The following is a 72089-nucleotide window of genomic DNA, read 5'->3' as shown; positions in this document are numbered from 1 at the left end:
TTTTTAATTTGTAAACCATTGAGTGAAAATTTTATTGCATCTCTGGATAATTTGAATGAAAAATTAATCTTGAATTTGATTCATAAACTGAAATTTGCCCCTTGTTACTGAGTTCACAACTACATAACCAACCCCTAGCTCAAACTAGTGTCAGCACACCCAAACCCTAGGAATAACATTTTAGAGACAATACCAAACCTCAAATTACAGATTACACCATACATCCCTGTCTCTTTGGGGCTATAAGTCATGGAATTGAGGCAGTCTGGGGCTCTGACCATCCCTGTTGACCAACCACTGGGAGTGAATGGCAGACTGGCCTTGCAGATAAGAGCAGCCAAACAGCGCACAGCAGCATCAACTGTTTTTGTAGTCAAGCACTTTGTGGGTCAGAAAAAGGGCCACCTGTCAGCCTCAGAAAAGGACAGAGCACATATTAAGGTCATCACGGCTGAGCAGGGAGCGTGGGCTTCCTCAATACCCATGTACCTTATCCACTTTGTCTCGATTGTCTGGTCTCTGTGACCATCAGAAGAACTCTGGCTTCCCTGCCCCTACATCTCAAGGGTAAAAGCAAACAAAGAAGTGAAAGAACCAATGCTATTGGGCAGAGGTAAGGAAGGAAGAACAGTTGAATAATTTGCACAAATAATACCTCAAAAATTGGTCCTTGTCCCCTAGACAAGGAAACCAGATTATATTGTTCTATTGTGTACATATACAAAAATGTAACAACAAATCCCATCATTATGTACAACTATAATGCACCAATAAAAAAATAGGGAAAAAAAGATTATGAGAGCAGGAGAATATGTTCAAAATCATTTCAGTACACCATCATGCCCAGTAATCTGCACTTTTAGTTTAATATTTAACATGTGAAGTGATCCTTGAATGTCCTCCCAAAGGCCAAGTTACTATAGCAACTACAGGGCCTGACTAGGCGGGTTCTGACCACCCAGAGCATCAGGATGGTGGGTGGCAAAGTGCCCACAGGACTGCTCAGGCAGCAGCTAGCAGTGGGCTGCCAGGGCCAAGACTGGGAGCCCTCAGTCCTCACCTGGGCATCTTGGCTTCAGCCATCCAAAGAAGATCCATGTTGCTGGCCAAGACAGGGAGATGGGGATAGGGGGCTGTTGCCAGTCCAGTCCCAGGGTTCCCATTGCTGAGGAGGACATCCATGATCAGCTGCAGGCTTGTCTCCCAGCGGATTGGCTCTCCGAGAAGGAGCACCCCTTAAAGAGCAAAAGCACAGGGGTGAGGAGAGTAGGGTACTCAATCTGCCCTTTGTGGTGGGCAGGTAGGCAGGCAGCCTTCAGGAGGCAACAGAGGCCAGCTGGTGCCACCCACTCAAAGCTCTTCACCTCAGTGCACAGACATGGGCAAGGGCAGAGTTCTCTGAACCAGACCTGACCAAGCCACTTACCCATTCACCCTTGGTGAACAAAGCCCAGGACCCAGAAAGGAGCCTCTGCACTCTAACATTCTCTAACTGGTGTCCACTGGTACTTTACAGAAGAGGTTTTTATAAAAGCAATAAGTCTCAAGTACATCGTACCCCAAGTGCACTCTGCAGGGAGCTTTCCCTCCCTCAGCTTTCCCTTCTATCTGACACCCAGCAGGCAAAACAACCTAATGGCCAAGAGCAGGGGACTGGACTAACAGAGCCCTGAACTCGAACCTGACTCTGCAAATTTGCCCATAGGACTATGGCAGTTACTTACTTTCTCTAAGCCTTAGTTTCCTCAGTTACAGAATAGCAACACCTACCTTTAGTGCTGTTATTAGGATAAAAATGAAATATAGTCAACACCTAACCCAGCACAGGCCAAAACAAGCACTTTGTAAATGTGCTGCTAGGAGCTTCAAGACCAGTGATTCTCAAAGGGGCAGTACCTTCCCGAGGGAGGTGTTTTAGACATTGAAGGATATGGGTGCTAGGGATGTGGCTCAGTGGTAGAGTGCTTGCCTAGCATATGTGAAGCCCTGGGTTCAGGAAAATAAAATTGGGGCATATATTTTGTCACAATGACATACTTAGCAGATGAGGATAGTCCTACACAATTAAATTGTTCCATGTCCTAATAAATCATGGGCTCAGGAGTAGAGTCCTAATAGCATCCAAATGTCCCACCTGATATTCATGGAAGTGAACAACTTGTTCACAGGTAAAAGAGCCAATTCCATTTTACAAATAATCATAAAGTATTTTCGTACTGTTTTAATAAATACTGCTATTTCCAAAAATATAATTATCGTGTAAAAATACAACTTTATCAAGAGCTATTCTCTACTTTGGAAAATCACCAATGTCAATGCTGCCCCAATGACACACACCTATATATTTCACACCTATCAATACTCTTACATCAGTCTGCATCTGTAGCTAGAACACTCACGTGACTCTATGTTTAGTGCAAGCATTTTACTTCTTGGATAATAATATTAATATTGAAATGCATTACAATCTTGTTACTAAAATGTTTTCCTTTTATTTTCCCCTATTACATTTAGGGCTTTATAATAAACTTAACTAATATTTAATATATGTATATGACAGTTAAGTTATCTGTGATTTCTATTTCAGGATTCCAAAGGGAATGTTCCAATATTTTTCCCATACAATGGAAGAACTGAGAAACAGCAGACCAGATTGCCTCTGGGTGCCTTTGCACTCTAACACTCTCTAAGCATACAATTTTTCAGCATAAAGTGAGTGGCATGAGGAAGGAAAAATTAACAGAAGTCTCAGAGGTACAGAATGGCAGATCCAGGACCAGAACCCGGGTGCCCTGTTGCCCAATGCCTTCCTGTCTACAGCAGGCTGAAAGTAAACAGTCACAGTAAAATAGCCTGAGGTCCTGACAGGAGAAAGAAAAAGACCCCACACCCACTTGGGAGGAGGACCTCTTTTACCTTCAATGGCCGGGAAGTCATTCCTCAGAAGGGGCTGTCAAGAGACAAAGAGGCCCATCAACCAACAGTCACTTGCCACTCCTGGAGAATCACACACCAGTCTTCAGGGGTGGGTGAGAGGAATGACACATTGCACACAGATCAGAGGCCTTCCCACAGTACAGCCCAAGCCAAGGAAAAGCGGCACAGGACTGAGGAAGAAGATTCGCAGAAAAAGGAGAAAAGATGACGACCAGGTTGGTCCCAGCACAGGCTGAAGAATACCACAAATGAAGTCGGTGAGGAGGAGGGGTGGTCAGCCATCTTTCCCCAGCTAGGATAGGAAGCAAGACAGGGGCCAGGCAAGACACTCTGGAACCAGGTAGCTAAAGACAAAGGCAGCCCATGGAGAAAAAGGAGCCTTCAGGTCATGGCAGACCACTGTCTTGATGTCAGTTTGGGAGGCAGGATCTTTCACTTTACCAAGCTCTTGGAGTCCATTCCTTCCAGAGACCATTGCTCTGCCACCAAAGAGCTATGTGACCAGGAGTGAGTGACTTCCCTTCTGTGGGACTCAGGCTCTAAGCTACTCTGAGATCAGTCCTCACTCTACATTCTGGTTCTCCACAGAATTTGCTTGGTTCAAGGAGAAAACTCTCCAAGGGGAGGAAGTGTCTACAGTTAGAAAACTCTGGAAGAAAGACTTAAAAATAAATAAATATAAATAAATAAAACTGCTTTTAAATGAATTTCATCTAATTTTGAGAATGGTGTGACTTCAGACATAAATTATATGATATATATATAAAGTTCACATGAGAAAGTGGGTCAAGGGGCACCTCAAGAGACAGGCAGCCATATTGGAGAGGATCAGTGAGAAGCCTGGATCATAAGAGACAGGAAATTATGGGCTCAGGAGTAAAGTACTTGCCTAGCATGCACATGGCCCTGGGTTCAATCCCCAGCACTGCAGGAGTGGAGAGTGAAAAGAAGAAAGAAAGAAATCAAGCCAGTGTTTGAATATGAGACAAACCCAAAGGCACATGGCTGGATAAGCAGGATTGCCAGTGTTTCTTTCATGAGCAATCTGCTCCTCACAAAGGCAACTCTGTACCATGTTTCAGGATAACGGAATAGCAGTTGAGTGATTTAACAGAGGTTAATGATTCTCCCAAGCAACACTGGGAAAGCCTGCTAGTAAATACGAAACTATTGGCGGAGGAGATGCTAAGGCTAGGAATGGGGATCCCAGGTAATTACAAACAATGCAGAAAGATCAGAGCTTGGCTCCTTCTGCTTCCCTGGGCCACTCTCATCTCTCCAGGGAACTTTAAGGAAGCCAGATGCTACCTCCAAGGAGGCCATAGTGCAGAAGCAGGAACAAACTGCAGTTCTCAGCAGGAAGGCAGTGAGGTCAGTGAGAGGAGCCAACACAGGGAACAGGATGGAACTGAACATTGAGACTCTAGGAGTGTTACAGAGGGTGAAATGACCCAACCTGTATTCCTTATTACCGTGGTCTTCGGCCGCCGCTCAAGATCCACCATGTCCAGAACTGGGAAGGCCATCCGCAGCTCATCCACAGTAACAACATTCTGGAAGCCCAGTCTGGAGCAAGATCAGGAAAGCAAAGCTGGACAGTTCTAGGGAAGATGCCTTTCAGAATGCATCAGATCACAAGTGAGCAGAACCCAGATCCAGTCTTGATCACACCACACAGGGATTCTTGTCATAAATGCTGCAGGTGCCAGCTGGCAGGCTTTGAGGATACTGGCAAAGTGGTTGGAGGTGAGCAATACCAGGGCAATTGCTCAACAGCCACTGGCACATTCCAGGTGCCAGGTCACACCGCAGGTGAAAGGCATATAAATCTTTGTCCTCAAGGAGCTTACACATACTCAGAGCCCACACAAACAGCGCTGCAGGAACAGTGCTGCCAGAAATGCTACATTCAGAGGAGATACAGAGGTCTAGGGAGCCAGACATAGTCTTAGATAAGCTAAGTCAGCTCCAGCATTATCTACTTCAAGACCTGCCTCCATCTTCCCATTCTTAGTTCCAACTTAGTCTTAACTAGACATGGTTTCAAGTGACTCTTGAAATCAATTTCCCCCAAATGACAACTTCATCAGGTTATCCCATCAGCAATACTGCCCTCACTAACTCCCCCTCCACCCTGAGTTTGCTCCCAAGGTTTCCTACCCCAGGTCCCCTCTTCCTGTTCCCTCTTCTTCCTCACCCCATTCCATTGTAACCTCTTACCTATCATAGCTGGGAAACCCTAACTACCTCCTGGGCAAAACCCTAATGCTCCATGAAGCCATGGTCATTGTCATTCCAGCTGCAGGGACAGTCCCTTCCCTTTGATGCCTGGGACACCTAAAAACCCAAACCACTCTTTGCAGCCTTCAATCATATGCCAACTTGTGTGTGTGTGTGTGTGTGTGTGTGTGTGTGTGTGTGTGTCATGCTGGAATTCAAAGGTAAGGCCTTACACAAGCTAGGCAAGTGCTCCACCACTGAGCTACACTTCCAACACATCATATGCCATCTAAATTATTCCTTTGCTGTTCATGGGTGTGTTATTCTTGCCTCAAGTACAAACCCTTTGATTAAGTCACAATCCCACTTTCTTTGCCTTGGTCCCCTTTTCCCTCTAGAGCACATAGCGCAGCGTGATACCCAGAAGACCCAGAATAAATGAAGCAGCTGCTTGAGAACAGTAACCACATCCTCTTCTGGCTGAGTACCCAAGGAAGAGAGCCAGGCCATGCTTCCCAACCTAGTTATAGAATAACCCAGAGAGCTATTTGGTTTTTTAAAGTACCTATTCCTGGGCTAGGGATGTAACTCAGTGGTATAGCATTTACCGAACATACTCAAGGCCCAGGACTATGTAGTTTGAACTTTGCAGAAGATTCTGATTATGTAGACTGCCTTTCAAGAACTGCCAGTCATGAAGACTGACCATACATAGAACTTGTTCTCACTCCCTGAGAGGCTACCATACTGCCTATGTACCCTGGCATCCTGAACCCAGCACTCCTCACTATCGTTCCCACTTGGCTGAAGGAGGCATACCCCTCTCCAATTAGAGCAAAAGGATACGCTTGGGCATTCTCCATCACAGGTCCCTGCCCAGACACTAGCATCCGCTTGTCATGGTACTGGGAGAAGAGCTTCATGGGGCTGTGAGAAAGAATAACTTGGTCTGGATCCACCTGTAGGGACAGGAAAGGAGAGCAGAGGAAGACATATAGTTGAGGGAAAATAATGGAGACATAGGTAGCAGATTCTTTTACCTGGGAAGGAAAAAATTGTACAGGAAATGAAAGGTGGAAAAGCCCTGTTTGGCACCTGATACTTCTAACACTTACCCAAACAGCCTAATTTGGCTTCTGATACACCAGATACAACAAAAAAGTCATCAAATGTGAGGTCTGACTACTCACCAATTCTGTTGGGCTCTACTCCCTATCAACCCTTTAGATTTCACAATCCCACTCTAGGAAACCACAGGTTTGCTCAGATGCTCTTTGTTACTATCACAGAAATCTACCCTAGACTTTGACTTTTTGTTTTTGGTTCTACTAAAAGACTTTGTGTGGAGGATTGAACCCAGGGTCCTGTACATGCTAGGCAAGCATTCTACCACTGAGTCATGCCCCCATCCCAAGACTTGGCTTTTTAATATTTAAACTCTAACCTTTACTGCAGCCTTTATTAAGAACACTTTTGAAACCCTCTCTGAAAACCACAATAGGGAACCAGTTTTATTCCTTTACCTCTGTGTTCAATTTCAAGTTGTATCACCCAACCAATCAGCCACTTTTGTTAGTGCCTTGATTCCAAAGGATGCCTTCCAAAAACTAAATTCACCATCACCACCACCACCGCCACCATATTTTATTCAATGCTGGGTCTTGAACCCAGGGCCTCACACTTGCTAGGCAAGTAGCTATCACTAAGCGACACCCCAGCCCCTAAATTCATCCTCAACACACAAGATTGTGTCCATGACAGGATGGAGCATGGAATCACTAGTGAGTAAAGACAGACTACTTTTGGAGGCAAGTGCTCATGCAGTCCACCTCTTATTTCTGAAAAACAAGGGCTGTTACTACGCACTCCCTCCTGGCATGTAGACTTTTAGACAAATGTGATCCTTGCCTTCTAGCAGCTAAAACTGTAAGAGAACTCTGATGCACCAAAGAGGGGAAAGTTGGATACAAAGAGGATAAACTAAAACTGCCAACTACAAAGGTAAGATTTTGGTGCTCATTCACCATATATGTGGTGTGTATGTATGTAAAGGAGCTAATGAGTCTTTACTCATGAGGCAAGGCATAAACGTCAAGTTATTTTCCCATAGGATTGAAAGATTTCCACTGACCCAAATGACCATAAACTAGGTTTATTGACACTGTACCCCAACCCAGGGAAAGGGAGATAGTGCCAGAGTGGGGTTCCATTAGGAACCCATCAGGACCATTAGGAACACGGTCCTTGGCTTCCACGCCTTGGCTGCTGCTGCTTTACCTTGCACCCCAGCAGGGCAGACAGCTCCTGGGCTTTGCTATGTTGTAAGATGTTCCCAGCATTCGTGACAAAAACCACAGGCACCCGCAGCTGCCCCTGGGAGTTCACCAGCCTGCGGAACGCTTCTAGAGCAGCAGGGATCACTCTATGACCCCGCACCAGCACTCCATCGATGTCCAACAGGAACCCAAAAGTGGGTGGGCTCTGCAGAGAAAAGAAAGGAGAATTACCACCACAGGAGTCAAGAAGCAGAAGGGGAGGAAGGAAAAAGAAACAACCCTTACAGAGAGGCTCAATGTCATCCCAGGTCAGTCAGAGCCTTTGAACAACTACATCGCAAAGAAAAGAAAAAAAAAAGGATTTTTTTTCTCCTAGCACTATATTTCAAACCCAGAGCCTTGGGCATGTTAAACAAGCACTCTACAACTGACCTATGCCAGGCATGGGATTTCTGATTAGCTAAAATCAATTATAACAAACACTTATTCCTTTTTGTGTGTGTGTAGCTTTTTTTAAGTACATAAATATTTAATTAAAATTACTTTTTTGCAGCAAAAATTACTTTTTTTGCTGGGATTTTTGTAATCCCAGCAGCACTGGAGGTTGAAGCAGGAGGATCTCCGTTCAAGACTAGTTTGGATAACTTAGCAAGACTACTTTCAAAATAAAAAAATAAAAAGAGCCAGGTGCAGTAGTACATGCCTATAATTTCAGTGGCCCAGGAAGCTGAGACACAGGATCTCAAGCTCAAGGTCAACCTCAGCAATTTTGGGAGGCCCTAATCAACTCAAAATAAAATAAAAATAAATCATCTCAAAATAAAAAATTAAAAAAGGGCTGGAGGGGCTGGGTAGAGCAGTAGAGCGCTCGCTTAGTATGTGCAAGGCCCTGGGTTCCATCCTCAGTGCCACATGAAAATGGATAAATAAAATAAAGGTATTGTGCCCAACTACAACTAAAAAAATAAAACTTAAAAAAAAAAAAGGGAGGGGGCTGGAGATGCAGCTCAGTGGTAAATTGCCCCTGGGTTAAATCACCAAGATCTAATATATTTACCTACCTAAGTAAAACAAATAACAGAATACAATGGCTGGGAATGTAGCTCAGTGGAGTCTTCCTAGGTTCTATCTCCAATATTGAAAAAAAAAATTTCTGCATAATTAATATAAAACAACTTTTAAATTAGAAAATAGAGGAATTCAAAGCAAATATAATTCTAGCACTATAACGTAACCAATTCATACATTTCTGCAGGGAGCAGTGGCTGAGCAACTGAGGCAAGATTTCAAGTGCAGGGCCAGCCTTGGCAACTCAGCAAGACCCTGTGTCAAAATAAAATGAAAATTTTAAAAAAAAAAAATGTCTGGGGGGGCATAGGTCAGTGGTAAAGCAGCCCTTGGTTAAATCCCAGTATCACAAAAAATAAAACAAAACACCATATCCCTGTCTTTTTTCTTTTTTTTGTCTTTTTCTTTTTCTTTCTTTCTTTCCTTTTTTTTTTTTTTTTTTTTTTTTTTTGGTACTGGGGATTGACCTCAGGGGCACTCAACCACTAAGTCACATCCCCAGCCCTATTTTGTATTTTATTTAGAAACAGAGTCTCACTGAGTTGCTTAGCACCTCCTCATTGCTGAGAGTGGCTTTCAATTTGCTATCCTTCTGCCTCAACCTCGAGTCGCTGGGATTATAGGCATACATCACCATGCCCAGCTTGTCCCTTACTTATTGTTTGTCCTATAGCTAGAGACATAAATTGCAATTATATGCAATTATATGTGTAATTTTGCATTTTGTTCTTTTTTGCTTAATATATTATAAATATTTTTACTAGTTATAACAGCCTTCATAAGCATCATTTAAAATTTTATTTTATCAGAAATTTTTTATCACATACAAAGTTAAACAAATGAAACAACTCAATGGATACAGACAACCCAGAAATGCTGTAAAAGTTTCTTGTCTCCTTCTTCTATCTGGTTCTCTTCCCTCTCTTGTGTATCTTTCAGAGACCATCTATGGATACATAGCACATACATCTTTTATATGTTAGCTACATATACCCATGCATGCCTAGACACAAATGAAATCACACTGCACTTTGTTTTCCATCCTACTTTTCTTTCTTTTTTTCCTCTGCCTCACCCTCCTGAGTCACTGAGATTCCAGGGGTACACCACCATGCCCAGCTCCCCTTTTTCCATTTTATTTTGAGACAGGGTCTCACTAAATTGGCAAGGCATTACAGGTGTGTGCCACCATATCCTGCTCATCTTGCCTTTTTTAAGCTGGTATCTCTTAGCTATCTTTCCATATCAGTACACTTAACTCTACTTTCTAGATATCATTTCTAGCTACATAACATCTGAGTGAATAACCCATTAAGATTATATCCACCCCCCACCAATCATTTTCCCCCCGGTGCTGGGGATGGAATCCAAGGCCTTGCTCACAACAGGCAAGTACTCTACCACTAAGCTACACCCAAGCCCAAGCCCTTTTTAGGGTACATTCTTTTTTTTTTTTTTTTTTTTTTTTTTTTGGTACCAGGAATTAAACCCAAGGTCACTTAACCCCAGCTTCATTTATTTTTCAGACAGGATCTCACTAAGTTGCTAATGGTCTCACTACTTGCTGAAACTAGCTTTGAACCTATGATTCCCCTGCCTCAGCCTCCAGAGTTGCTGGGATCACAGGCATGTGCTTTGCGCCTAAATAGGGTAAATCTTTAAAGCCCGAGTAATAAATTGAAGAGTACAAACACTGCAATTATGTAACACCTACTGACAAAACTGTTCTCCAAAAACATGTATCAACTTACATGACCACTGACAACACACTTCATCCTTACAATATTGATTTTCACGTGTATCAGTTAATGATGACATTTTTTATTCTAAATATTAAAAAAAAATAGTTCCTCATCTCCATCTGCATTTTCTGAACTCATGAAGTTGAATATTTTCTTTTTTGAAAATGCATTCCATTTCTTATTTTATAAAATGCCTACTAACACATGGATGTTTTCAATTGTCAAAAAAGTCTAACCTATCTGCTACTTTTCTTTTGTTGGTGTCAGCTAGGTCATGCCATTCTTACTGCATGCATCTACTCTGTATCCAGGACTCAGTCTGTGAAAAGCAACTAAAAACACAGATATCTAGTCTTCTAGTCCCATATTTCCCAGCTGGAGTGACAGAACAAATGAGTCTAGAAAACAAACCAATAAAACTGCAGCATTTTAGAGCTGGGGTTGTGGATCAAAGGTAGAGCACTCGCCTACCATGCGTGAGACGCCAGGTTCGATCCTCAGCACCACATAAAAAAAAAAATAAAGATATTGTGTCTATATATAACTAAAAAATAAATATTTTTTAAAAACTGCAGCATTTTGCAAATGCAAATAAGCTTTAAGTTCTGAGTAAATAAGAATTAAACACAGGTAGTTTCTTAGATGGTAATACTGAAGTAGGTAATGAGAGAGTTAAATAAATGCATGCACATAACAAAACTCTCCTAGAGCCTGAACTCCAAGCCCCATGGACACCAGACTAGATATGCAAGAGAGGAGCATAGACAAGGTCCCTACCTACAGTTCCGTGGATAAAATGCTGAGACAAGGAACCACAGAACAGTCAATCCTGAATGTTACTTTAAGAGATGAGGAGAGGGGGCTGGGGATGTGGCTCAAGCACCTGGCATGCATGCGCCGGGGTTCTATCCTCAGCACCACATACAAATAAAGATGTTGTGTCCACCAAGAACTAAAAAGTAAATATTAAATTCTCAAAAAAATAAAATAAAATTACTTAAAAAAAAAAAAAAAGAGATTGAGGGGAGGGGCTGGGGTTGTGGCTCAGTTGTAGGGTACTTGCCTAGCATGTGTGAGGCCCTGGGTTCGATCCTCAGCACCAGATATAAATAAATAAAATACTGTGCCCAACTACAACTAAATAGATGAGGGGAGCCAGGCATGGTGGTGCATGCCTGTAATCCCAGTGGCTCAGGAGGCTGAAGCAGGAGGATCACAAATTCAAAGCCAGCCTCAGCAATTTAGCAAGGCCCTAAGCAACATAGTAAGACCCTGTCTCTCTAAGTAAAATACAAAAAAGGGGTGGGGATGTGGCTCAGTGGTTAAGTACTCCTGGGTTCAATCACTAGTACAAAAAAAAAAAGAGAGAGACGAGGGAATGTGTTAGGTTAAAGGAGCCTGCACCATGCCAAGCACAATGGAGCACGCCTTTAAACCCAGTAGCTCAAGAGGCTGAGGCAGGAGGATCACAGGTTCAAATCCAGCCTCAGTAACTTAGCAAGGCCCCATCTCTAAATAAAATATTAAAAATGGGCTGGGGATGTGGCTCAGTGATTAAGTACCCTGGGTTCAATCCCCTGTACCAAAAAATGGAGCGCCTGCTCCAGGGGTACCTAACCAATAGGAGCTGGAAGGATTGGCCATCACAGGTCTCCTAGGCCAATTTAAGAACTCTAAAACAGGAAAGTGACGTCATCAGATCTATGTTGTAGAAAAATTTTGGATGCAGAGAAAACGGGTTGAATGGACTAGAGGGAATGCAGCAGGTGGAGGCCAGTCGGGATCAACTGCAATCTAAGACAGATGGCGGCTTTAAATGGAAAGAACAGGCAGATCCTGCATAGGACTTAGAGCAGCCACTTGTTAGCCATTCAGATCAGGGCCACAGGGAGGAGCGCAGGAACCCCAATGCCTTTTTTTGGCAGGGGTGGGGGTGGGGGGCACATTAAGAATCTGGAAGAATGGATACTAATCTGCTGATGCTGATCTCTCATTGAAATCAAGGAGAAACAGGGAAGTTGGAAGAAAACAAAAGATACTTCTACTCTGGACTTGTGGGACAGGTGTGAATATATCAGCACTGGAAAGAATGTCCTGGAGATGCAAATGGGGACAGCCTCTGCTCTCAGGAAACTAGGAAGAACAATGTCATTAAAAGACAGACCATGTAAATGCTGCCAGAAAAAAGACTGAGGAGCAGCAGGCAGGGTGAGAGGAAAATCAAGAGGATTTGAGGTCAAGAAGGTCTAAGGACACATTTCTGGGTCAAGTAAAATAGGAAGAAGAGTAACTGCAAAGCAAGGATCCTGTCCCGCTCCCACTGAGCGGCTGACCCCTAGAGGAGCCGCCTTTAGCTCCTCTACGCTAGCACAAGAAGAACCTCCCAGACTTGGACAAAGACAGCTCCAACACCAAGCTGGAGGCAGGGACACTAAAAAACAGGAGGTAATAACTCAAATTAATGGCACCTGTGACACAGAAAACAGCTGCCAGAGAGAAATGAAGCTCCTCGTGCCATGCAACAAATGCCTAAACAGTACCCAAAGTCTCAAAGACTGATCTTATTTGTGCTCCAGCCCAGGAGACTTACAGTGGGAGACACCAAACCAGACACACAACAATGGCAGTTTTATTCATTCACTGTACCATCACTTTTTGGGGGGATGGGAGACAGATGTGGGACGGGTACTGGGGACTAAACCCAGGGCCTATTTACCACTGAGCTACAACCCCAGCCCTTTAAATTTTTTTTTTTTTTTTTTTAAAGTTTGAGACAGGGTCTTGCTACATTTCTAGAGCTGGCCTTGAACTCATGATCCTCCTCCCTCAGCCTCCTGAGTTGCTGGGACTACAGACATGCACCACCATGCCCAACTATGTGTACCATCACTTTAAGGAAGTGTCATTATCTCCAAATGGCATTACCTAGCAAAATGTGCTTAGGGTATATAGGGTGCTTAATATTCAGTCACTGAAGAATCTGACTAGACGAATAAAAAACAATTTCAGGGCCGGGGATGAAGCTCAGGTAGTAGAGCCTACTATGTGCGAGTCCCTGAGATCAATCCCCAGCATTAAAAAAAAAAAAAAAAAAAAAAAAAAAACTCTTCAGCAAGAATGAGACAAGGACCACCCAGTTCACAAGTGTGGATTCAGGATTCCACTTCAAAATGAAGTAGCAGCTAAATCAGGACTCTGTGCACTGATCAAGGGTAGCACCTCAAAGCATGCAAGGGGTTCAAGGAGGTTTCTCTTTGTCCAGAAAATGCTGCTTCCCTTATCTCCTGCCAGCCCCCAGCTATGCATTTCAGTTCTTCTGTATACTCAGTATATATTCACACACCCAATAGCCCTCAGGCTCCCTGAATCTAACAAATTTCACCAGAATGGGATCCTAACTTGGGGCCAGTGAGTAGATTTCAAGGTAAACCCCCCTTAAAACTCTATGTGCATTCTTTTTCTGGGAAAAGGAACCATTGTTCTTTTCAGACAATGGAAATCCTTACTACTACAATTACTTTTCTTATCGTTCTCAAAGAGAATCACTACATGGGTCTGAACAAAGAGGGGATCTGGTCTGCCCTTCTACCACCCATGGATATAATGCTTATACCCCAGAAGGTACCCAAGGAAGGTTGACTGCATGTTGAATGACCCAAAGGACAAAAGACTAGAGAGAACTAAGACAGACCTCTCCCATCAGGTTCTTCCTGATCACCCTATCCCTTCTAGGGGGAAGAGTTAGTGACTCTCAGACATAGTGGGGCAGGCCTATAATCCCAGCCATTCAGGAAACTGAGGTAGAAGGACTGCAAATTTGAGGTCAGTCTTGGCAAATTAGCAAGATCCTGAATGAAAAAAAAAAAAAGCTGGGGTTGAGATGTTGAGATGTAGCTCAGTGGTAGAGCACCCCTGGGTTCAATCCCCAGTGCCGCCAAAAAATAAAGAGAGAGAGGAGAAAGGGATAGACTTTTTCTTCTATCCTCTCCTATCTCTGTATTCTGATTTTTCTTCTGTATCACTTGATCTTTTTTAAACTAGTCTTAAGTATTAGGCCAGATTCTCTAACTGAAGTTCATTTTTGTGGTGATAAGATGTGTGATACTGGGGCTGGAGCTGTAGCTCGGCGGTAGAACGCTTGCCTTGTACGTGTGAGGCACTGTTCGATTCCCAGCACCTCATATAAATAAGCAAATAAAATAAAGATCCTTCAACAACTAAAAAAAAATTTTAAAAAAAGAAGTGTGATACTTAACATTAATTTGAAGTGAAAGGACCATAAGATACTCTTCTGCGGTTTTATTTCTGACTTATATTGGTTTGGTATGGTTCAAGGGTAATAACAATCCTTACTACTACAACTACTTCCACAACTGGAAGGTCACTATGCCAGTCACTAGGCAACTACTCCATTTAGATCTTATTTATTCTCAAACAAAACAAAACAAACAAACAAACAAAAAAAAAAAACCAACAACAACAAAAAAACAAACCACTGCAAGGTAAGTACTATTCCCATTACATAGATACTTACTGACACCTCCAGCTGATACTTAGAAAACCAAGTAATTTGCCTTAAGCTAAATAGCTAATAAACAGTGCAGGCAGGATTCCTTCCCCACCCCACAACCCCAGTATGGGGATTGAACCTAGGGGTACTCAATCAATGAATTACATCACCAGCTCTTTTTAATTAATTAATTTACCTATTTTTAAGGCAGGATCTCACCAAATGGCTGAGGCTGGCCTTGAACTTAGGATTCTCCTGCCTCAATCTCCCAGAGTCACTGGGATACAAGTGTGCATCACTACACTGCCCAGCAGGATTGATTCTAAAGCTAATACTCATAAACTCTATGCTATGCTACATCCCTTTCTTCCCTTTGTTTACTTTTACCAACAAAGTCACTTGGAGATATCTCAACACCTGCAAAGATGCTAGAGCCAATATAATAACTATGAATATGGGAAGATTTCCTTATATTTTTATCATTATGATTTACAAAGTCCTTTTATCAACACATTCCATACTTCTAGCTTGGCCACTTCTAGCTCTGTGACCTTGGCCAAGTAAAATAACAATGGTAACATTGTTAAGAGCTTGGACTCTAGCACCAGACTACCTGATTTTTCAGATACTGCCACTTACCAGCTGTGTGCCCTTGGGCAAGTTGCTTAACCTCTCTGTGTCTCAGTTTCTCCATCTGTAAAATGGGAATAACAATAGCTTACCTTACAGAGTTGTTACAAAGATTATATGAATTTAATAATTGTTAGGTACTTAGAATGATGCCTGGCAAAAAAGTAAGCACTATGTGTTTGGGGGATTTTGTTTTGTTTTTTGTAGTGATGGAGATCAAACCCAGGTCTTTGCCCACACTAGGCAAATGTGCTACAGTACATCCCAAGCCCTATGTGTTTTAAATGATTTTAAAACATAAAATGGTGCTGGGAATAGCGGTTCACACCTAAATTTCTAGCAACTCAGGAGGCTGAGGCAGTAAGATCATAAGTTTGAGGCCAGCCTCGACAATTTAGCTAGGTCCTAGGCAATTTAGTGAAATCCTGCCTCAATATAAAAAATAAAAAGGGCTGGGGATGTACCTCAGCAGTAAAATGCCCCTGGGCTCAATCCCCAGTACCAAAAAAATAAAAATTTAAAAAAAAAAAAAAAAGATAAAATAAAAGGATTACTGTGACTACACTGTGTAAATGTGGGACATTATCTTATTACATACAGAAACTGTGTATGTAATCATATGTAGAAGACATATGATTCTGCTCTAAAGAAAAGGCAAAAGTGTTGGGCATGATGGCACATGCCTATAATCCCAGTGATCCAGGAGGCTGAGACAGGAGGATCAACGTTTGAGGCCAGCCTCAGCAACTCAGAAGGGCCCTAAGCAATTTAGTGAGATCCTGTCTCAGAATTTTTTAAAATTTTTTAAAAGGTCTAGGAAGGTGGATCAGTGGTAAAAGGGCCCCTGGATTCATTCTCCGGTATCAAAAAAAAAAAAAAAGTAAAATAGGTGAGCATTATGTAATTAACAAACCTAGTTTAAACTTCTTAGCATAGCCTACCAGCTTCTGACCTTGGAAAAGGTACATAAACACTTAGCTCCAATCTCAGGCTTCCTCACTAACACCAGCAGCACACCTTCCTCCAAGTTGTTGAGAAATGCACATACCTCTAGAGAACCTGGAACAAATCATGGACTCTACCTATCCCAGTTCTCTTGCTCGCACTCATCATCTATGATCTCGCTCACCTTCCCTTAACTCTGCACGTAACAGTTGCTCCCTACAAGCAAAGCCCACAACGAATGGGATCAAAGCAAAAAAGCTGCACCAATCCGCCAGTCACTTCTGCGCTGTGCACTGTAGGTGTGACTCAAAAGGGCATCCGCCGCAAGAGCCCAAATCTCTTTGAAATCTGCTTTAAAACCACACCCCAAACGTTCTCATTGTGAAAATCAAAGAGGAAGAGCAGGAATCATTCCCAGACGGAGGAAAATAAGACTTCAGAAACTGCCAAGAAACCCGGGGCTGGGAGGAGCTGCGGCATCAAGGGGCCAAGAAGCCATCCCAAGGTCTGGGGCTTGTTTTGGTGGATCTCTGCTTGCAGTAACTTCTCCTCGAGGCCGAAGGCGGTGCAGATTGCCTGTGAGGCAGAGGACACGGCGCGCCGGGGCCCCGGGCCTCAGGGAAGATGGAAGTGCACTGGAGCCCAGCTGTCTCACCAAGGCCTTTTCCCAGGAGGTCACCGGGTGGCCGCAGGGCCCGCCCTCCCGCCTCTCGCCCCGCGCACGGAACCCGGCCTTCTCACCTCAGCGGGGCCTAGGGCATAACCCCTCCGGGGTGAGAGCCCTGAAGCCGCGCGCGCCACCCGTCCGCAGAGCCCGAGCGCCGCGCGGAGCGCCGCCACCCCGCCGAGCGCAGCCATCGGCCGCCCGCCGTGTGCACGTGCTGCCTGTGCAGCCCGCTCCGCCGCCGCGGTGCAGCCCTGCAGCGGCCTCCGGCGCGAGGCCTCTCGGGAGTTGTAGTCCGATGTCCGCGATGTCCGAGCTCCGAGCGCACCGAGGCTGACCCCAGGAGCACCGGAGGGCGCGCCCCGCAGTCGCCTCACTGACCCTGTGGCAGCTGAGAGGGGAAGAGGAGCAATAGCCTGTCACCTCGTAGACAAAAGACTTGGGGCCTGCAGTCGGGGGCACGGTGGGCACGGCCGTGGTGGGCAGACACCTGTACTGCCTCTGATAACTACTGAGTCTCTGGGACGTGCCTGTCCCCGCGTCCTGAAACCTGGGTGACGCTCGCCGCAGGGCGGGGCGGACAGCGTTAGGAAGAGGGAACTTAACCTTGATTTCAACGTGAGGTTAGGCATGCAGACCTTTTAGGGTTCAAGTCCTCTGAACCCCAGCCAAAGAATGAAGGTCCGATGCCAAATTTTTCATTTTTTTCAGTAAATATTTTAAGTTCTACTTCCTGCAAGCAGTAAGCTAACACCCAGCTTACAGTGTAAGTGAATAATCGCCCACAGCTCATACTTTGTAGAACGGTTGAGATCCGAGTAGAACACAAGGTGGAAAAGAACTGCCCCTTGAGCTGGGGCTGTAGCTCCATAATAGAGTGCTGGCCTAGCAGGCACCCAATCCTCAGCAAGGGCAAACAGGGAGGGAAAGAAGTCAGATAACTACTTTCAGCAAATACCTTTTGAGCACAGCTGCAGACCAGGAGTGCTTCACCACTTAAGCTCCAAATAAGGAAATAATGGACTTTGGTCATTTGAGAGCCAAGAGGAAGTTGAGTACTTCCAGAACTTAGTCGGGCAATGATGGGCAGGGGGGAGGGGAGGGGAGGATCCTGCTGCAAGAAAGTAGTCTCCTTTCCCACTAGTTGAAATTTTATAGAATGTGGCCTTCCAGACCCTTTGACCCTGGAATAGTCATGCTAAGAATGAGTTAGTCTACAAATAAGGAGTAAAGGATCAGGGAATGGACCGAAACTCGGATAACCAAGAAATTAGCAATATGCTTTGGTCCTCAGCTTTGAAGGGCAAAATCTAACTCAGTGCAAACACAGTTGATCAGGATCTGGAAGACTGACTCACATTAGCCAAACCCACAATATTCCAACATATTGGTCCTGCCACAGGACATAGCTTTCCAAGAGTTGAATGTTCTTAACTTCTTTTCCTGCAGTTGAACTACTTAGAAATGGAATTATTAATTGGAAGGGTCTTGGGGTGCTACGTTTAAAGTATGTCACAAGCTGGAGATATAACTCAGAGGTAAACACTTGCCTTGCATGTATAAGGCCCTGTATTTGATGCACAACGAAAACACAAACAAAAAATTTAATATGGCCTATCATGGTAGCACACAGCTGTAATGACTGGGGACACTAAGGCAGAAAGACTGCAAGTTTGAAGCCAACCTTGGCAACTGTTGCACCCTGTTGCAAAGGGGTAGCTTACTGGTAAAGCTTCCCTGGGGTTAGGGATGCTTGTGTAAGGCCCTGGGTTCAATCCCCAATACTTAAAAAGAAAAGGATCTTCCTTTTTAAAACATGTACACATGAGATGGGGGATCTTGCTAAATTGCTGAGGCTGGCTGGCCTCAAACTTGCAATCCTCTGCCTCAGTCTTCTGAGTATTATGGACATGTACCACTGTGCAGCTTTGCAACTTGATCAAACTTGATCACTTTTTTTCCCCCTAGTATTGAGGAAGGAACTCAGGAACCCAGGAGCATTCTATCACGAAATTACATCCTAGCCCTTTTGTTTTTTTATTTTGAGACAGTGTCTTGCTAAGTTTTTGAATCTGGATTCAAACTTGCAAACTGCAAACCTTCAAAGATATTGGCTTACATAAGAAAGAAAGATATGTTACACTGACATAAACAAATCAGGAGAGAACACTATACGCATGATATTGCATCTCCACAAACTTATTAAGTACCTGGCTCCTATTTTGCTCTGTCACGCTCATGAGCATATTATGTCATTAATGTATACCAAACATGTCTTTCCATGATGTCAGAATTTATTGAATAACAATAAATTTGCAGGCCACACCTCTTTCATCAATGGCAGTTCACTGAATACTTGTAGGTCACCTGGTAGTCATAAGCCAGGCAATCACAGGTTCTTTATTCCAATCTTAATTTCTGTTATCTATAAAACTCAAGTCACATATCCCACTTTACTATATTTGTATATATACATTCATGTGTGTGTGTGTATATATATATATATATTTTACTATATAGTATATATATTTTACTATCTATGCATGTGTGTGTGTGTGTGTGTGTGTGTGTGTGTATTACAGAAAGGCTAGAAGAGTGGTAAGGTGGCCCCAGGGGTTCAAGAGGCTGAACAGGGAGCAGACATGGATACAAAGAGTCACTGTTGGTGGTCACATAAGATTACCACTCAAAGAACTTGTTCAGGACTCAGAGCTGTCAAAGGGCAGGAACTCACTCTAGGCCAAGGTCAGAACAATCATGGGTTCCTACTACAGGAATAGCAGAGATGCTGTGATTATAGGAGAGTGGAGAATAGGTAACAGGGAAGTTGGTGGACTTGGCCTGGTCAGAGTCAGTAAAGGGTTTGCAGGGATGTCTCCCTCCCTATCTCTCTCTTGCTCACATATTCTCTCATACACACAACTTGCCCCAGGTCCCACTCAGTCCTGCTGAGGGAGAATTCTGAGAAGGGGTGGAGATCATCTCTTTAGGGGAGAAATACTCATTCCCTACCCCTGTGTTTCCCTGAATAAGGAACCTCTCTCTGTTCATAGTGCTCCTGGCCTCTCTCCATCAGGGAAGAGGAAACATGAAGAACCTGACAGGTGAGCTTCAAAGAAAGAACACAGCAAATGTGGCTTAGTCTTCTCTCCAGAGAGCCAGCCCATTGTCACCTGGGTGATCTGCCAGGAAGGCTGGGGTTACACCTGTGCCAATGACCACAGGTTAAGTGTAATGCAGTGATAGCATTAGCAATGCCCATTTTGTCTCCTAAATGCTAGGTTCTCCAACACTCCAATAAGCCTTTAGCAGTAATGAAGATGAAGGCCAGGTGGTATAGTATTTTTTTTTTTTTTTAGTTGTAGTTGGACACACCTTTATTTCACTTATTTATTTTTATATGGTGCTGAGGATCGAACCTAGGGTCTTGCACATGCGAGGCAAGTGCTCTACTGCTAGGCCACAGTCCCAGCCCTCAGGGTGGTGTAGTTTAATGATAAAGCACTTACCTGGCATGCAGGAGGCCCCAAGTTCCACCCCCAGTGCTGCAAAAAAAAAAAAAAAAAGTAGTAATGAGGCTGACATTCCCACTCCCCCCCCCCCCGCATCTATTCTGCATGTGTTATTCAATTCTTCAGTGGATTTAGTTTGAAGCAGGAGAGCAATGGGCATTATTTATTTATTTTTGCAGTGCTGGGGACCCCTCAGAGATTCATACATGTTAGGCAAGGACTCTACCACTGAGCTACATTCTTAGTTATTTATTTTATTTTGTTCTATTTTAGTCTATTTTGTGAAAGGATCTCCCTGACTTGCCAGGCTGGCCTCAACTTGTGATCCTTCTGCCTCTGCCTCCTGACTAGCTGGGATTACAGGCATGTGACACCACCCCCACTGTCCCACTGAGTTACATCTCTTTTTATTTTCTTTCTTTCTTTCTTTTTTTCATTTTGAGACAGGGTCTCACCTAGCTGTCCAGGCTGGTCTCAAACTTTCAATCCTCCAGCCTCAATCTCTCAGTTGCTGGAATGATAGTCATGTGCTACCTTTGCCCAGCAAAGTGCTGTGTTACTGAGCCCATCTCCCTTGACTCCGACACTACTTGCCCCCAGCAGAGGGTGCAAGGATGACTTTCAGATCCTCCCACCCATCTGTAGAAGAAAATCAAGAGCTCAGGGTCACCCTGATGTGTTCCCCTCAGAGAGCTATTCTAGCAGCCCTGTGCTCATATTCCCCTTGTCCCCAAACCTGTCCAACTCTTCTTACCTTTGCCACCCTTGTTACCTTCATTTGTCTGTCCTCTCCCGGATCCCCTTACCAACTTCTCCAGAGAACTGAAGCCTGAGAGAGGCCAGCTGGCCCAAGATGCATGAAGTGCTAGCACAGCATAAAGGTCAGAGACCCTCACTGGGCTCCTGCAGAGAGACTGGCCAGGTTCAGGTAGTGTTTCTCCAGCCAGGCTTGCTTCCCTATCTGTGGCAGGCTCAAGGTTACTCTCTCTCTCGTGTGTCTTTATTGAATACAGTTTGATTTCTAAGGAGGAAAAAAGGGCAATAAAAAGGAAAGAACAGCATTATTTGTAGGTGGCCCATGCCTGAAATCCTTATGGCTCAGGAGGCTGAGGCAGGATGATCCCAAATTCAAAGCCAGCCTCAACAACCTATTGAATCACTAACTCAGTGAGACCCTGTCTCTAAAGAAAATAGGGCTGGGGATGTGGCTCAGTGGGTAAGTGCCCCTGAGCTCAATCCCCAGTACAAATAAAACAACAACAACAACAAAAAGAAAAGAAAGGAGAGGAATGGGTGCAAGAAGGGAAGTCTGAAAAGGAAGAGAGAAAAGGAAAAGGCAAGGGAAAACTGATCAAGAAAAAATTTAAAACTCAAGGGAGGAAGAGGAAGAAAACCCCAGAATACAGAATTGTAGGCTTTGTGAAAGCATGTGACTTCCAAATGAACCCCCCAGGTTAGGTTCTTGACCTCCCTATTCAACACATGGTGGTTATTCCTCTAGACCCCAGCCACCTACCCCTCCTAGACATTGTAAATTCCCAGACTTTCCCCAGGCTGCAGGGCACTTGCAGGTCAGGGCAGAGCCAAGATCTTCCAATATGGCTGTGACCACAGCATCTCCTGCGGAGTCTAAAGGAACATGAGGGATACTGATCCTCCCAGTTTAGCCTTTACCCCTTTCTTCCTATGGCCCTGGGAGGGGACTGCTGGTTCCAGGGAGCCTCTGAGAGCAACCATTATAGCCCATCCTATGAATTTCCTCCTATATTGGGAGTAGGACTACCACACAGACATGGGACCCCTTGCAGGCTGCCATGTCCCCACAGGAGAACAGGGCAGGGAGTTGAGTTGGCCCCAGGTAAATCTGATGGTTCTCCAGAGGCCATCTTCATGGTTGGGCAGAGCAGAGGGAGAATGACCTAATCTCATAGGTACTCTTCCCTATGCTCTGACTCAGAGTGACCCCTATTGTGGTCTGGATCTTAAGTGTTCCCCAAAGACCCATGTGTTAAAGGTTTAGTCCACATCTTGGTACAGTTGGGAGATGTTGGGAACATTGAGATGTGGAGCTTAGCAGAAGGTCTTCCAGGGGTGAGATGGACCACCATGGTGGGACAAAAGACTGGGACAACAAAATACACCCCTGTGCACACTAAACTATTACCCTTTATTGTAGGGCTTGTTGCTTCTCTATCCTTGTGCTATGGTCAACAGACCCATTGTGAGGCCCTGATAAACCACAGAAGGAGAATGTTTGCATGAGATGAAATTGTTACTAAAGATGCACCTAAATAACCCTCTAGCTTCACTTGTTCTTAGTCAAATTGAAAATCACTAATTTTGGAGGTCATGACATTTTTTTTTTCATTTTTTTTTTTTTTTGGAGTAGTAGATGGACAGAATGCCTTTATTTTATTTGTTAATTTTTATGCGGTGCTGAGGATCGAACCCAGTGCCTCCCGCATGCTAGGCAAGCGCTTTGTCACTGTGCTACAGCCCCAGCCCCAGCCCACACAACTTTTTTTTTTTTAATATAATAAGGGCTGGGGACATAGATCAGTGGTAAAATATGTTCCTAGCATATCCAGGCCCCAGATTCAATTTCCAGCAGGGCAAACAACAATAATAATGATACATTAAAATAAATATAATTAAAAATTTAACATTATTATGGCTTTACTCTCCAATCCTGTGCTATGGGTTCTATTCTAAGTGGATACAGATGCAGGATGGCCCAAAGACAAGAGTGGTCCTTGTTACCTGAAGGGGAGACCAGCCTCTAAAGTAAGCATGTGAGCCAAATGATGTGGCTGGGGCAGGGGTTGAATGAGACCCTGAAGGACCTGGCATGCAATCTGGGGCAAGTACATAAACCAAAGTATCGACACTGGGGGAATTAATTGCGATCTGTGTTTTCACCTGTACTTTCTGAATTTTACAAATATGCTACAGCACGGATGTTTTGCTATGGGAAATTACTGTTATTTAAGAGTAAATGGCCTGGGGATGTAGCTCAGTGGTACTTGCTTAGCATGTGTGAGACCCTGGGTTCCATCCCCAGTACCGCAAAAATTTAAAAAAATAAAATAAAATAAAAAGTAAACAATAGAGTTAACTAGGGCAGTAATGGGAGGAGACAAGTAGAGGTCACTCCTGACAGGAAACCTCAGAGGGCGGGGCGGCGGGTTGGGGGACGTTCCTGTGGTGCCACACGTGGCCGCCAGGGGTCAGCAGCAACCCGCTGCCCTTCGTCGCCAGCCACAGGTGACCCGAGGAGGCTCTCTCCGCGAAGGTCCTTCCTGCCATCCTCACACTAATCGCCATTTGCTGTCCACATGCTTCTGTCTCGGGCCATTTCCCGCTTAGTGGCAGTTGCTGGGGTCTCAGAAGGCCACAGCTGTCTGCAAGCTGAGGGAAGACACGGGGTTGGGCCGGCGGGGCTGGGTGAGAGCGCGCTCTGCCCAGGGACGGTGGACAAAGGGAGGGTTCTTAGGGCTTCCAGAGCCTTTCCTCCCTGGGGAGGGAGGGGACAGGAAACCGAGGCTGCTTCCGGGGCTGGGACTTGGTCGGAGGAGAGCCAGAGGTCAAAGGAGGGGTCAGCCTGCTCAACCAGCGAAATCACTATTCCTAGTAGGGCTGATGCATTCTGGCCTCAGGGTAAGGAGCAAGGGAGGGGAGGCGCCCCTTAACCAGGGCAGGTTAGGGACTCAAGCTGCCAAAAAAAAATCACTTTCTAAACCAGAAAATTATCCTGCTTACTGAGAGTTGGAAGGAAAAAAACACTCATTTAAAACAGTGAGAGAAAACTCCAGCACTGAGCTAAACATTTGGAAACCTCCTATCACCCACTGTGCAACCTTAGGAAAATTACTGACCCTCCCTGGGCCTCAACTCAGCCTTCTGTAATTAGAAGGTTAGATAAGAGGATCTTTAGGTTAGGGGTCCAGGCTGTAATCCCAGCTACTCCCAAGGATCGAAAGTTGGAGGCCAGGGGCTGGGGCCACATAGCTCAAGGGTAGAGTGCTTGCCTAGCACATGTGATCGATCCTCAGCACCACATACAAATTAATAAATAGAATAAAGGTATTTTAAAAATTAAAAAAGAAAGAAAAGAAAGTTGGAGGCCAGCCTTGGCGATTTAGCCAGAGAAGCTGTCTCCAAAAAATAAATTAATTAAAAAGGGCTAGGGATGTAGCTCAGTTGGTAAAGCACCCCTGGGTTTAGAGGATGTTAGGCCTTTGTTAGTTCCCATACTCTACAAGTGTAAACAACTCCTTACCCCACCCTTCCCCAAGGCAGAGCTGGCTTAGCCTCAGGGAGGTCTGGCTGAATCTGGACAGGTCATCCCCTAAGGTCTGGTCTCTGAACAATTCCTCAGAAAAGGCCCTTTGGAAGACTGGGTCCAGGTGAAAAGCCCAGCCAACATGGAAACCAGTAGCTCTGTCTGGTGACATCATTATGGGTGAGCATTAAAGGATATGGGTGTTCTCAGGGCAAAGCAGAACCAAAATTATTCCCCTCTACATACTATACTGCAGGTACCTCAGAACTCTTCCAGCCCCCAGATGTTTAAATAATACCCATCTCACATAGAGCAAGGACAGAGGAGGTTATGTTTTTTAGAATGACTGCTATTAAAAGTAACATTGCAGTATGGTGGCATATGCCTGTAATACCAGCGACCCTGGAGCCTGAGGCAGGAGGATTGCAAGTTCAAAGCCACCCTCAGCAATTTAGGAAGGCCCTAAGCAACTTAGGGAGACCCTGTCTCAAAATAAAATAATAAAAATAAAACGGAATTGGGGATGTCGCCCTGGGTTCAATCCCCAGTACCAAAAAAAAAAAAAAGATACTCTGTGTGAAAATAATATTTAGGAACTGGGGGTGTAGCTCAGTGGTACAGCACTTGCCTAGCTAAGGCCAGTGACAAAATCCTATTTTGATGACTTTTAAAAGTTAAGCAGGTACATCTTCTTGAGGAAATCCGGAGCATCTTTTCTTGAAAGTAAGATATAGCTAACCTTTTAGGATTTCTATCAGTCTATAAATCAGATCCTATCTTTTTTTTTTTTTTTTTTTTTTTGGAGGGGGGGGTACCATAGATAGAACTCAGGGGCACTCAACCACTAAGCCACATCCCCAACCCTATTTTATATTTTATTTAGAGACAGGGTCTCACTGAGTTGCTTAGAGTCTACCAATTTTACCTCATTTTAGCTAGGCTTTTCAACTCAACATACTTCCTCCATGTTTTCCTTGTACCAAGTGAAGAATGAACCCAGAACAGGGGATATTCAGATTTTGTGACACCATGCCCCCAGGTTTATATATATTTGAAAGACTTTTTGTGGGGAATGGGGGCTTAGAGTCTTCTTATGTTGCCCAGGCTGGCCCCAAACTCCTGGATTCAAGCAATCCTCCTGCGTCATGTGAGTGCAAAAAAAAAAAGGGAAGTGCTCAAAATATTATAGGAATTTAGCAAAGCATGATGGCACAAACCTCTAATCCTAGCTACCAGGGAGGCTGAGGCAGGAGGATCACAGCCTGGAGGCCAGCCTAGGCAACTTAGCAAGACCCTGTCTCAAGATAAGGTAAAAAGGGTTGGGGATGTAGCTCAGTGGTACAGTGTCCAAATTCAATATCTCATGTTGAAAAAACCCAAATTACAGGAACTTATCAGGAGCCAGCTTAACAGAAATCCTATGACTAAAGATGAGATAGTGTAAACATCCAAATGAATGATACTAGTGGGTTTTAATTTTTAGGGGTGAGGGTGATACTGGGGATTGAACCCAGGAGTGCTTTTCTCCTGATTATTTCCCCTGAGTATTATATACCCAGACATTTTTTTTTAATTATTATTTTTGAGATGGTTTGGCTAAATTGCCCAGGATGACCTTGTGACCCTCTTGCCTTAGCCCGAGTTGCTGAGGTTACAGTACTAATGGAATTTATTTTATTTTATTTGTTGTGGTGCTAGGGATTGAACCCAGGGCCTTACATATGCTAGGCAAGTACTACAACGCTGAGCTACATACACCCTGATCCCAATATTAATGGATTTTAGCCCATTGAGTAAAATTAGAATCCATGAGCCACACAGTGAAAAAGTTCTTCCTTACAATAAAGTGGCAACTAATAAAAATGATGGAACTAAAAAAAAAATCATTATCTGAGCCAGGCACAGTGATATACACCTGCAGTCCCAGCCACTTGGGAAGCTAAGGCAGGAGAATCACAAATTTAAGGCCAGCTTGGGCAATTTAACCAGACCCTGCCTCAAAATAAAAACTACAAAGGGCTGGGAATGGAGCTCAGTGGTAGAGTGCTTCTGTTTCCATCCCCAATACTGCAAAAGAAAAAAGAAAGAAAAGAAAAAAAGAATTGGGGAGAAGAGAGTGAAAAGGGAAGGAAGAAAGAAAGGAAAAGAAAAAAGAACTGAACATGAAGTAAAGACTTACTGGTCCATCCTGCCAAATTAGACACCAAGTCCAGGATAGAGACCTCCCACCTCTGCTGGAGGCCCCGTAGTCATGGCAACCTGCTCCAAAAGCCCATTCTGCTAAGTTCCTTTTTCACCAGTTATTAATGTAAATCAGCTGAGTTTGGACCTAAGCGCATCTACAGGATTGGTTAAGGCAATGAATAGACAGGATCTTAGAGGTCAAGTTACACCTGGATATAGCTTGTGGTTGGGGACCTGTGGGCAGCAAGGCTTTTTTCCCAGTACCATGAGCCAAACAGCAATAAACTACAAATGAAAAGAGGGCTGGATGCTGCCCTCAGATGCAGGGGATGGATGATAGATGGAAAGAGATTTAAATCTACATGGGACTTTTTTTTTTTTTTTTTTTTTTTTGTACCAGGGATTAAACCCAGGAGTGCTTAACCACTGAGCCACATTCCCAGCCTTTTTCATTTTTTAATTTTGAGACAAGGTCTTGCCAAGTTGCTTAGAGCCTAAGTTTCTGAGGCTGGCCTCCAACTTGCAATACTCCTGCCTCAGCCTCCCAGCTCGAGGGACTTTAAAGGAATTCTCCCCCCACACACACACACACACACTGAGAATTGAACCCAGGAGTAATTTATCACTGAGCTACATCCCCAGACCTTTTTATTTTTTATTTTAAGATAGAGTCTTGCTAAGCTGCATAGGGCCTCACTAAATTGCCTAGGATGGCCTGAAACTTGCAATCCTCCTGCCTCAGCTTCAGAGTCGCTGGGATTACAGGTGGGGCACCACGGCCCCCAGGATAAGAATTCTTGATTCTCCTTCATATCCTGTAGTTGACTGAGAAAATAGTTGGCTTCTTGCCTTCTTTCTCCACAGACCAGGCTAGGAGCCAGAATCTGATCACAGGAGGCCTTTTGGTGGAGAGAGGACTGTATTTCCTCCTATCTCAGCAACCAACTCAGCAGATACAGAGGGGTGTGGGGAATATGACTCAGTGCTAAAGTGCTTAGCATGTGTGAGGCCCTGGGTTCAGTCCCCAGCAACACACACACACACACACACACAAAGAAAAAAAACTAACAACACAGATACAGATGCCCCTGTGCATTCAACACAACCTTTATTAAGTGCTAACCTACTAACTAGGTTTGGGAACATAAATAAGCTTGCTCTGAGTATGTGTAGCTTGTGAGAAACAGTCATCAGTGCCTGCTCACATAGAGCTTACAGCCTGGTGAGGTGAGACTGTAAACAAATACATATGCAATTACAAATGGTGGTAAGAATTGCGATGGAAAAGAGCAAAGTACCTCAAGGCAGAATAACAGTTTAGGGGACTGAGAAAACCTCCTGAGACAATGACATGAGCCTGAAACTTGGAGGGTAAACAGGAGTGAATTAGACAAGAATGGAAAGAGCATGTTCCAAGCAGAGAGAATAAGAAAAAGCCCTGGCAGGGGGTACAGCTTGGGACACTTGGGGAACAAAGGACCAGTGTGGCCTGATTCTGGTGTACTAGGGGTTTCTGGGTAGGATGATGCTGGAAGGGATCCAGATTAGACAGGATGCTCTGTTCCTTGCTGCAACATTTGGGTTTTATTCTCAGTGCACTGGGTTGTAAACAACAAAGTATCCTGATTTATTTTAATTTTTTAGCAGTTAAAAAAATTAAACTGTGAAAAATGAATCAGAAAGCACAAAGAGAAGAAAAGTGTTACCTAATGGCACAAAGCAGTCTAGCTGCTTCTTCCCAGTTTGCTCAAACTACATAAAGTTTACTTTTCTTTTTGCCAACCTTTGCCTATTATGTGGGAGGGTGGCAGAAACCAGCCAGCCAGGATCCAGGCAGGGTCGCCTGAGCTAGGCTGCTGGTAACAAAAGGGGGATCAATTGGGAGGCTATTGTGAAACCTCAGGCAAGGGGATAACAGTGGCTGGGACTCAGCTAACGGAGAAAAGACACAGCTGGATTAGAGATACATTTGGATGTGGGAAGTGGGAAAGAGGGCAGGATCAAGAATTTCCCTGAAAATTTCTGCTTTGAGCAACTCGGGAGAATAGGTGGAAATACTGTTTACCAAGGTGGGAAAGACAAGGGAAAGAATTCAAAAAGAGTCCAGAAGGTTGAGAGTTCAGCATTGTACATAATAGGCTTCTGAGATCCTAGTGAGTTTTCCAAGTGAATCGATAAATTCTGGAATCATCAGCAAATCCATGGTATTTAAAAATCAAAGGAATAGATGAGACTAGCTAGAAATTAATTCAGAGGGAGGAGAGGGGGGGAAAAAAAGAAAGGCAGGAATGAAGGTAACACAATTAGGATTAGAAGAATAGACCCGGATTGAGTCCTAAAATCCAACCATGTAGAGAAGAGACTTTGGAAAAGGAAACCCAGAGCAATGGCCAGCGAGAGAAGACAAAAACAAGAGAGCTGATGTCACTGTGATTAAAAGAATATTTGAAAAACATGAGTTTGGACATCTGGTCAAGTGTTTCTAATCAAGCAATATCAGGCCAGCAATGACCTTCACAAGATCAGTTTTACTATGAAATAAAGGGGGAGGCTATCCTGGAGTGGATTCAAGAATAATTGAAAGAAGGTGAAGAAGCCAGTGGAGGGATGCAGAGATAATAAATGGCCATCTTCTCTTCACCTTGGCCTCCTAGCCAGATAATCTATGAACTGATTCCATTTGAGCTTCCAGACTTTCATAAAAAGGTCCTTCTGTGTCTTTGACACAGAGCTATACCTGCAAGAAGAAGAGCACAGGTCAGCCCAAGGGAAGGAAATGGGAATAGGACAGGAAACATGAGGGGACCTTAGATTCTTGCAGAGGACACATCTCCCCAGTCTGAAAGCAAGAACAAATCAGTGACAATGTGGAGAACCACAGAAACCACTGAAGTGTCTGTCTCAAATCTCTAAGAAAAGGCAAACAAATGGTGGGATGGGGTGCAGCTCAGTGGTAGAGTGCTCACCTAGCATGGGCAAGGTCCTGGGTTCCCTTCCCTGTACTACAAAACAGGAAAAGAAAAACAGCTGTAGGGAGGGGCAGGTTCAGGGAAATACACAGGACACTCACTTAATAGAGTTTGTGACCAGCTTTTTGAGTGTCCTCAGGTCAGCCCTCTTTCCCCCGATGCCCATGAAGGCCTCATAGAAATCATAGGACAAGCCTTTAGCACCAAAGACAGCTGGGTCATCAGAGCTGATCACCATGGGATGCCCATAGGCCATCAGAGCAGCTGCAGGGTGGTTTCTCATATCAGACACGAGTTTCATGACCTGTTCAATAGGAGGCATGGGAGAAAGGCAAATGTTGATCTGCAGATCTGTAAAAAGACTCATTACGAGGGAGGTGAGGCTGTGAGCTCACTCAGCTCCTTTATTATCCCCATCCCCATTCTGAACTAGTTCCCATGCTCTTTCTAATGTTCCCAGAGTTTTATCAGCAGCACCAATGTCTGACTCACTGTTGAGTCTTGCTCAGAAAATTCTCTCAAATACAGCAAGACAGATGCACAAACAGCCCCAAGAAACAGCTGGAAGCAGCAATATCCCATGGCCCCTTTAACTTCTTGCCTGATGTTCCCTTTCACTTTGGGCATAGCTTTACTCAAATTCCCCCACCCATTAGGACACTTACTGTTGCCTCCTTATTATGAGTGGTTTAGGCAAAAGGCCATTCCTAAATAACTTTATTAATGGATAAGGGAGAGTGGAAGAATGAGTAAAGGAGAGAGAAATTACAGAGAAAAAGTAAAAACAGAGGTTGAAGTGGGGCAAGAAGATCATAAGATTAGTCCCAAGGGTTGTGCATACCTGGTTGGAGATGGGACACACTTCTAGGGGGATGTCCTTATTCTGAGTATAAGCCTTGACTACTGGGTGTTTGGTCAAAGCAAATCCATGTCCAATTCTGGTAACATTCAGAATTACAGCATCTATAAGGTTTCTGTCTATGGACGTACCATACCAGTCTGGGGGAAAAAAAGGATAGTTTTGACAGGGATAGATGGATCTGACCCATAGATCATCTACAGGTAAAGACTCCAACTCTCCCAGGCAACAAAGAGAAATTAACATACACACCATATATTTTTCTTGTAACTATGCTAAAGGGAGGTATGGTATGCCTGTTCTCTCTCTTACTATATTATTTTATTTACTAACCAGATGAGAAAGTTGAAAGTTGCATAGGTTTCTGTTGTTGTTATTGTTTAGGTGCTTTTTGTGGTGCTAGGGATTGAAACCAAGGCCTCATGCATGCTAGCCAAGTGTTCTACCACTGAGCTACACCCCTAGCCCCTTATATAGGTTTTATAAATTGATCAAGGATGTTCAACTAGTATGTAGCAAAACCCTTACAACAATGATCTTTATGATCTTTACAACAATATACTGAACACTCTTTATTTATAATGTCAGTATAATTATCTATATGCATTTACTTTCTTCTGTAGATTGTGTATGTATGTGTGTGTCTATTACTGAGCTATATCCTCATCCCTTTTCTTTTTTCTTTTTCTTTTAATATTTATTTTTTAGTTGTAGTTGGACACAATATCTTTATTTATTTACTTGTTTGTTTGTTTCTTTGTTTGTTTATTTATTTATTTATTTTTAAGTGGTGCTGGGGGTCGAACCCAGGGCCTCGCACGTGCTAGGCAAGCACTCTACCACTGAGCCACAACCTCTGCCCCTCTTCCCTTTTTAAATTTTATCCATTTATTTTATTTATTTATTTAGAGATGTTCGTGTGTGTGTGTGTGTGTGTGTGTGTGTGTGTGTACTGGAGATTTAACCCAGGGGTGCCTGCCCTGAGCTACATTCCCAACTCTTTTTATTTTTTATTTAGAGAGAAGGTTTGACTAATTGTGGAGGGCCTCACTAATTTGCTAAGGCTGGCCTGGAACTTGCAATCTTCCTGTTTCAGCCTCCTGAGTCGCTGGGATTACAGGTGTGCACCACTGTGCCTGGATCCTTTATCAATTTAACAGTGTTCATGAGACATCATCAACTATAGACTCCAATGGCCACCACTAACAAAGCCCGAGCAGATGCTCCTGCCGCCTCCTCCCCAACCATGCCCACTGCACCCTCCTTGCTGCCATGGTCCTCTTTGCAGGGTGAAATGACAGATCCAGACTCCCACCCTTCCTGGCAGCTAGGACAGTCCTAATGCTGGCCTGGGTAGGAGTTTGTTGGTTGGTACTGGGGATTGAACCCAGAGGTGCTTAACCATTGGGCCACATCCCCAGCCTACTTTTTTAGTTTTCATTTTAAAGCAGGGTCTCACTAACTTGCTTAGGGCCTTGCTAAATTGCTGGCTTTGAACTTGTGTTCCTCCTGCCTCAGCCTCCCCAACTGCTGGGATTACAGGCACATACTACCATGCCCGGCTCTGGTAGGGAGTTTCTGGAATTTCTCCCTAATAAAAATAGATACACTGGGGTCTGGGGTAGTGGCTTAGTGGCAGAGCACTCGAACGTGTGAGGCACTGGGTTCAATCCTCAGCATCACATAAAAAATAAATAAACAAAAATTAAAGATATTAAAAAATACACTGGAGGAAAATGTTTCATATTTTGCTTCATTGGATGTGGTCACACCTGAATGTGACTTCACCATCCAACACCCAAGCAGGGCAAAAATCATCAATTTAATGAGCACAACAGAGATTGTTTATTTTGTGATAATAAATAAATGGGCTGGACTGGGGATGTGGCTCAAACGGTAGCGCGCTCGCCTGGCATGCGTGTGGCCCGGGTTCGATCCTCAGCTCCACATACAAACAAAGATGTTATGTCCGCTGAAAACTAAAAATAAATATTAATTCTCTCTCTCTCTCAAATAAATAAATAAATAGGCCCAATCCATTGGATATATGTGTTCCATTCTTGCACCCAAAGGCACCCTAACTAATCCACATATAAAGTAGAAAAATTCCCTGGGCATGGTGATGCACACCTCTTATTCCAGCGGTTTGGGAGGCTAAGGCAGGAGGATTGTGAGTTCAAAGCCAACCTCAGCAAATTAGCAAGGCCCTAAGCAACTCAGTGAGACTCCATCTCTAAATAAAATATAAAATAGGGCTGGGAGTGTGGCTCAGTGGTTGAGAGCCCCTGAGTTCAATCCCCAGTACCCAAATAAAATAAAATATTTACTTTCTTCTTTTAAATGAGGACATTGCTTTGGGGAATTAAATACCCAAGTCACGGCAAAATTGTCTCCAAGGACCATACATACTAGATTAGATCTGTATTACACTGTTTTTATACTGCCAAAAATTTTTTCACATAAGAAAGTATAATTTTCCCAACTAGGCTATAAGCTCTTCAAGGTTAACAACCCCATACCCCTACCCCATTCCTCACAAACAATTCTTGAAATCTCCCAGAGCAGACTTTGATCTAAATTGGATCTAAATTGACTCAAATGTCAGGAAGAAGAGATGAATGCACAGGGACACTTCCTCTACCGGATGGTATGATAAAGCAAGGTTTAAGTTTGGTTGTGGGGTCAAGCTACACCTCCCCACCCCCACCCCTCCGCTGCTCCTTATCTTCTTGATCTCCTGTGCGTATGGCAGGGAGATGCTGCAGAGATCTTCTCTCCTCTAGGCCCCATAGGGACAGCCTCCCCTAAATCTACCTTTTGATCTGAAATTGCAGCCATGATATGTCTTAGGGTTTACACACTTTAAGAACTACAATATAGGAGGCACTTAAAGTTGTCTAAGTGATGGGGCAGGGGATGTGGCTCAAGCTGTAGTGCCTGGCATGCGTGCGGCCCGGATTCGATCCTCAGCACCACATACAAAGATGTTGTGTCTGCCGAGAACTAAAAAATAAATGTTAAAAAAAATTCTCTCTCTTTAAAAAAAAAAAAAAAAAAAAAAACTGAGGAACTGAATGTTTAATTTAAAAAAATTTAAAAAAAAATAAAGTTGTCTGAGTGAGCCCATGGATTGAGCTTTGGGGAACAAAGATATAGCTAGGCTAAAGATATTTCAGAAAGAATAGCAGCTATGGCTTCTTAAGGTGATTTTCCTCTTTGGCATTGATGAGTGTGGACAATACCCTAAGAGGACAGAGCAGCCCTGGTTCTAGTCCCAGTCCTGTCAGTTTTAGTGTGACTTTGAGTATGTCAGTTAACTTCTCAATCATAACTCATTTATAAGATGGAAATCACCAGAAAGGGTTCAAATTCAGGTTTTACTACTCACAGATCTTTTTTTTTTTTTTTTTTTTTTTGGTACTGGTGATTGAACCCACCGGTGCTTAACCTCTAAGCCACATCCCCAGCCTTTTTTTTTTTTTTTTTTTAATATTTATTTTTTAGTTGTAGTTGGACACAATACATTTATTTTCTTTATTTTATGTGGTGCTGAGGATCAAACCCAGGGCCTCGCATGTGCTAGGTGAGTACTCCACTGCTCAGCCACAACCCCAGCCCACCAGCCCTTTATATATATATATATATATATATATATATATTTTTTTTTTTTTTTTTTTTAAGATTTCCAGATTTTTATTTCTGGAACTGTACACCAGGTATTAAAGTACAACAAATACAAAATAATGCTCAAAAAAATTTGTGTTTATGTACAAATATTAAAATCAATGCAACAATAGCAACTTCCTCTTGAACATCGGATACTAAAACTTGTTCTGATTGTCACTAATTTATCTCTGACAGGGTACTTATTTCAAACTGGGACAATTGAAGCCACTGGTCATCTAAGAGGAATATTAATATCTACCATATTTAACAATAAAACTAATAGTTTCCTCCTTTTAGTGAAAAAATTAGGAACTTTTTAAAAAACATAGTAATGTCAATATTTTTTTATAAATTATTTCAATTTCCATTTGTAGACAATGTGCTTTGAAACTCTGGGCAAACAATCTCCTTGGTGGTCAGGTTTATTTGTTAGTTTACATTCAAAGTTGAAGTATTTACTAGAGACTTTGGTTAAATTAAATAGTATCACTACGCTCTATTAGATCTGACGTTCTCAAATATTTATGACCCTCAATTTTAAAAATTAAAAAGGAAACGATTGCACAATTCTTTGACCTAATTGTACAGACTTTAGTATTTTTAAAACAGTATTCTACATCTTTCAAGTAATTCAGCAGTTGACCATGACAAAAGGAAAACTAAACATTTAAAAAGCTAGCATGGAAAAGATGAAATATGACTAACAAAAGTAAAGTATTGCTATAATCACAGCACCAATTACACTTCTAAATGAATCCACTGTCCTCTTCAAATTCCCTGTACATAAAAGATACATCAGCCAACACTGCAACTGCTCACCATGAATTTTTGGCTTGTTCATATGAAAATAATGCGGCAAAAGGAAAAAAAAAAAAGAATTTATCCTTTTTTTATATTTTATTTAGAGATAAGTTCTCTCTAAGTTTCTTAGGGCCTCCCTAAGATTGCCAAGGCTGGTTTTGAACTAGCAATCCTCCTGCCTCAACCTCCCAAGCCGCTGGGATTATAGGTATGTGCCACCATGCCCAGCACTCACCAACTCTTTTAACTATGGACCAGTAACACTAGTCTATAAAATAGAAATAGAAACACTTCCCAGGAAGATTGGGGTGAGAAATAGAAATAATATACATGAGGTAGCTGATAATTGTCATTGAGTACTTTATCCCCTTTCCACAGTCAGCTGTCAGGATTATGAAAATGGGTAAGGGTCTGACAGTGCCTGTGGCCTATGCCACGAGGCATAGAGATGATGCCCCTGCATGCCACAGGACCCCAAGAGCTGATGAGGATCTCTCCTATTGACCACCTCCTCTGTTCCCTGCTGGTGTTCACTACAGCTCACCTGTCTCCCCAGCGTGGAAGAAGTAAGGTAGTTGAACACCATGTGTGACTGGAATCATCAGAGCCTCCTTGTAGTAATGTAAACTGTAGCCGGTGTCTTCACGCCCCACCTGCAGGACAGACATGAGGGGACATGTGGCTTGGCACAGGACTGACTTTGCTGGCAGTATACACTGCAGCCTAGGAACAGCCTTCCTCTTACCCTGCCACTGCTTCTTGAGACCTAAGTCATACAAAATTTTAAGGATGATTGGTAGGGCCAGGCTGGTGGTACACACCTGTAATCCCAGCAACTCCAGAGGCTGAGGCAGGGAGATGGAAGGGACAAATTCCACATCCTGGAGAATTTTTTTTTTCTTTTTTGGAACTGAGGATTGAACCCACAGGTTCTCAACCAGAGAATATCCCCAGACCTTTTTTATATTTTATTTAGAGACAGTGTCTCAATGAGTTGCTAAGTGCCTCACTAAATTGCTGAGGCTGGCTTTGAACTTGAGATCCTCCTACTTCAGCCTCCTGAGCCAATGGGAATACAGGCATGGGCCACTGTGCCCCACCATCCTGGAGAACTTGTCCAGGGCTGCTAGCCCCACCTCAAATTGCTCCCCTCTGTGAACTACAATAGGAGGTGACAGTTGTAAAAACCCAGCATAGGTGAACCACTGGTCTAAATAAAATGGTGGAAGGTAGGGGAATGTAGAACAAGCCCATAGTTGTCCAAACTCCCTGAATTCCTTTCTTATTCTAGAACTTCCTTTTTTAGCCATGTAGCTTTTCTGCTTTCTTTTCTCCCATGGCTACCATCACCCACAGCCTCTGAGAGAGGGTCAGTGCTAAACCCTGCCAGCTCTGCTGGGTCAGCAGCCACAGCCCAAGGGTGTTGGTGAGCACTGCTCTGTACAAGGTATCCCCTTTATAAAGAACAGCCTACTTGGCCTGCCACAGGCAACCCCACATTCCCCCCTTCTCTTCACAGAATTGGTTACCAGGTCAAACCCTGCTATGATGTCAGGGAATACTTCTCGAAGTTTGATGGCAGTTCGGACAGAATGTGCAATGAGAGCCAAGCTTTTGGTCCTGAGAGAGAGACAGAGAGAAGCTGGGAGATGGCAGCATTAACAGAATCATTGCTTGGAGCTTGCTTAGGTCAAAGTACTCAGCAGCCCCTGACAAAACCACACACATGACCCCAGCCCAACCAAATCATTCCTGTCCAGAAGCCCTGTTGGCTCCAGGGAGACCCACAGCCTCTGAGAAGTAGGTGGATAAGGGGACCCATGGGAAACATTTCACTTGTTTGCATGAGGCTAAATTGGGCCTGTTCCAGGTACGCTCTGCATCCCTGCAGGGTGGGTCATGAAACGTGGAGGTCCTTTGTCCACTGGACGCCTGCAAAATGCCACAATCCACCCAAACCCCTGATGGATGAATTAGACCTGGTAACCATTTGGCCATTTGCTGATTAAGTCAGCAAAACTCTGGGCACTCCAGAAAGCATATACCCAAGCTGTCTTACTTCCCTCTGTACCTTCTCCCTTCAAGTCCATGGGACGGGTGAGGCAAGCAGACACACAACAAAAGTACTAAGTGACAAAAGGCTGGTATAGTCATTATGGACAAAGGTCTCTGCCCAGCTAATGGGTCACTTGTTCTAATTCTCTGTCCTGTGGGTAGTAAGAAGTCCTGCCTAACTCCCATCCATGGTGTCTTGCAGAGCCTAAGGGAACATGGAGGGCACTGACCCTCAGGTCAGCCCTCACCCCTTCCTACCACTGGCCCTGGGAGGGGACCACTGGTGTCAAGGAGCAATCATGTAGGTTCATCCTGTGAGTTTCTTCTTGGAGTTGGGGGAAGGACTAGCACACAGGCAAGGGACTCAGCTCCTGCAGGTCCCAATAGGAAAGAGGAGAACTTGGGGACAGGACTTCTGGTAAGTCTGATGGCTCTCCACAGCCCAGTCTCATGGGTGGGTGGAGCAGATGGAGAACTGCCTGCCCAATCCCACTGGTGCCCCTTACCCTGCCCTGACTCAGAGTGACATCTATTTGCCTGCCTTCTGCATGGTTCTGGCTAGGGACAGGTCACACCACATAAGATCAGCTTCTCTTCAATTTAAGGGCAGAGCTCTTCATTCGGCAAAATTAAGCTATAAAGCATTTCACGTATGACTGGGGAAGCAGTAGGTCTTTCTTCACTATCTCCCTAGATCATGCACACATGGCTATTGTGGGGTCTCCACATACAGACCTGAGCCAGTGTCACACAGGGCCTGTGACCTATCAAGACCTCATACATGGCCACACACAGCAGGCAGCTGACATTAGGCAAAACCCCAGCAATAAATGGAAAAAAAGACTGAGTGTGGTGTCACACACCTGTAAGTGGCTCTGGAGGCTGAGGCAGGAGGATCCAAGTTCAAAGCCAATCTTAGCAATTACTGAGGCCCTAAGCAACTTAGCAAGACCTTGTCTCTAAATAAAATATTAAAAAGGGCTGGGGATGTGGCTTAGTGGTTAAGCACACCTGGGTTCAATCCCTGGTACCAAAACAAACAAACAAATGGAAGTAAAAATGTGGGCCAATTATCCTAACATTCAGGCAAAAATATTATACCTATCATCACCCTGGCCAGTGTGGCCTCATAGTTTAGAATTATCTGGAAAGATGCCACAGTTTTTCATTTCAGTTTGTTTGTGAAGACCCCAACTAGAGGGATTTCAAAGTAGATCTTAACTTCTGCACTCACAAAAAAATGCACACACCAAACCCACAACCCTGTGGCATCAATCACTGGGTTGATGACCCCCAGCCTCCAACCTTATTCCTCCTCTCTGCTCCCCTCCCAGCACAGTGCCTCTATCCTGTTCTCCCAACTCTAGCAGCGTCAGCCATATTCTCTCACCTGTAATCCGAAAAAATGAGTCTGAATCCCATAAATTCAGGATGAGTCCTTTTAAACTTGTCAGCCACTTCTTGGTAAGCCCTCACTACCCACAACTGGTCGTGGATCTCCCCATTCAGTTCATATACCTGTGAACAAAACATGGTCCCAAGTAGACATCAGAGGGGTGCAGAGCAAAACTTCATTCCCAACCACCTGTCATCTCTAAAACTGGGTTGTACTGTGTGTTCCTTTTGTTATGGTTTAGATGTATGGTGTCCTCCAAAAGCTCATGTGTAGACAATGCAAGAAGGTTTAGCAGAGAAATGATTGGGTGATGAGAGCCTTAAACCAATCTGTAAATTAATCCCCTGATAGGGATTAACTGAGTAGTAACTAAGCAGGGAGGGTGTGGCTAGAAGAGGTAGGCATTGGAGGTATGCCTTTGGGGTATAACTATTTTGTATGTGGAGAGTGGAGTCTCTCTCCTTCCTGATCTTCATGTCTTGAGCCACTTTCCTCTACCACACTCTTCCACCATGATGTTCAGCCTCCCATTGAGTCCTTAAGAGCCAGTTGACTATGGACTGAGACCGCTTGAAACATGAGCCCCCAAATAAACTTTTTCTCCTTAAATTGTTATTATTGGCCATGCTAATGAAGAGAAAAAGAGAGAAAACTCAAATTACTAAAATACAAAATGAAGAAGGAAATATCACAACGGGTACATCTGAAATACAGAAGATAATTAGAAACTATTTTGAAAACTTATACTCTAATAAAATAGAAAATATTGAAGACATCGACAAATTTCTAGAGATATATATCACCTATCCAAACTGAATGAGGAGGTGATACATGATTTAAATAGATCAATTTCAAGTAATGAAATAGAAACTGCCATCAAAAGTCTACCAACCAAGAAAAGCCCAGGACCAGATGGATTCTTAGTCAAGTTCTACAATACTTTCAAAGATGAATTAACACCAATACTCCTCAAAGTATTCCACGAAATAGAAAAGAAGGGAACCCTTCCAAACTCATTCAATGAGTTTGGAATATAATATCACTCTGATACCAAAACCAGACAAAGGCACATCAAGGAAAGAAAACTTCAGACCAATATCCCTGATGAACATAGATGCAAAAATTCTCAATAAAATTCTGGCAAATCGCATACAAAAACATATTAAAAAGATAGTGCACCACAATCAAGGGGGAGTCATCCCAGAGATGCAGCGTTGGTTCAACATACAGAAATCAATAAACATAATTTATCATATTAATGGACTTAAAAACAAGAATCATATGATCATCTTAATGCAGAAAAAGCATTTGACAAAATACAGCACACCTTTATGTTCAAAACATTAGAAAAACTAGGGATAGTAGAAATATACCTCAACATTGTAAAGGCTATATATCCTAAACCCAAGACCAACATCATTCTAAATGGAGAAAAACTGAAAGCATTACTGCTAAAAACTAGAACAAGACAAGGATGTCCTCTTTAACCACTTCTATTCAACATCATCCTTGAAACTCTAGTCAGAGTAATTAGACAAAAGAAAGAAATTAAAGGGATACAAGTAGGTAAAGAAGAACTCAAACTATCACTATTTGCTGATGACATGATTCTATATCTAGAAGAAACAAAAATTCCACCAGAAAACTTCCAGAACTAATAAATTAATTGAGCAAAGTAGCAGGATATAAAATCAATACCCATAAATCAAATGCATTCCTATACATCAGCAATGAATCCACTGAAAGAAAAATTAGGAAATCTACTCCATTCAAAATAGCCTCAAAAAAACAAAAAAAAAAAAAAAAAAAAAAACCTGGGAATCAATCTAACAAAAGAGATGAAGGACCTCTACAATGAAAACTACAGAACACTAAAGAAAGAAACTGAAGAAAACCTCAGAAGATGGAAAGATCTCCCATGCTCCTGAATAGGCAAAATTAATATTACCAAAATGGCCATACTACCAAAAGTATTATACAGGTCTATTAAAATCCCAATGACATTCTTCAAAAAAATAGAAAAATCAATCATAAAATTTATTTGGAAAAATAAGAGACCCAGAATAGCTAAAGCAATCCTAAGCAAGAAAAGTGAAGCAGGAAGCATCACAATACCAGACATTAAATTATAGTACAGAGCTATAGTAATAAAAACAGCATGACATTGACACCAAAATAGACTTTTAGATAATGGTACAGAATAAAGGACACAGAGACAAACCCACATAAATATGGTTTTGTCATAGTAGAAAAAGGTGCCAAAAACATTTACTGGAGAAAAGATAGCCTATTCAACAAATGGTGCTGGCAAAACTGGAAATCCATATGTAGCAAAATGAAATTAAATGTCTCTCTCTCACCGTGCACAAAAATCAACTCAAAGTAGATCAAAGACTTAGGCACTAGAACTGAGACCCTTTACCTAATAGAACAAAAAAATAGGCCCCTATCTTCACCACATCAGCCTAGGATCTGACTTCCTTAACAAGACTCCCAAAGTGCAAAAAGTAAAATCAAGAATTAATAAATGGGATGGATTCAAATTAAAAAGCTTCTTCTCAGCAAAGGAAACAATTAATAAAGTGAGGAGAGAGCCTACAGATTGGGAGAAAATCTTTACTACATGTACTTCTGATAAAGCATTAATCTCTAGGATATATAAAGAACTCAAGAAACTTAACACCAAAAAACAAATAACCCAGTCAATAAATGGGCTAAGGAACTGGACAGACACTTCACAGAAGAGGAAATACAATTGATCAACAAATATATGAAAAAATGTTCATCATCTCTAGCAATTAGAGAAATGCAAATCAAAACTACTCTCAGATTTCATCTCACTCCTGTCAGAATGGCAGTAATCAAGCATACAGGCAACTGGGGCCAGGGTTGTGGCTCAGTAGTAGAGCGCTTGCCTAGCACGCATGAGGTACTGGGTTCAATCCCCGACACCACATAAAAATAAACAAATAAAATAAAGGTATTGTGTCCATCTACAACTTAAAAAAAAAAAAAAGAATACATGCAAATACAAATGTTGGTGAGGATGTGATGAAAAAGGTACATTGTTGGTGGGACTGCAAATTGGTGCAGTCTGTAACTATGGAAAATAGTATGGAGAGTCCTTAGAAAATTGGCAATGGAGCCACCATCTGACCCAGCTATCCCACTCCTTGGTTTATACCCAAAGAACTTAAAATCAGCATACTATAGTGACACAGCCACATCAATGTTTATAGCAGCTCAATTCACAATAGCTAGACTATGGAACCAACCTAAGTGTCCCTCAGTAGGTGAATGGATAAAGAAAATGTGGTATATATACTCAATGGAATAATACTCAGCTTTAAAGAAGAGTAAAATTATGGTATTTGCCAGTAAATGATGGGATTTGGAGAATATCATGCTAAGCAAAATAAGCCAATCCCCACAAAACAAAAGGCCTAATGTTTTCTCTAATATGCAGATGCTAATTCAAAATAAGGCAGGGGGGCACTAAGGAAGAATAGTGTTACCTTAGATTAGATAGAGGGAAGTGATAGGAGGGAAAGGGAGGGAATGTGGGGATAGGAAAGATAGTAAAATGAAACAGACATCATTATTGTATGTATATATATGTGACTACATGACCAATACGATTCTGTAACATATACACTCAGAGGAATGGGAAATTATATCCCATCTATGTATGATATATCAAAGTGCATGAATGCATTCTACTGTCATGTATAACTAATGAAAACAAATTTTAAAATTTTAAAAATTGTTATTACTAGGTCTTTTAGTCCCAGAAGTAAAAAAGCTGACTAAAACACCTTTTCTTGACCACTGAGCTACATTCCAGCCCTTTTTATTTTTTATTTCGAGACAGGGCCTCACTAAATTGCTGAGGCTTGAACTTGCAATCCTTCTACCTCAGCCTCTTGAGTTGCTGGGATTATAGGATTGTGCCACAGTGCCTGGCTTGTCCAATGTCTCCGATGGCCTCTGACTCATTCTTTATTGCTATATGAATAGTCCTAACCCCACTGGGATAACACCCTTGGATGCCCTGAGGCTGAGGGGTATGCCTATGCCACACCCAGAACAGTGCCTGGCAGATGGTGTAGGTGCTCAACAAGGACAGACGGTTGTGATGAATGAAGAACAGGTCTGCTGAAGAGGGGATACAGGCCAGAAATTATAATCCTAAAATTCATGTCATCTCCCCACTATCCAGCCCCTATCCTCCCTACTACTTCCTACCTCCTGGCAGAGCCAGCCACTGGGAAGACCAACTGTGACATGGTTAGGGAACAGTAAGAAAAGGGTATAAGTAAGACAAAGAAAAAAAAAAATGCAGAAGAACTGCATAATGGAAAAGTTTATAAGGAAACTCCCTGGGGTGGGAGGTGAGGTAATTTAGTGGTAGAGCACTTGGCTAGCATGCATGAAGCCCGGTTTCACCCACAGCACTGCAAAAACAAAGGATCCCTACAATGTCTACTTGGAAGGCTGGTATTAAATGGCAGCTGAAGTCTTCTGGGTAGCCCAGCTGCTGTGAGGGGAACTGGGCAGCGGGAGTGTTCATTCCCTGCAGCTCCTACCCTTCCCTGTTGCTTGGCTAGGTCGAAACTCTGCCAAGGGGTTCATGGGCTGTTGAGGGTCAAGACAAGAGGTAAGAGTTTTTGCAGAGACTGTAGAGTGAAATAATATGTAAGGGTTGATTTTTTTTTTTTTTTTTTTTGGGCAGGGTGTACAGAGGGTTGAATTCACAGGCAGTCAACCACTGAGCCACATCCCCAGCCCTACAACCCTCTTTTCATAGTAATTTTAAGATGTTATCTATCTTTTGCATTGTCATTCTCTCATGAAAGTAAGTAGAATTTTCCTGAAGTTGCATCAGGTGTGATGATATCATTCTAAGAGGTAATGTCTCCTGTGCTTGTGCAGTCTTGAATTTTTGAAGATTTTCTCAAATTTTAATATCTAATATAGAATATAACAACAGATATAATCCACACAAATCGAACTTTTCTAAGATCCTTAAAATGTTTTAAGAATGTAAAGTGGTTCTGGATCCAGAAAGTTTGAGAACCATTGTACTAACCCAACTCAAAATTGTTATTTGAAGTCATCTTAACATCACCCAGTTGGTTTGCAGCAGGGAAGAATAGAATTTTGTCCTATGCCTTCACTGCTCTGACATTATCTGAGCCACCTGCCCATGAACCCCAACTGGATTAGAAACTCCTGAGGGTGAAGTTCATGTAGTTTTAATCAGCCCACCTTCTCTCCTATAGCATTCAAGTTAGTACTTCATAAATCAATATTATCTTAAGAATACTGGCCACAGGAAATTTAAAATTACCAAGCCCTAGTCTACTACTTTTGTGCTACCATAACAAATACCTGAGATAATAATGAAAACCTGAGATGAAAGACTGCCAGGCACAGTGGCACATGCCTGTAATCCCAGCAATTTGGGAGTTTGAGGCAGGAGGATTGCAAGTTCAGGGCCAGCCTCAGCAATTTTGCAAGGCTGTCAGCAACTTTGTGAGATCCTGTCTTTAAATAAAATATAAAAAAGGTCTGGGGATGCAGCTCAGTGGTAAAATGCCCCAGGGTTAAATCCCCCTTGATGGAGCAGGAGAGAGAAAAGAAAAGAAAGGTTTGTTTGGGATCACAATTTTGGAGATTTCAGCTCATGGTCTCTTCCCTTTTGCTTCTGGGACTATAGTGGGTCCCTTATCATACAGTGTTTATCACTGGAGAAGCTGGGACTACAACCTTCTCAAATTCCCTGGTGAGTCATGGCAAGAGCTCAGGACAGAGGAAGCTCCTGGTAGCCAGGAAGAAAACAAAAAGTGAGTAGTGCTCCACAATCCTTTTCAAGGGCACACCCCACCAGGTGCAATCACACATGCATATAATTCCATTGATTCAGTAAGCTGAGGCAGGAGGATTGCAAGTTCAAAGACAACCCCAGAAATTTGGTGAGGCCTTAAGCAATTTAGCAAGATCCTCTCTCAAAATAAAAAATTAAAAGTCTGGGGCTGGGATTGTGGCTCAGCGGTAGAGTGCCACCTTGCACATGCGAGACCCTGGGTTTGATCTTTAGTACTTAGTACCACATAAAAATAAATAAGTGAAATAAAGGTATTGTGTCCAACTACTATATATATATATATTAATTAAAAGGCTGGAATGTAGCTCAGTGGTAAATAGCCTCCAGGTTCAATCCCCAGTACCAAAAAAAAAAAAAAAAAGTGACATCCTACTTAGGTGGTCCTTTTAAAGTTTCCATGACCTCTCAAGCTGGCCAGCCAGTGGGGGACACTCAAGATCCTAACTGTCACATGAAGGCCCATGTCTTAGGGAATGGATGAACAGATGAATGCTGGAGGAGTGCAGGGAAGGGCTATGCTAGCAGAGTAGAAGGAGGCAAAAGAAAGAAAAAATTGACAATTATTAATCAAGTATGCAGAGATCAGCAAATGATGCAACCAGGGGCCTGACAGGGACTTGAAATGGTAGTGGTTCCAAATCATCCACCCTGACATTCCTGTGCTTATCACTGGAGAAGCTTGGACTCTACCTTCCCAGATTCCATGCACAATGCTTCTTTCCACAGCACAGAGTCCAAGAAGGCAGGATGTGGCTCCCTGGGTTGCAGATGCTGAAACACCTTTCAGAGCATTTTCTAAGTTTCCTGCTGCCCCAGGAGGATTGCCAGGGCCCTGTACCTCTGTAGCCCTGACCTCTGGCACAGAAATTGCAGGTTTGACAGGCGTGCCTTGGACCCAATCTGAAAGTTTAACAATACCCTGCTAGGAGAGGGAGGTCCTCTGGCTGGGGAGACCTGCCACTCCTCACTGCCACATAGCCAGTGTGGATTGACTCTGCTCATGAAGGCAGGCATCTGAAGAAGGACTCAGCAGGTTTGAGGCTTCTGGTGGGCCTTCTGGATTCAGGTTCCCAAGGGAGAATCTGAATTCAGTCAGTCATACCTGAGAGGATTATTGTAAGATCAAATGTTTGTGAGTTAATATTTGTAAAGCATTCAGAAATAATAACTTTTTTTTTTTTTTTTTTTTTTTGGTGGGAGTGAGGATTTAACCCAAGGGAGCTGTGCCACTGAGGTATACCCCCAGACTTTTATTATTTTTTATTTTGAGACAGGATCTTGCTAAGTTGCTGAGTCTGCCATTGAACTTGCTTATCTTCCTGCCTCAGCCTCCCAAGTAGCTGGGAGAAATTATAACTATTTGATAATAATGTTTTCATGATTATAAATCTTATCACCAAATCTAGAAAAACATTGTAAACCTGCAGTTATTCTGGGAAGATGAGTTAATATCTAAGAATTTTACTTTTTCTAAGTACAAGTAGGTAGTGTCAATCTTTTATCTTAAGACAAAGTCATACAGAAAGCTACTATGCTACTATAGGGAGGTGGGGGTGTAGCTCTGCAGTAGATCATATGCACAGCATTTGCAAGGCCTCAGGTTCAATCTCCAGGACCCTTTCCACCAATTGTTTGGAGATAAGTTCATTGTACTGTTTTTGTTTTGCTTTGAAAATTGGGTATTGAACCCAGGAGCACTCTATCCCTGAGCTACTAGACCTTTATTATTTTTTTTTATTTTGAGATAGGACTTGCTAAGTTGCTGAACCTGGCCTCAAATTTGTGATCCTCCAGCTTCAGCTTCCTGAGTTGCTGGGATTACAGAGGTGTGCCACTGCACCAGGCTCAGTGTCCCATAGCCATATTCAAGCCATATTACCTGGATATAGCAGTTGGAGTGGGGTTTTTTTGTTTGTTTGTTTGTTTTTTTATGCTGGTAGTGATGAAACTCAGGGACTCAGGCATGCTAGGTAAGCACTCTACCATCAGTCCCAATTTTTATCTACAGTTTAATTAAAGAATTGAAAAATTATGGAACTGTCACTGTTATTCTAGTGATAGTCTAGGGGGTCTCAAAATCTCACCCTTGGGGGTTGGGGATATAGCTCAGTTGGTAGAGGGCTTGCCTTCAATCCCCCAGCACCACAAAAAAAAAAAAAAAAAAAAGAGAGAGAGAGAGAGAGAGAGAGAACAAAGTCTCACCCTTGGGGACACATGGGCAATACCCAAGGAGGGGAAAATGCCTGAGTTCCTCTCCAGCCAATCAAATCAGAGAAATCTGGGGGCAGGGACGGTTACAACCTGTTTTTTTCCCCCTCACCTTCTGGAGGCAATACATATATAATGTACAGCTTGAGTTAAGACCTACTTTTTCTTGAATTTCACAGATAAGTAAGTAGCACAATTATAGAAGGGAGCAGTTACTAGAGTGAATATTCATGACATTGGTGACATCAATAATGGGACACAGTGGTCAGTGTGGGGAGCCAGGTAGAGTTTTTAGTGAAGAGTTTTTGCTAAGAATCCAAGAAAAGCAGAAGACTGGGGGCATTACTAGGACTTGTTATACAAGTGATAGTCAAGAAAATGTCTGGGGATATAGCTCAGTTGGTAGAGTGCTTGCCCAGCATTCACCAGGCCCTGGGTTCAATCCCCAGCACTACCAAAAAAAGAAAATGTCTGGGAAGGACCACCATGGGTTCTCTAGCCACTGCCATGTCTCTCTCCTAAACTCTCCCATTAGAAGGGAAGGGCAGTTGCCTGTTGGTAGTTTCTTGATCTTCCAAGAGCTCCACGGGACCCAATCTGGGCCTCAGATTCTGGCTTGTGGGGGCAGGGACTGGAGCCCAAAAGATAAGACCCGCCCAGCGACTGTTGCTAGAGGCAAGTAGCTTTTGTTATCAAGCATTAGTAACACAATGGGAGCCCAGCAGCCAGGATAGTCCATCAACTTCATCCCCTTGCCCTGAATCAACCCGAGACCTAGAAGGGGGAGGTAACGAAGCTTAGCAAAAGAATTCCAGTGCAGACTGTTTTTAGTTGTTAATGTGTGGATGCCCCCCTACCCCCCTTACTCTGGCTAATGGGGGGGGGGCATTAAGGCCTGGACTCTCCATTGCAAGAGGCCTTTGTTCCTGGGTCAAGCTAGAATAAACGGCCAAATCCCATCCCCCTCAGCCTCAACAAGAAGCTGAAATCCCAGCAGCCCTCCACCTTCTGGAAAGGCTGGCCAGGGGCTGCTGGGGACTGGGCAAAGTAAGGAGAGAAGATGGGAGCCAGGCCTGCCCCCATCGCTCTCCACCACTGGCTCAGGAAGAAGAAATAACTCACCACAGAAAGTGTGGGGAGAATGGAACAGAAAAACCATTACTCTGACATTTCTCTCTGGCCCTCCAATCTAATTTCTCAGCATCCCCCCAAAACACCCCTATCTTGCTCACCATAAAAGTAACAGCCTTCAACCAAACCAAGGCCCATACCTCTCAGCCATTTTCTCCCTCTCTGTTTTCCTCAGCTTCTGCAAGTGTTAAAGTCTCTCTCTCCAGGCCCCATACCAAGAAGGCTGTCAGGAGTTGCATCACAGGAAGCTACTCCCTTCCAGGGGCCAGTTCCAGTCTAGATCAAGCATCAGCTCAGCCCATCCTAGGGGATATGTTTTCCTCAGAAAGTCCTAACACTGAAACCAGATGTTCTCTTAGGCTGCCATGATGTTCCTAGAGCCTGACACAATGAGGATAGCATTTCAATTTAGGAGCCCTGGCTTCTATCTGGTCACTCCTGACAACCAATGTGACCTTAATCAAGTTTTGACCTTTCTGTGCCTCAGTTTCCACATCTGTAAAATGAATTACCATCTTCTCCAAAACTGGGTTGCAAGGCTCAAATAAGATGTTGCAGGTAAAATAAATGCTTTGTAAAGGCCAAGTTGTCCTATTTCTCAAAATGTGGTCTGAATCAGGCCATCTGCATTAGAATCACCAGGAGGGGGCAGAAAGAGTGGGGCTAGTTAACTTTGCAGCTTCCTCACCCTACCAGACAGCACAGAATTAGAATTAGGATCCTGGAGGTCAGGGTCTAAAAATAGAATTTAGGCAGCATTTTCAAATTATTCGTATGTAAAATGTAGGTTTTTTGGTTTTGGTTTTGCTTTTTTGTGGTGTTAAGGATTGAAATCCTCCAATCCAATTTCTATAGCATACTAAGCAGGCGCTCTGCTCTACGCTCTGCTCTACCACTGAGCCACACACAGCCCCTGTATTGCAAAATTTGAGGACACCAAGAACAAGCACACTTATCTCACTTGCTACCTGCTGAGTATACCAGGCAATAGCCAGTCTGAGATAAGTCACAATCAAGTTGAGAAACTGGGGCTTAAATGTTATGACATAAATAAGAAGACACCTACAGGATGCTGGACATAAATATTACAGGGAGGCTAAGGAGGGAGAAGTCAAATGTGACAGTCTCGGAAGTGGGTAAAAGCACTGTGCCCAGAGAAAATGAAGGACCTAGATGGAGAGGAGACCCTGCAAGGAGAGAGGAGAGTTTCCAAGCATGGTAATCAACTCTTCTTTGAAGTGCAGTTTCTTCCATATACCTAGGCCAGCCCCAATCCCAGTTCATCTCTCAGAATTTCTTTCTTTCTTTTTTTTTTTTTTTTTTGGCTCTTTTTAGGCAGTACTGAGGATTGAACCCAGGGCTTTATGCAAGCTAGACAAATGCTCTACCCCAGTAGAGTTACGTTCCCAGCCTTTTTTATTTTATTTTGAGACAAGCTCTTCCTAATTTGCCAGGTTGGTCTTGAACCTTGTGATTCTCGTGCCTCAGCCTCCCAAGTCACCAGGGTTATAGGCATATGTCACCAGAAATCCTTTTCTTGAGAAGATGAACTAACCCCAGAGAATTATTTTTGCTCAGTGCTCTGGTGCATACCTGTAATCCTAGTGATTCCGGAGGCTGAGGCAGGAGGTTTGCAAGTCCAAGACCAGCTTTGGCAACATAGTGAAACCCTGTCTTAAAAACTTAAAAAATGGGGCTGGGAATGTAGTAGCTCAGTGGTAGAGAGCCCTCAGTTCAGTCCCCAGTACTAAAAAAAAAAAAGGCATTATTTGTGTCTGGTTCTTATCTACTCTGCTCATAAGCCCAGCGAAAAAAATCAAAGGTAAGATGCTCCTCTCACTTTTCAAGAATTCAGAAATAGAGCTCAGTGGTAGAGCACTTAAATAATATATGCCAGGCCACAGGTTCAATCCCTAGTATCACAAAAACCAGGAAGTCTCAAAGCAAATAAAAATCTACATCCAGAGAGTAGAACTATAAAACAAACAAGAGACCCAAGTAGGGAGAAGGGACTCTCCAGAGCTCACCTTCCTCAAACCTTACTGAGGATTAACAAATCAAAAGAAAAGGAGAAGTCGACCCAGGATGCACATAAAAATGAAAATTGAGACTTAATTAATTAATTAATTGCCTCCAATTAAGGGAAATAACTGACCAACAAAGGTATCCTTCAATAGATGAATGGATAAAGAATTTGTGATATGTATATTCAATGGAATATTACTCAGTTTTAAAGAAGAATGAAATTATGGCATTTGCAGGTGAATGGATGGAGTTGGAGAATATCATAATCCTAAGAAAAATAAGCCAATCCCCAAAAACCAAAGGCCAAATATTTTCTCTAATATGGGGATGCTAATTCACAAAGAGGGGAGACACTAAAGAAGAATAGCATTACCTTAGATTAGGTAGAGGAAGTGAAGGAGAATGGAGGGGATGTGGGAATAGGAAGGATAGTAGAATGAAACAGACATTATTACTTTATGTATATATGTGACTGTATGACCAATATGATTCTACAACATGTACACTCAGAAAAATGAGAAATTATATCCCATCTATGTATGATATATCAAAGTATATAAATGCATTCTACTGTCATGTATAACTAATTAAAACATTTAAAAAATTCCAACCACTGGTTTTTTGGGGGCAGGTGTATCCTTCATTGTCTAGTGTCCTAGAACACTAACTCAAAATGGGATAAAAGTCAATTTATGAACCCTAATCATATCTTTTAAAAAACAAACAATACAAGCCAGGTTTGGTGGCTCACACTTGTAAACCTAGCTCTGGAGGCTGAAGCAGGAGTATCAGGAGTTCAAAGTCAGCCTCAGCAATAGTGAGGCACTTAGCAATTCAGTGAGACTCTTCTCTAAATAAAATACAAAAAATAGGGCTGGGGATGTGGCTCTGTGGTTAAATGCCCCCAAGTTCAATCCCTGGTACCAAAAAAAAAAAAAAAAAAGAAGAAGAAGAAGAAGAAGAAAAAAGAAATAATAAACATCAGCCACTGAACATTACAGAGTTTCTATAAACGTTTGTTTCATTTTATATATGTATATGGATACATGCAAATACAATGTACTAGTCAATTTATGTAATTCCAGGGGCTCAAGAGGCTGATGAAGGAGGCCACATTCAAGGCCAACCTGGGCAATTTAGCGGGACCCTGGTTCAAAATTAAAAACAAAAACAAACAAACAACAAAAACAACAACAAAAAAAAACTGTGATGCATGCCTGTAATCTCACCCAGAGGTGAGGCAGGAGGATTGCAAATTCAAAGCCAGGCTCAGCAATTTAGCAAAGCCCTAAGCAACTTAGTGAGGAAAAAAAAAAAGGGCTGGGGATATGGCTCAGTGGTTAAGCACCCCAGGTTCAATCACCAATACCAAAAAAAGAAAAGAAGTAGTACTGGGGATGTAGCTTAGTGGTAAAGCATGCTTGGTTTAATCCTTAGTTTTTAAAAAAAAAAAAAAATTCAAATTATTGTAGTAGTTATTCCCCCCTAGGAAAAAGGTTCATCAGATTTTTTTTTTAAACTTTAAGAACACTGTCATTGAATCCCTTAAATTCTCAGAACCCAGTGACAGAGCTCTGACTATAATTTTGGCTTCAAGGAGAGGATTTCCTGATTAGGAAGCATAAATGTGTGGTCTACTTGAAAGTTTTCTCTGAAAACAGCATTCTGATTTCTTATTTATACATCCATCTCTTAGGAATTTGGTCCACATGAATCAGGCCTCTGGAGCCCTGTGACTTCTGGGTACACTTACCATAAAATTTCTGAGCCTAACAAGACCATAGAATGTGGTAACAAAACCACAATACTGCCACCCTGTGGACCCTTCCATGCGCTCAAAGAACAGTCACCAAGGTTTTAATGAAAAGGCATACTACTTTGGATACAACCCAGAGGAGACTTGGAGTGGAGGTGTAGCTGAGTGGTAGAGCACTTTCTAGCATACATCAGGTCCTGGGTTCAATTCCTGACACCTCAAAACTAATGATGATAGAGAGGAGACTCTATCCAAAGATCACTTTCCCTAAGCCTCCAAAATCCTTTAAAACTAGCTCAACTCTAGTCTATCAGCTAGAACTGTCAGGAATCCTACCCATGCCAACACCCTATTTCTCCTGCCCCCCAAATCCTCAGGAAAGTTCTCTTCACTATACTCACCAACAGAATTTCCTAGTGGTATTTGCTTACATAGGGCTGTTCTCCTTAACTTGGAATGTCAGCTTCCCCCAGCTCAGGTCTATAATTCTAAGGTCTGAAATTCAGATATCTCACATACCCGAAATCTCAGTCATCTTTTGCTTCTGGACAAAATGCAAGACTCTAAAGGCAGATTTTTTAGTGTGGACTTCTACAGAATCTTGTCTCCAACCTGGGTTGGCCCTCAGCATCTCCAGGGAATCTTATTTATGTTAACTATCTGGGATCAGTAACTCATCCTGTCTCCCAGGAGGCATCCATCAATCTCCCCTTCCTGCCCTTCTTCATCCAGTGGATGTGCCTACCACACTCATGATAATAACACAGGAGAGACAGAAAAGGGTCTTCTCCCTCAGCAAGCCCTCCAATTCCTCCAATGCATGCATCTATCCCACATCAGCCTTTCAAGTCTTCCAGATCTTTCTCTGATTCAAGGACAGTCTCACTCCTTGGGCACTGGGGCGACCTCTTCTTTTGTCCCCATGGGTACATTACATCTCTTATTTTCTTCCTCATATGATGTTTTTGTTTTGGTTTTGGTGCTGGGGATCAAGTCCAGGGCACAAATTATATTGTTAAATTGTGTGCATATAAAAATACATAACCATGAATCCCACCATTATGTAGGACTATAATGTACCAATTAAAAAATATGGGGAAAAATATCCAGGGCACCTGCTAGTCTAATGTTCTACCACTAAGTCACATCCCCAGCTCTTTCTCACTTCTATTTTTAACTTCTCCAGGCTTCTTCCCTCTGTGTGCAAAGTCTCTTTCACCCTAAATAGAAATCTCTTAGATCCTGTGTTCCTGTCTAGCTACCTCAACTTTCTTTCTCTCAAATCACAGTCACACAGTCACGGTATTTAATCAACCAAATCTTGCTCCAACTTATCACCTGCATTTCATTTTTCCACTCCCAGATATTGGCTTCTCTTACCACATCATTGAAACTGCTCAATGATCTGCTAATTTCCAAATCCAACGGACTCTTTTCTGTTTGTTTGCTTACAGTATTAGGGATTGAACCCAGGGGCACTCCATCACAGAGCTATATCCCCAGGCCTTGTTATTTTTATTTTGAGACAAGAGCTCTCCCAGTTGCTCAGCCTGGCTTTAAACTTGTGATCTTCCTGCCCCAGCCTCCTGAGTTGCTGGGATTACAGACAGGCTCTACCACACCTGGCTCCCAGTCTTATTTTCAATGAGTACCCCTAGGGTCTTATGACATAGTCCTGACAAGCTCCTTATACTTCCAAATAGACTCCAAATAAATGTCGATGGAATCTATACCTTTGTTATTTGTTTTGCTTTTATGGTGTTGGAGATAGAACCCAGGGCCTTGAACATGCTAGGCAAGCGCTCTGCCATTGAGCTACAGTTCCAACCCTATACCCTCATTTATGCTGCTCCCACTGGTAGAATCCCTTCCCTGCATTTACCCTTCAGCTCAAGGGACCCATCCTCACCTTCCAGAATACACTAGAGCTTTCTCCTTCCTCTATAAGGCACATTTGGTCTTTTCTCCCTTCCCACCAGGTAATACTATTTCTTTCTTTGTCTTCTCTCCATACTCTGTAAATGGATATTTACAACTACAAGAATAGCTGATAAGGGCTAGGGCTGGGACTCAATGGTAGAGTGCTCGCATGGCATGTGTGAGGCACTGGGTTCAATACTCAGCACCACATAAAAATAAAAGTATTGTGTCCACCTACAACTTATATATATACTGATAAATTCACAATATCTACTAATAAATCACAGAATATCTGCTCCTTTATGTGGCCTCCCACCCAGAAACTGTTGTTCTTAAGAGCATGTGACTACCTTATACATATGCCTTTGTACACCTGGCACCAAGCACAATTCCTGATACTGAGCAAGGTTGAGATAAGTGAATATACTATGAATTATCACAATATCTGTATTTTATTTATTTTCATGCAGTGCTGAGGATACAACCTAGGGCTTCACATGTGCTAGGTAAGTGCTCTATCACAGAGTTACAACCCTAGCTAGTAAATATATTCTGAATTGTGAGAGGTTCTCATACATGCCAAGGAGTTGAACATTTAGCCCACCAACACTGGGAGTCATACACACAAAAAACATATTTCAGGGAGATTAAAGAAGTTAGGAGCTAAAGGTGTAGCTCAGTGGTAAAGCATGTGCTTAGCATGTGCATGATACTGGGTTCAACATTTAGCACCAGAGAGAGAAAGAAGGTTGGATGCAGAATGATTTTAGGGGAAACCAGGGAGGATATAGCTATAATGGGACAGTCAAGAAACAAGATAGTGCTGAGCATGATTGTGTTTGTTACTCCAGCAACTCGGGAGACTGAGGCAGGTGGATCACAAGTTCAAGACCAGCCTCAGCAACTTAGCAAGACCCTTTCTCAAAAACAAAAAGGCTGAGGATGTAGCTTGCTGGTAAGTGGCCCTGGTCAATCCACAGTACTAAAAAAAAAAAAAAAAGTAAACATGTTGCTTGGCATAGTGGTTCATGCCTGTAACCCCAGCAACTCAGGAGGCTGAGACAGGAGGATAACAAATTCAAGGCCAGTCTGGGCAACTTAGAAAGATCTTGTCTTGTAATAAAAGCTAAAAAGAGCTGGGGATATAGTTTAATAGTTAGAAGACCCCTAGGTTTATTCCCTAGCACCCCCACCCCCCACCCAATGTAACCACACTCCACAAAAAGGGTCCCACAGGGACTTACCCATTCCTAATATCACATGCAACAAGATACATGTATCAGATTTATCAACTGTCCCCATATCAAGAGCATCATCCCTCCTAAGGGACTATATTTGGATACGTAACGGACCAGAACAAGAAAGATACAAGTGCATGAGCACTGCTCAGATGCCAAGACCAGGGATCCCGAAACCCTAGAAGGCATTGAATATCATGGTAGAAGTGAGATGTGGGGAGTCATGAGAAAAGGGAGGTAAAAGGACAGAGACGATTCTGGTCACCATTTTTCTGGGGCTAGCCCAGTCCATTTTGCTCTTCCTTGAGCACAATTGTCCCTGGAAAGGACATATCCCTTTGCAACAGAGATCTGGGTTATACATTCATAAGCAGTCAGTCTCCCACCAGGCAAGATCTGAGGGTCAAGGCAAAGAAAAGAAAGAGGATAGAGTTGGGCTCACCGGCCATAACATGGTTCTGATCTCCAAGAAGAACACATTATCCGCGTGGAACTCCTTCAGCCCCTGGAAGATATAGTCCTTGAACACTGGAGCATGACGGACAAGGCCAGAGATGGAGAGAAAGATGTTTTGAAACTTTGTCCGAAGGGCATCTTCATTGGGATAAATCTTTTCGGGGTTCTTGGTCACCATAGTGAAAGCCCTCAGCAAGCTACAGGATAAAGAAGGGGAAATAAAAGTTGGGATATAGCACTTGGCTAGCACGCACAAAACCCTAGGTTCCATTACTAACACTGCAAAAAAGAAAAAGAAGAGGAGTTAAGGATGATTCAGGCCATTGAGTCCAAGAATAAACCAGGATACACCCTAGTGAGCAGAGACCTGGAAGAGGCAAAGGGAAGCATCTGGGGGTTTTGTTTTTGTTTTTGCAGTTCTGGAAATTAAACCTAGGGCTTCATACATGCTAGGCAAACACTACCACTGAGCTACATTCCAGTCCTTTTTATTTTATTTTAAGATAAAGTCTTCCTAAATTGCTAAAGTTGATCTCAAATTTGCAATCCTCCTCAGCCTCCTAAGTAGCTAGGATTACAGGCATGTACTACTATGCCTGGTCTTTCTGATATAAACCCAGGTCCAGTGAAGAGGTAATTGGTTGCTTACTCTAAGTTCAAGACGGAGTGCACACTAGCAAGACTCTCCTGTTATTCCACATATTTGGCCAACCTGACCCCATTTTATCCACATCTTAGACCAAGCTCTCTTTGTGTGTGGGGGGGTGGGGGTTGGGGTTGTATAATAAAATGAATTGTGTCCCCACTGGGAGAAATACAAAGTCCCAGTGGTCCATTTTCAGAATACACTTATTTAGCCTTAGATATAAAATTGGGATGTAAGAACAGCAGCTGGAAGGGAAATAGAACTGAATGGAAAGTTATACACAGTTAACTCACACAATAGTACCATAGCCCATGGATGTGGCAGATCCAAAGTCCAAGCACTTGAACTGCCCTTTGACAAACAGGAAGTGGGGGAGGGGTTGCCCAACCATCAAAAATAGAAATCTCTCTGTTAAGAAATAGTAACTTAGGTAAAGAAGTAAGAGCTCCACATATGTCAAAATATACCTGCCCCAAGAATATTTTCCCACAAGGAAACAAAAGGGAGGTGGGACCGATCAAAGGTATATTTCTCTAAATAACCTAATAGGAGACAGTAAAACCTAGGTGACCATTGGGAAGATGGTATACCCCATAGTACTCAACCAATGAGGAACCAGGGGAAGGACCTCATGCTCTATAGGATACAATGCTGATGGTAACTGCTTTGGGTGTACCAGACACCCAATCTTGCAAGACCATCACTAAAGCCTTGTTGTTTTGGCTGTACCTTGTGTCTCTATTCTTTGGGTTTGGACAAGTGAGTGTATTTGTCACACCACTCCCCCAAGTGCACATATTGAAGTCCTAACCTTCAATGTGACTATATTTAGAGGTAGGTCTATTTATTTATTTATTGGTACTGGGGGTTGAACCTAGGCGTGCTTAACCACTGAGCCATATCCTCAGCCCTTTTTATTTTTTATTTTTTGAATTTTGAGACAGGGTCTCATTAAGTTGCTTAAGACCTCCCTAAATTGCTGAGACTGGCTTTGAACTTGCAAGCCTCCAGTTTCAGCCTCTGGAGGCGCTGGGATTACAGGTGTGTGTCATCATGCCCAGTCAAAATGGTCCTTTTAAGGAGGTAATTGAAATTAACTGAAGTTGTGAGGGTAGGAACCTGATCCAATAGGACTGATGTCCTTATGAAAAAGAGGAGGAGATACCACAGATGTGCATTCACAGAGGAAAAGTCACATGAGGATACAGAGAAAAGGCAACCATCTGCACACCTATTAGAGAGGCCTCAGGAGAAACTAACCCTGTGTGCACCTTGACCTTGGACTCCAGGCTCTCCATAACTGTGAGATAGTACTTTTTTTTTTCCTTTCTTACTTTTGTGTGTGTGTATGTGTGTGCTGGGGATTGAACCCAGGGCCTTGTGCATGCAAGGCAAGCATTCTACCAACTGAGCTATTTCCCAGCCTTCTGAGCTCAGATTTTTATGCATGGGTGGTACCAAGGATTTCATACCTACAGTACATACTGCTCATTGCCTAGGATAGGTCTGTGACACATGCTTTCTGAACCACCACTCACCTTTTATCAAACTCAACAGTGTCCTTTAGCTTTTTTCTGTGATCCTCCAGCAAAACCCAGTTTGAACATTCTCTTGCCTTAAGGTTTTGGGGAGCTGACTGAGCAAATCTGAACTGCAGAATCCCCTCTGGGGTGATACAGAAATAGCAGTGAGGCCTGTAGGTGACGTTTTTTACCAGCCATTCCATACTCGCCATGCCAAATTCATGGAGGTGTAAGGCAGCCCCTGGAAAGGGAAGAACAGAGAAGGGACAAAGGAGGTGAAGTCCAGATACTAGGGATTAGGAGACTGTAAAGGCAGTGTAGAAGGACAAGAAGTGTGAAGCATGTGAATTTCTATCTTTCTGGCCAAATTCCTCAGACTCGAATGTAATGTACCTTTCCTGTTCCCATTCCAAGACCTCACTGTCCTACTTCTTTCCTTTGTCTTCTCAGGAGGGCCACAGTTTTCTTTGCTATGAGTGGGGCTTCACACTCAGCATGGTGGTGCAGGCCCGTAATCCCAGCTACTCAGCAGGCTGAGGCAGGAGGATTGCAAGTCTGAGACCAGCCTGAGCAACTTAATGAGGAACCCAGACCTGTTTCCAGACTTGTCCTTGATTCTCATGTCCTGATCCCTAACCCCTCTCCCTGCACTGATATTTCAATCATTGCTCTGGGCCACTATCTGTGCGGTTTCTGGCCTTCAGACTTTGCCATTTGAGACCTCACATTTGTCCTTCAGACCAAACATCAGTTTTACTCTGGTGTTCCTCAAGAAATACTATATACTGTCCCTGTTCTCCTTGCTCCATCTCGCACCTGATCCCGACATTAGCCTCTCAGCAGGTGTCCCAGCCCTGTGAGCTCTGGTATGACACCCTCTCTAACCCTTACATTCCCCACAAGCTGGGGATGCTACTTTATTGACTTCAGTTATTATTGTTATTTGAGATGGGGGTCTCACTATGTTGCAAAGACTGGCCTTAAATTCCTGGGTTCAAGGTACGGTGGTACAGACCTATAATCCTGGTGGTTCAAGAGGCTGAGACAGGAGGATCATGAGTTCAAAGCCAGTCTCAGCAACTTAGCGATACCCTAAACAACTCAGTGAGACATGTCTCTAAATAAAATACAAAAAAGGACTGGAGATGTGGCTCAGTGGCTGAGTGCTCCTGGGTTCAATCCCTAGTACCAAAAACAAAAAAACAAAACAAAACCAAAACCCCTCTCTTTATAGCATTTAAAAAAGAGATATAGGAAAGTCCTCATAAGCTGGAAGAAGCTATTTTTTTTGGGGGGGGGGAGTTTTTGTTTTGTTTTGTTTTGTTTTGTTTTGTTTGAAGGTGCTGGGGATTCAAACCAGGGCCTCCTGCATGCTAGGAAAGCATTATACCACTGAGGAACATCTCCATTCCAACCAGTAGCTAAATAGTTATTTAGATGTGCAAACTTAAAATGATTTTTTCTTTTTTTTTCTTAATTTGTAATATGATTGTGTTGATTGATTGATTGATTAATTGAATTTAAAAAAATAAATGACAGTGGAATACATTACAATTCTTTTTTTTTTTTTTTTTTTTTTTAAAGAGAGCTTTTTAATATTTATTTTTTAGTTATTGGCGGACACAACATCTTTGTTTGTATGTGGTGCTGAGGATCGAACCCGGGCCGCACGCATGCCAGGCAAGCGCGCTACCGCTTGAGCCACATCCCCAGCCCTACAATTCTTATTACATGTATACAGCACAATTTTTCATATCTCTGGTTGTATATAAAGTATGTTGACACCAGTTCGTGTCCTCATATATTTACTTTGGATAATAATGTCTATCACAGTCCACCATCCTTGCTTATCCCCTGCCCCCTCCCTTTCCCTCCCACTTCTCTTCCCTATCTAGAATTCGTCTATTCCTCCCATCCTCCCCCTCCCTACCCCACTATGAGTTAGCCTCCTTATAACAGAGAAAACATTTGACATTTGTTTTTTTGGGATTGCCTAACTTCACTTAACATTATCTTCTCCAACACCATCCATTTACCTGCAAATGCCATGATTTTGTTCTCTTTTTTTAAAATGATTTTTCTTATCATAGGAAGGTGTTACTCTACTCCAGGATGCAGTATCATATTGCATCCTATTTGGTGACAGTCCCTGGAGAAAGGTTAGAAGAAACTGTCATGAGGAAAGTTATGAAGGGAATAATAAAGTTCTCTGGGCCCTGGATGCTGTGTTAGGGAAGACCAGGAATATCCCAGCCTACTCTGAAGCTGAGTCTGTTAGGAAGCAAAGTTTTGATTTCAAGGATGAACCAATAACCACCATTGAATCCTTGCTTCTCAGGTTGGCAATAAGAGCAAAGAGAACTGTAGTTGCTACTCCATTTAGGATAATGACAACTTCCATGACAGTGACAATTCCAATTTTAGTTTCTTCCCATGTCCCAGCATCCCAAAACTATCCCTCTCCAAATTTTACCTTTTTTATTTTTTTTAGTTGTAGATGGACAAGATATCTTTATTTATTTATTTTTATGTAGTGCTGAGGGTCGAACCCAGTGTCTCACACATTCGAGGCAAACAATCTACCGCTGAGCTACAGCCCCAGCCCTCCAAACTTTACCTTTAGGCATCTTCTTTATTACATGAAACACCCGGCTGTCCTCAATGAGATGCTTGGCCTTGAAGAAGTGCATACTGGGCGGAAACTTGTGGGTCTCCATGGCCTCCATGATCTCCCTCTTTTTGATGGCCATGAGGTTCCTATTGGCCTTCTTCTCTTGGCTATTCATCAGCACCTCTGAACCAAATCGGATTCTCTTCTCTTTCACTAATAGCCAACTTCGTGCTTCATCCATAAATATGTTGGACCTGACAAAGGATATTTCCACAGCCAAAACCAGGGCGAGCAGGGCTGGCCACCCAGATGAATCACCCACCAGCATTGGGATGCCTGGAAGAGAAACTGCTCAGAGGACATTCAATAGGACTACAAAGGGAAATAAACAAATGAAAATCTGCAGATCTAAAGATCCAACTCTATGTTCAAGGCCCTGGGTTCAATCCCTAGCTTCCTAAATAAAAAAAATAAATGTTGAACTCTGATTTTCCTTTTCCCACCCATTCTCAGATTACCCAGAGTAGGATATTGACTAATTCTTCTCTGAGACCACAGAAGAAAAAGACCTCTAGATATAGACATGTAGGGGTTTTCCTTATAAAAGGTCATCATGAGGTCTCTTTACATTGAAGCTTTGGGGGATAAGCCCTGCTCGCAAATAAAGAAAGATACTGCATGCTGGGTACAGTGGTGCACACCTCTAATCCTCAGAAAAAAATAGATACGTCAGACCCTGGGTCAATCCCTCTTACAAAGAAAAGGAAGGAAGGAAGGGAATACAGAAAGAGACTGCAATACAATTTTTAGAGATTCACTTTAGGGAAGAAAGAATCACAAGACATTTGAAGAAAATCTCTAACATGAGTAAGAAACACACCGAGATGCCAGGCACAGTGGCACATGCCTATAATCCCAGTGACTTGGGAGGTTGAGGCAGGAGGATCATGAGTTCAAGGTCAACCTCAAAAATTTAGTGATGGCCTAAGCATCAAGATCCTATCTCTAAGAAAAATATAAAAAAGGGGTGGGGTGCTGGGGCTGGGACTCAGTGGCAGAGCACTTGCCTTGCATGAGTGAGGCACTGGGTTCGGATCCTCAGCACCACATAAAAATAAAGAGATAACTAAAGATATTGTGTCCATCTACAACTAAAAAATTTTTTAAAAAGGGGGATGGGGTGGGGATGTGGCTTAGTGTTAAGCGCCCCTAGGTTAAATCCCAAGTACCAAAAAAAGAAAAGAAACACATAAAGAACCCAAGGGGAGGGGCTAGGGATGTGGCTCAAGCGGTAGTGCGCTCGCCTGGCATGCGTGTGGCCTGGGTTCAATTCTCAGCACCACATACAAACAAAGATGTTTTTTGGGGGGGGAGTTTTTGTTTTGTTTTGTTTTGTTTTGTTTTGAAGGTGCTGGGGATTCAAACCAGGGCCTCCTGCATGCTAGGAAAGCATTATACCACTGAGGAACATCTCCATTCCAACCAGTAGCTAAATAGTTATTATTAAATTCTCTCTCTCTTAAAAAAAAAAAAAAGAACCCAAGGGGAAACAGAGGTGATTCCGGGAAATGAGGGGGAAAAATACAGAACTATATTTAATATTCTTAAAAGGATAAGAAAGGATAATGTGTCGACCAAGTGGGAAAAGGATTTTGTAAAAAAAATGATCAAAGTTCGAGGTCGGCCTTGGGAGTTCACTGAGACCCTGCCTCAAAAGAAAAAAGAGTGGGGCGGACTGGGGATGTAACTGTGTACAGTACCCCTGGGTTCAATCTCAAGTACCACTAAAAAAATAATAATACAGAGGACTGGGGGTGTAGTTCAGTGGTAGAGCGCTTACCTAGCCTGTGTGAAAGCCTAGATCTGAACCTAGCATTGAAAAGAGAAAAAAAAAAAAGATTGTAAATTAGGAGACTTTAGGAACAGATTCAAAGTAGTATCTAAGTATTTAACTGTAAGACCGCAGACAAATTACTAATGTCTATGGACATCAGTGTCCTCACCTGCAAGAAGGGTGATGTGGGGCTGGGGATATAGCTAGTTGGTAGAGTGCTTGCCTCACATGCACAAGGCCCTGGGTTCAATCTCCAGCACCAAAAAAATCAAACAAACAAATAACTCAAAAATGGTGATGTTAGACCAGATCAGTGATTCCCCAAGTAAGATGACTATATCATCAGGATGCATGATATGGTTTATTTTGTTTATTTAAATTTTTTGGTACTGGAGATTGACCTCAGAGGCACTCAACCACTGAGCCACATCACCAGCCCTATTTTGTATTTTATTTAGAGACAGGGTCTCACCTAGTTGCTTAGCACTTCATCATTGCTAAGGCTGGCTTTTGAACTTTTGATCCTCCTGTCTCAGCCCCTGAGCCACTGGGATTACAGGTGTGCACTACCACACCTGGCTGCATGATGATTTTTTAAGCAGTTCACAAATGGATACAAATTATTTTGATAGATATGTGGGTTTTTTGTTGGTGGTGCTGGGGATTGAAACCAGAGCCTCACACATGCTAAGCATATGATCTACCACTAAGATGCACCCCAAACCAGACATGTAGTTTAAAAATATGTATTAGCACATTAAGCCCATAATAGTATGACTATTACTGTTTTGGTTGAATTTTTTAAAATTTAGCTGGGTGCAGTGGTACACACCTATACTCCCAGTGACTTGGGAAGCTAAGGCAAGAAGATTGAAAGTTCAAGGCCAACCTCAGCAATTTAGGGATACTCTGTCTCAAAATAAAAAAATAAAAATAAAAATAAAAATAAAAATGACTGGTGATATAGCTTGACAGTAAAGTGCCCCTGGGTTCAATCCCCAGTACCAAAAAAAAAAAAAAAAAATTAAAAAGAAAAATAAAGTAAGTCAATTCAAAGAAATATATTAAATAAATAAGGGAGAGGGACACAATCGCACGCACATAATTCCAACAAATTGGGAGGCTGAGGCAGAATGATTACAAGTTCTAGGGCATCCTGGGCAACTTAGCAAGATCCTGTCTCAAAATAAAAATTAAATAAAGGGGTGGGGGTGTTTCTTTCTTTCTTTCTTTTCTTTTTTTTTTTTTTTTTTTTTTTTTTGTGGTGCTGGTGATTAAACCCAGGATCTTGTGCATGCAAGGCAAGCACTCTACCAACTGAGCTACATCCTCAGCCCTAGAGTTAGACTTTTTTTTTTTTTTAAGAGATAGTGAGAGAGGAGAGAGAGAGAATTTTTTAATATTTATTTTTTAGTTTTCAGCGCACACAACATCTTTGTATGTGGTGCTGAATATCGAACCCAGGCCGCACGCATGCCAGGTGAGCATGCGTGCGCTTGAGCCACATTCCCAGCCTCTAGAGTTAGACTTTTGAAAAACCCTCAACTTCATCAAGTCCTCAGATCTCTTCTTAGAATACAGTAATTTCCAACAGCAAAACTTCCAGGGCAAAAGGTCAGTAATCCCTTATCACTCTCCCACTGGTACCACGAATGTTACATCCTCCATTCAGTGGTTCCAGGTCCTTCTCCCTCTTTCTCTGGTGATACATAACAGAGGCCACCAAACATTTGTGTCCCAGCATCTAGATACTTTTCCTGGCCTACCAGACAAAATTTATTACTAATGCTGGTCAAGATCAGCCTGGGTATGACAGATCCAGTAGTGCAGCCTGTAATCCCAGCAATTTGAGAGGCTGAGGTAGGAGAATCGCAGGTTCAAAGCCAGCTTCAGAAGATTAGGGAGGCACTGAGCAATTTAGTCAGACCATGTCTCTAAATAAAATACAAAAAAAGGGCTGGGGATGTAGCTCAGTGGTAAAGCACACCTGGGCTCAGTCCCCAGTACCAAAAAAAAAAAAAAAAAAAAAAAAGTAAAGATTAGCCTGGTCTACTGTAAGGAAAAATAATCCCTTAATTGGTATACCTACTTCATCTTCTTGCCTTCATCTTTCAATTTTAAAAGAAGGTACATGAAAACTCTGAAACGTTTTCAGACTAAGAAGAAAGGAAGGGACCATGTGCCTCTGTGGCTGGGAGTAAGTGTCCTTGAACCCACAGTGTTTTTCACAAACCCTTTGTGGAGAGACAGATTCCTTCTCCACAGAAAGCCCACCTAGGGAAGGTCAGAGAAGGGTGCCAGATAAACAAAGCCCAAGAACCCCAGTGCTCCACAGTTACCTCAGGGCAGCCCCAGAAACTAGCTGTTTGCTTAGTGCTCCCAACAGCTGTGTCAGAAGCACCAGAAAAGCACCAGCTGTCTCACTTCCTGTCAGGGCAGGTTTCACTTCCCTCCAGCCCCTAGTTGCACAGGCCTCTGAGGAGAGGCTGGAGAAGAGCTGCCCTGAGGGCTGAAGGTTCTGGGAGGGGCAGGCGTGGGGTTTACACTTGTTTGTGTAGGTTTCTCTGTGTCTTCATAGGGGGTGAGTTAGGCTTGTGTCTGTGCATTTATGTGTTTGTGGGGGTATCTATGTGCGTATTTATGTGCTGAATGTTTTCATGTGCCATTTATGTGGGGAGCTATATATATAAATGTTTCTGTGTATGCATGTGAATTTATGTGGGAGGTTGTATTTATATTTGTGTTGATGTTTATGTGTTTGTAGGGAGGGTTATACACATTTGTGTTTGCGGTGAGGGTGTGTGTGTGTGTGTGTGTGTGTGTGTGTGTGTGTCTGCATGAGCCTATGGGCTTATGTGTTCTGTGTCTTCCTAAGGTGTAGAACATAGTTTTGGACAGCAAGTGTCACAAAGAGGCACTCCAGAATCTGTGAACTTTGGCAAGTGTATCCTTTCTCAGAATGTGATTGCAGGGGTTGGGGGTGTAGCTTGGTGGAGAGAGCATGCTTAGCATGTTCAAGGCCCTGGGTTCCATCCCCAGCATTTAAAAAAAAAAAAAAGTGATCTTGGATTGTGGGGCAATTTACTGGGCAGAGGATAAAAGACTAGAGGTAATAAAATGTAAATGGTTAGTGGGAAATCAGTGCTGTGGAGACAGGACGGTGGAAAGTGTGGAGAAGTGTGAAGCTAGAGAGTTAGGTGTAGGGAAAGTCAAGAACAGTACCTCCAAGGGAGTAGATCAAGCCCTGAGGAGAGCTGCAGTCTCTTTCCTTTGCACCTCACCTTACCTTGACCATGATATTTAAACTCTCTACACGTTTTTGTTTTGTTTTGTTTTGTTTTTGTAGTTGTAGTTGGACACAATACCTTTACTTTATTTATTTATATGTGGTGCTGAGGACCGAACCCAGGGCACTGCATGTGCAAGGCGAGCGCTCTACTACTGAGCCATAACCCCCGCCCCCCCCGCGCCCCCCCCCGCCTTTTTTTTAAACTGGGGATTGAACCCAGGAGCACTTTGCCACTGAGCCACATCCCCAGTCCTTTTTATTTTATGTTTTGAGACAGGGCCTCTCTAAGTTGTTTAGGGCCTTGCTAAGAGGCTGGCCTTGAATTTCCTATTCTCTTGCCTCAGCCTTCCAAATTGTTGGGATTACAGGCATGGACCACCATGCCTGGCTAAACTCTCTACACATCTGTTTCCTGATCTGAAAATGGGGATAAAAAGTACCTACCACATAGATTCTTTTTTGGTACTGGAAATTGAACCCAGGGGTACTTAACCACTGAGCTACATCCCTAACCCCTTTTTATACCATTTAGAGACAAGATCTCACTGAGTTGCTTAGGGTCCTGTCAAGTTGCTAAGGCTGCTTGGAACTCATGATCCTCCTGCCTCAGCCTCCCAGCCACTGGGATTACAGGTATGCGCCACTGCACCAGGCTACTTATATTCTTTGGTGGGGTTTATTTTCTTTCTTCCTTCCTTCCCTCCCTCCCTCCCTTCCTTCCTTCCTTCCTTCCTTAGGCTGGAGATTGAATCCAGGACCTAGTACATAGGATACAAGGGCACCACCACTGAGCCACACCCCCAGCCTTCCCACTGTGAGATTTAAATGGTAAATGCATGCCAAGTGCCTTGGTCCACGCTTGTGTGTAATCCCAGTTGAAGGAGGTTGAGGCAGGAGTATCTCAAGCTTGAGGCCAGCCTGAGCAACTTAAGAAAGACCCTGTCTCAAAGTAAAAAGGACTGGGGATGTGGCTCAGTGTAAAGTACCCCTGGGTTCAATCCCCAGTACCGCCCCCCACCAAAAAAAAAAAAAAAAAAGACAAGAAAATAGAACAGAGGAGGAATTTCATGGTAAGTGGATGGTGGACTGCTCCCAAGGTCACTGCTACTCAATCTGAAGGTGCAGACTGGTCTGAAAGAGTGCAGGCACCCTCTATTCCTATCCAGCACTTGCCTACTGAAGCTGGCCACTAAAGACTAGTCTCAGTGGCTTAGGCCACTTAGTGCGTGGGAACATCCACTGAGTGGTCTCCTTCTGAAGACACTTAATCAAAATGGAAATAATGTTATTGAAAATAAACACCAGTTTAAAAAACAATAGGCTGGGAATGTTGTTCAGTGATAGAGCACTTACTTAGCATGTATAAGGCCCTGGGTTCAACCCCCAGTACCAAATGCAAAATACATTTTTTATAAATATGAAACAAATAATTTGAATGTTTTTTAAAAAAAATATTTCATCAAAGCTGAATCTAAAGTCTTTCTTTTGAAAAGCTTTGGTTAAAAGGAGAAGCTAAATTTCATATCTCAAAAGGCTGGCTCTAGGAACTCCAGGTCAGGCCTTGACTAGGGAATGTAAGAGGCCAGCTGAGTCCACAGGCTGGAGTTATCATCAGTCAGGCAAAAGCTACTTGGGCTGGCGGAGTGGAGGACCCAGGTCTTGAGGTGGAGACAGAGAGGAGGGTTGGGCTCACATACCTGAAAACAGGTCAGAATCAGTGAATCTCAGCAGGGCCAGATCCCAGAGGCTGACCACAGGTTCTGTAGGGCCTGCTTGGGCAGAGACAGCTTGACCAGATTCAACCTCTTGGGCTCTGTGGTGAGAGCCTGCTCCAAGGAGGCCTTTTGTGGCTGAAATCACTTCCAAGGGGCCTCCTCCCATGTGTACCCTGGGCATTGTTTAGCAGGAAAGGTGTGGCACCTGACGACAGTGGGCCACACGTGTAAAACATGAGGCCATTCTGGAAGAATATTCTGCCAAGTGCAGAGACTGTAAAATGTGAAACAGGGCTCTGTTTTTGACACATTATCGAAGACAATTGACACACCCAGAAACTGAAAAGACAGGTGGGTTATAACCCCAAAACTGAAGACCAGAGAGGTTTTCAGAATTAAAGATAGTTGCTGGCCACACAAATATCTAAAAGGTATTTTCACTGAAACATCTTTTTCTTCCCACTGACACCATATGCTGTTGCCATACACAACCTATAGCAGAATATAGGAATTATCTATAGGTTTGAAGATTTAAATACTATTACTATTTTTATTTTATTTTTCTATTAAACGATTATTTTAACTGTATAAATTTATGAGGTTCAAGTGTGGTCATTCAATATGTACATATAATGTGCAATGATAAAATCAGAGTAATTAACATTTCCACATCCCCATGTAGGCTTGCAAACCCAAACCACAGACACCCTTCTGGCCTCTACAACAACCAAATGAATTTTTCGTGTTACTATCTACGTCTGATCCTGATTTTTTAAATCATTTTTAAATCAATGTAAAATATGCCAACAGCTCTACCGCTTATGGATATGAAAATTAGATAAAGAATAGGGTCTGCTAAGAACTTAGCCCAGTACTCGACATATAAAGTGCCCAATAAACATTAGTTACTGTCAAAAAAAAAAAAAAAACATTTTCATCTCCTTAGACATATTTAAATTTTATTTTTGTGGTGCTGGAGATAAAACCCAAGACCTCATGCATACTAGGCACATGATCTACCAACTACACCTCTAACCCTTTTTCAGATTTTTGATTAACATGTAGTAATTGTATGACAGGCAGTGTACTCCTGTAATCCCGGTAGCTGGGGAAGCTGAGGCAGGGGATCAAAGCCAACCTCAACAAAAAGGGAGGTGCTAAGCAACTTGGTGAGACCCTGTCTCTAAATAAAATACAAAAATGGGGCTGAGAATGTGGCTTAGTGTTTGAGTGCCCCTGAGTTAAATCCCTGGTACCAAAAAAAAATGTAGTAATTGTACATATCTATGAAATACAATGTGACATTTCAATACATGTATACAATATGTACTGATAAAATCAGTACTTTTTTTGTTTTGCTTTTGATGCCAGATTGAACAAAGGGCCTCTTTGATTCTAAGCACACATTCTACCACTGAGCTATATCCCCAGCTCCTCCAGAGAGGTAGGTGTTTAATCCCTGGTACCAAATAAATAAATAATTCAAAAATTTTTTTGAGGCAGAGTTTTGCTAAGTTTCTTAGGACCTCACTAAGTTGCTTTGAATTCATGATCATATTTATAAGGCTGGGATGCTGGGATTATAGGCTTGCGCCACCACACCCAGCTCCCCAGACCTTTTTATTTTTTTCTTTTTAGACAGAGGCTCACTATGTTGTTGAGGGTCTTGCTAAATTACTGATGCTGGCTTGGAATTTGCAATCCTTCTGTTTCAGCCTCTGGAGTCATTGGGATGACAGGACTGAGCCACCATGCCCAACTTCTATACTTTTAAAATTTTTTTTGGTAGTAGGGATTGAACCCAGAAGCTCTTTACTGCTGAGCTACAACCCCAGATCCTTTTTCATATTTAAGATAGGGTTTCACTAAATTGCTGGAGCTGACCTTGAACTTGCAATTCTCCTGCCTCAGCATCCCAGGAATCACTGGGATTCCCGACCTGCACCACAACATCAGACTTCTATACCATTTTTATATAAAACAAATGAGAGCCTCTGATCTCCACAGTTAAGGAAATGGAAAGGATAATGGCTAAAGCTTATTGAGAATTATATATCTACTACATATTCATTTGATCCTTGCATTCCTCTTATTAGGTAGGCACTCTTGCTTCCCTGGCTTGAGTGGTAAGTATGCTGAAGCATTTGTGGGCTACTTGGTTAGGTAACTTGCCTAAGATCACACAGCTGGTAGCAAGTAGAGTATGCAGTTGTCCCAGGTGGATTCCACCATCCTGCCTTCCCTGGTAGCCTGAGAGGAGAGGTCTTCAAAGTCTTCAAATGTCTTCACTGGCCTCTAACAGGTCACCTGGTCACCTGAGAGCAGATCCTTGCAGGAGATCACAGTGAGCAAAGATGGGTCATGGGAACAGCCACATGGCACAAAAGGATTTTTCCAAATACTGAGAGCTTGTGCTTTTAATTATGGAAATGTTTTTAGGAAACAGGAAAGTTAGCTGTTTCACAGAACTACTATGTGATTTTTGAAAAAATTCCTTAACATTCATGAGTCTTAATGTCTTTATTTGCAACAAAAGGAAAGTACCAAGTGCCTCTTACTAAGTTTTTTTTTTCAACTAAGTTTTTCAGTATGTGAATGTATAAAATATGAAGTTATATTTTATTTTGAGACAGGATTTGCTAAGTTGCTGAAGCCGGCCTTGAGCTTGTGATCTTCCTGCCTCAGCATCCTGAGTCCCTGGGATTACAAATGTAATCCAGCCTGAAAATATTTTTAAAAGTATACAGTATAAGTAATATTCCTCACATAAGTCTGTCTTTTTCTATATATGGTATTTATTTATTTTATTACCATGTAAACCTAAGCATTGAGATATAAAAAAATATCTAACCATTTGTCATCATTCTTAGGCATCCTTTTTTTTTAACTTTTATTTATTTATTTATTTTTGTACCAGGGATTAGACCTAAGGGTGCTTAACCACTAAGCCACATCCCCAGCCCTTTTTTATTTTTTATTTTGAAACAGCATCTTGCTAAGTTGCTTAAGGCCTCACTAAAGTACTGAAGCTGGCCTCACACTTGCAATCCTCCTGCCTCGGCCTCCTGAGTCACTTGAGATTACAGGCATGTGCTACCTTGCCCAGATTTTTTTTTTTTTAACCTTTTAAAAATTAGAGCTTTGTAGTTATACATAGTAATTAGGTTCATCCCATTGAATTCATATATGCATGAAATTCAATTACAGTTCATGATCCCCTCACACAAGTTTTTCTGAAGTGTGTTCTTCCTCACTTCTTAGGGAATGGTAAACATAATCTGACCTTTTGTTGTTGACATGAGATAATCTATTATAACACTTTTTACTTCTATTTCACTGCCAGTAAATTTAGGATGCTGTGGAGCTCTTTAGCTCTGTAGGCCTCTGTTCTAATGGCTGTAGATTGCTCTGCTTGTATATACGTCTTCTATAATTTTTTTCATACCTTCCCAAGCAGTTAACTTACTACTTTTGGAGACTCTCCTTCAGCAATCCTCCCCCTCTAGTGTGTTGCTCATCGTCTAGGGACCAGGCAGTGGGATAACCAAACCCGCAAGGACTGTGTATAAACCCTATGAATCAGGATGTGGTCACAGGTGAGTGGACTGTTAAAGATGGCAAATGAAGCTGGGAATGGTGGCACACGCCTGGAATATCAGCGACTGGAGAGGCTGAGAAGAGAGGCTGAGACAGGAGGATCAAAAGTTCAAGGCCAACCTCAGCAATTTATTAAGAACCTATATCTCAAAATACAAAGTGAAAAGGACTGGGGATGTAGCTCAGCGGTAGAGCACCCCTGGGTTCCATCGCCAGGGCTGGGGGAAAAAAGAAGAAAAAGGAAGAAGGAAGAAAAAAGAAGAAGAAAATGGCAGATGGGACCCATGTGTTAAATTTAGTTTCTCTCCAAAACCAATACAAAAATCAATTTTATTTATTTATTTATTTATATTTTCAGTACTGGGGATTGAAGCCAGGGGAATTCTGCTGCTGAGCTATATTCCCAACCCTTTTTATTTAATTTTTTTTAAATTTGAGATTACATCTTATAAGTTGCTAAGGCTGGCCTTGAACTTTCGATCCTCCTGTCTCAACTTCCCAAGCTGCTAGGATTACAGGTGTGCACCCCCAGTGTAAGAAAAGATCTTTTAAAAGGATGATTTCAGGGCTGGGGTTGTGACTCAGTGGTAGAGAACTCACTAGCATTCATGAGGCACTCCTCAGCACCACATAAAAATAAAAAATAAAGATATTGTGTCTACCTAAAACTGAAAAATAAATATTAAAAAAAAAAAAGGGATGATTTCAGGGGCTGGGGTTGTAGCTCAGTAGTAGAGTATTTGTCTAGCATGTGTGAGGAACCAGGTTTGTTCCTCAGTACCAAATAAATATAAATAAATAGAATAAAGGTATTGTGCCATCTACAACTAAAAGTATTTTTTTAAAGATGATTTCGAGAAATTCAATATGCGAAAATTCCATATTTCAGAAGGAAAAAACAGTAAAGAAAATTATCAAAGAAATACTTCAAGGTGGGGCTGGGGATGTGGCTCAAGCGGTAGCGCGCTCGCATGCGTGCGGCCCGGGTTGGATCCTCAGCACCACATACAAACAAAGATGCTGTGTCTGCCGAAAACTAAAGAATAAATATTAAAAAAAATACTTCAAGGTGCTGGGGCTGGAGCTGGGACTCAGTGGTAGAGCGCTCGTCTAGCACATGCGAGGCACTGGGTTTGATCCTCAGCACCCCATAAAAAAAAAAATAAATAAAATAAAGATATTGTGTCCAACTACAACTAAAAGAAAGAAAGAACAAAAGAAATTTAAAAAAATTAAATACATGAGGTCCAGATTTAAAGGCCATTTGAAGAATTTAGCACAATGTATGAAAATTAATTATATCAAGTGCTGAGATGTGGCTCAGTAGCAGAGAACTTGCCTAACATACGTGAAACCCTGGGTTCTACTCCCAGAACCATAAACAAAAACAAAAACAAAAACAAAAAAAAAAAAAAGAAAGAAAAGAAAAGAAAAAGTAATATACATAACTTTTATATAAGAATATATAAAGAGCTGGGCACAATGTTGCATGCCTTTAATCTCAATGGCTTGGGAGGCTAAGGTAGAAGGATAACAA

General features: G+C 42.7%; 2 protein-coding genes across 2 annotated transcripts in view; both read right to left on the bottom strand.

Annotated features, from left to right (window-relative positions):
- Hdhd5 (haloacid dehalogenase like hydrolase domain containing 5) overlaps positions 1-17225 on the bottom strand; it is a 19632-nt gene extending 2407 nt beyond the window's left edge. Inside the window, exons 1-6 of the mRNA XM_076852532.1 lie at positions 17070-17225; positions 7435-7638; positions 6004-6116; positions 4410-4503; positions 2917-2950; positions 1061-1235 (exon numbers count right to left, since the gene is read on the bottom strand). Coding sequence (XP_076708647.1) covers positions 1061-1235; positions 2917-2950; positions 4410-4503; positions 6004-6116; positions 7435-7638; positions 17070-17186 — 737 coding nt within the window. The 5' untranslated portion in view covers positions 17187-17225. The remainder of the gene's footprint in view (positions 1-1060; positions 1236-2916; positions 2951-4409; positions 4504-6003; positions 6117-7434; positions 7639-17069) is intronic.
- Positions 17226-29607: 12382 nt separating this feature from the next.
- Positions 29608-60445, bottom strand: Ada2 (adenosine deaminase 2). The gene is made up of 9 exons (XM_076852531.1): positions 60124-60445; positions 57522-57747; positions 55324-55534; positions 38711-38838; positions 36795-36885; positions 35810-35918; positions 30781-30938; positions 30041-30243; positions 29608-29707 (listed from the first exon to the last, which is right to left on the bottom strand). Exons 1-9 carry the CDS (start codon positions 60443-60445, stop codon positions 29608-29610), a joined length of 1548 nt encoding a protein of 515 aa, XP_076708646.1.
- Between the last annotated feature and the right edge of the window lie 11644 nt (positions 60446-72089).

Source organism: Callospermophilus lateralis, chromosome 4 (assembly GCF_048772815.1).
Source record: "Callospermophilus lateralis isolate mCalLat2 chromosome 4, mCalLat2.hap1, whole genome shotgun sequence".
Classification (NCBI taxonomy): Eukaryota; Metazoa; Chordata; class Mammalia; order Rodentia; family Sciuridae; genus Callospermophilus; species Callospermophilus lateralis.
Note: the sequence above shows the minus strand (reverse complement) of the source record. Positions and strands in the feature narration are given on the sequence as shown.

Excerpts from the sequence above, each read along its gene's own strand:
- Ada2 (XM_076852531.1), bottom strand. The coding sequence starts at position 60,445 with ATGCTGGTGGGTGATTCATCTGGGTGGCCAGCCCTGCTCGCCCTGGTT. Across the intron at positions 35,919-36,794 it reads TCATAGCAGGGTTTGACCTG|GTGGGGCGTGAAGACACCGG; the intron begins GTAACCAATTCT and ends TCTGTCCTGCAG. Across the intron at positions 29,708-30,040 it reads CTGGTCACAAACTCTATTAA|GTATAGCTCTGTGTCAAAGA; the intron begins GTGAGTGTCCTG and ends TTCTTCTTGCAG.